The following is a 72,089-nucleotide window of genomic DNA, read 5'->3' on the forward strand; positions in this document are numbered from 1 at the left end:
TGCGATGCGGCGGAGGCCTCACTGCCCCTACTACTCCCACCGCTGGCCAGGCCATCCCTCTACTCACCCACACCCCCTGTTATTCTGCAGCGACGGCAGCCTCACACCGCAGCGAACCAGTGAACCCTCGTACTCCTCTACGCGTGGGCATCCACTACCGCGTCTTCCTCGGCTCTGCGTCGTCCCCTTCCTAGGCCTCGCCGTCATCCACCGCCCTGGTGCTCTCGGCACGGCGTGGTCAACGTGGTCAAGGAACGGCTTCCATCGGACGTGGACTGTACGTGGAGAGGCTGACAGCTGGGTCCACGGCCGCAGCAAGGAAGTGCCTCCTTATTACGTGCAAAATAATTATTCCTCCACCTAACAGCAGGGACCCACCGGACGGGCCACCGTATTTTGCGAAAAAATGTTTGCCCCTGACTGCTGGGACCCAGTAGCTACATCTTCGCACGCAAGGAAGTGTGTCCAGGCAAAAAAACGATTCGCCCCCTGACTGCTGGGACTCACCAGCTACATCTTCGCAGGCAAGGAAGTGCCTGACAGTCGGGACGCACCTGGTCGAAGCATACATAGCGTTGTCATTCTGGTCACGAATGTGTACATACATATATACTGGTGGATGTAGAGGCGCGCACGTGTCGTAGTAGAGGCGCGCAAGTAGCATGTACACGTACGTACAACGGCCAGGGTGCAAGAAAGAAAATACAGTCACGCATGTGTACATACGGGCGGGGTCTCGAACGCATACTCGCGCATACATACGGCCAGGGCTTGTGTACATGGCTGGGTCGGAACGGAGAAACAGCATCGTTGTCGTGTTCATGGGGAGGCAGCGTCGTTGTCGTGTTCATGGGGAGGCAACGGAATGCGTCGTGTTCATGGGGAGGCAACGGAATGCGTCGTGTTCGTGGGGAGGCAGCGTCGTCGTCGTGTTCATGGGGAGGCAACGGAATGCGTCGTGTTCATGGGGAGGCAACGGAATGCGTCGTGTTCATGGGGAGGCAACGGAATGCGTCGTGTTCATCGGGAGGCAACGGAACGCGTGGGAGCCAACCGACTGGGTCGGAACGGAATGCGTGGTCGTGTTCATCGGGAGGGCTTGGACGGAACAGGCGATGGAAACGAGGCCTGGCATACCGCAAAACGGAGGAAACGGCCTTGTGTTCGACTGGCCACGTTCGAAACGGGATCCTGTTCATCGGGAGGGGTCTGGCGTACCGCAAAACGGAGGAAACGGACCTCCTACGACCGAAACGGGGGTCCTGTTGATCGGGAGGGGTGTGGCGTACCGCAAAACGGACGAAACGGACTTGTGTTGGAGCGCTACGGTCGAAATGGGGGTCCTGTTCATCGGGAGGGGTGTGGCGTACCGCAAAACGGGACTCCACGGGATACTGTTCATCTCCACCGTCGACCTCCTCCAGCCTCCACGGGCTCCTGTTCATCCAACCTCCACCGCACGCTACTCCACCGGCTACTATTCAACCACCCCTCCACGTGCACCCCTCCACCGTCTACTGTTCATCCGGCCCTCCACACCACGGGGTCCTGTTTAACCACCCCTCCACGGGCACCCCTCCACCGTCTACTGTTCATCCAGCCCTCCACCACACCACGGGGTCATGTTCATCCAGAAGCAACACCACCGCTCACTGTCCATCCAACCCCCCCCCCCCCCCGCAACGCTCACTGTTCATCCCAGAGGCAGCATCGATCGGCTTCAGTTAGCAGCAGTAGCGAAGGAATCGCTCGATCAGGTTCAGTTAACATCCATCGATCGATCGCTCGGGTTCAGTAACGCGTAGCCTGCAGTGCAATCGCTCGGGTTCAGTTAGAGCCCAACGCCTCGCTCGGGTTCAGTTAGAGCCAACGCCTCGCACACACGCGCGTACGTGTACGAGAGAAACGCGCATCGCTTGGCCCCCGACCTCCCACCGTAACCGGGAACTCCCCAAAATTTTCCTCCCCCTCGCTTCTACCACGGTTTTTTCCGTCATGGACGGCCCAAAGAATGTCATGCAGCTGCGTCTCCGGCCCGCCCAGGACAAAAAGCCCATTTTCTGTCATGATTTTTTGTCATACAAGTAGGAGCCCACCAAATCTATGATGATACCGGGTTTTGTCACAATTATCGTCATAGAAGTGTCATATGTATGACAGGAAAAAAATTCATTCGGCCCAAAATGTCACGGATGTGTCTTTTTTTTTGTAGTGTCAATCATTATATTCTATTCCACCCATGGTGCTATGTCCATGGCTCGCGCTCATATATTGCGTAGAAGTTGAAAGAGTTTGAAAAGGCTAAGTATGAAACAATTGCTTGACTTGTCATCGGGGTTGTGCATGATGAGAGCATTTTGTGTGACGAAAATGAAGCATGGCCAAACTATATGATTTTGTAGGGATAAGCTTTCTTTGGCTATGTTATTTTGATAAGACATAATTGCTTGGTTAGAATGCTTGAAGTATTATTATTATTATGTCAACATTAAACTTAACATTCATGCCACAATAAAGAAAATTACATTGAAGAATATGCTAGAAAGCATTCCACATCAAAAATTCTGTTTTTTATCATTTACCTACCCGAGGACAAGCAGGAATTAAGCTTGGGGATGCTTGAAACGTCTCCAACGTATCTATAATTTTTTAGTGTTCCATGCTATTATATATTCTGTTTTGGATGTTTAATGGGCTTTATTATACACTTTTATATTATTTTGGGACTAACCTATTAACCCAAGGCCCAGTGCAAATTGCTATTTTTTTTGCCTATTTCAGTGTTTCGCAGAAAAGGAATATCAAATGGAGTCCAAATTGAATGAAACCTTCGGGAGCGTAATTTTTCAAACAAACGTGATCCAGAGGACTTGGAGTGGATGTAAAGAAACAACTGATAACCCACAAGTATAGGGGATCGCAACAACTTTCGAGGGTAGAGTATTCAACCCAAATTTATTGATTCGACACAAGGGGAGCCAAAGAATATTCTCAAGTATTAGCAGCCGAGTTGTCAATTCAACCACACCTGGAAACTTAATATCTGCAGGAAGGTATTTAGTAGCAAAGTAATATGATAGTAGTGGTAACGATAGCAAAAGTAACGGTAGCGAAAGTAATATTTTTGGGTTTTGTAGTGATTGTAACAGTAGCAGTGGAAAAGTAAATAAGCGAAGAACAATATATGAAAAGCTCGCAGACATTGGATCGGTGATGGAGAATTATGTCGAATGCGATCGATCATGTACCAGTCATAACATAGGGTGACACAGAACTAGCTCCAGTTCATCAATGTAATGTAGGCATGTATTCCGAATATAGTCATACGTACTTATGGAAAAGAACTTGCATGACATCTTTTGTCCTACCCTCCCATGGCAGCGGGGTCCTAATGGAAACTAAGGTATATTAAGGCCTCCTTTTAATAGAGTACCAGACCAAAGCATTAACACATAGTGAATACATGAACTCCTCAAACAACGGTCATCACAGGCAAGTATCCCGATTATTGTCACTTCGGGGTTAATGGATCATAACACATAATAGGTGACTATAGACTTGCAAGAGAGGATCAAGAACTCTCATATAATGATGAAAACATAATAGGTTCAGATCTGAAATCATGGCACTCGGGCCCTAGTGACAAGCATTAAGCATAGCAAAGTCATAGTAACATCAATCTTAGAACATAGTGGATACTATGGATCAAACTCTAACAAAACTAACTCGATTACATGATAAATCTCATCCAACCCATCACCGTCCAGCAAGCCTACGACGGAATTACTCATGCACGGCGGTGAGCATCATGAAATTGGTGATGGAGGAAGGTTAATGATGACGATGGCGATGCATTCCCCTCTCCGGAGCCCCGAATGGACTCCAGATCAGCCCTCCCGAGAGAGTTTAGGGCTTGGCGGGGGCTCCGTATCGTAAAACGCGATGAATCCTTCTCTCTGGTTTTTTCTCCCCAAAAGTGAATATATGGAGTCAAGTTTGAGATCGGTGGAGCATCAGGGGGCCCACGAGGCAGGGGGCGCGCCCTCCACCCTCGTGGACAGGGTGTGGGCCCCTGACGTGGATCTTTCTTCCAGTATTTTTTATATATTCCAAAAATAATCTCCATTGATTTTCAAGTCATTCCGAGAACTTTTATTTCTGCACAAAAATAACACCATGGCAATTCTACTGAAAACAACGTCAGTCCGGGTTAGTTCCATTCAAATCATGCAAGAGTCCAAAACAAGGGCAAAAGTGTTTGGAAAAGTAGATACGACGGAGACGTATCAACTCCCCCAAGCTTAAACCTTTGCTTCTCCTCAAGCAATTCAGTTGATAAACTGAAAGTGATAAAAAACTTTTACAAACTCTGTTTGCTCTTGTTATTGTCAATATGTAAAGCCAGCATTCAAGTTTTCAGCAAAGATTATGAACTAACCATATTCACAATAACACTTAGGTGGTTTACTCATATCAATGGCATAATCAACTAGCGAGCAATAATAATAAATCTTGGATGACAACACTTTCTCAAAATAATCATAATATGATATAACAAGATGGTATCTGGCTAGCCCTTTCTGAGACCGCAAAACATAAATGCAGAGCACCTTTAAAAATCAAGGACTGACTAGACATTGTAATTCATGGTAAAAGAGATCCAGTCAAGTCATACTCAATGTAAACTAATAGTAATGGATGAAAATGACAGCGGTGCTCTCCAACTGATGCTTTTTAATAAGAGAATGATGACTCAACATAAAAGTAAATGGATAGGCCCTTCGTAGAGGGAAGCAGGGATTTCTAGAGGTGCCAGAGCTCAATTTTGAAATAGATATGAATAATATTTTGAGTGGTATACTTTCATTGTCAACATAACAACCGAGAGATCTCGATATCTTCCATGCTACACACATTATAGGCGGTTCCCAAACAGAATGGTAAAGCTTATACTCACCCTCCACCAGCAAGCATCAATCAATGGCTTGCTCGAAACAACGAGAGCCTCCAACTAACAAGAGTCCCGGGGGAGTTTTGTTTGCAGTTATTTTGATTTGATTTGCATAAAGCATGGGACTGGGCATCCTGGTGACCAGCCATTTTCTCGTGAGTGAGGAGCAGAGTCCACTCCTCCTGAGAATAACCTGCCTAGCATGGAAGATACAGACAGCCCTAGTTGATACATGACCTATTCGAGCATACAAAACGGAATGTTTATTTGAAGGTTTAGAGTTTGGAACATACAAATTTACTTGGAACGGCAGGTAGGTACCGTGTATAGGTAGGTATGGTGAACTCATATGGAATAACTTTGGGGTTTATGGAATTGGATGCACAAGCAATATTCCCGCTTAGTACAAGTGAAGGCTAGAAAAAGACTGGGAAGCGACCAGCTAGAGAGCGACAACAGTCATGAACATGCATTAAAATTAATCAACACCGAATGCAAGCATGAGTAGGATATAATGCACCATGAACATAAATATCATAGACGCTATGTTGATTTGTTTCAACTACATGCATGAACATGCGCCAAGTCAAGCCACTCGAATCGTTCATAGGAGGATACCACCCTATCATACCACATCACAACCATTTTAATAGCATGTTGGCATGCAAGGTAAACCATTATAAGATCCTAGCTAATTAAGCATGGCATAAGCAACTACAATCTCTAATTTTCATTGCAAACATGTTTATTAATAATAGGCTGAATCAGGAACGATGAACTAATCATATTTACAAAAACGAGAGAGGTCGATTTCATACCAACTTTTCTCATCACAATAAGTTCATCATATAATCATCATTATTGCCTTTCACTTGCACGACCGAATAGTGTGGATAATAATAATAGTGCACGTTCATTGGACTAAGCTGGAATCTGTAAGCATTCAATTCAAGAGAGAAGGCAAGGTAATATGGGCTCTTTGGTAGATCAACAATAATGCATATGAGAGCCACTCAACATTTTCATTATGGTCTTCTCCTCTTGACCCCCAAAGAAAAGAAACCAAACTATTTACACTGGAAAGCTCCCAACAAGCAAAAGAAGAACGAGAAATCTTTTTGGGTTTTCTTTTTAGTTACTACTACTACATGCATAGAAAGTAAACTAACTAAAAGCTACAACTAATTTTTTTGTTTTTCTTAAGGTTTATCAAACACACAAGAAGAAAGCATAAAAAGGGAAATAAACTAGCATGGATTTTACAATGAAAAAGTACGAGCACCGACAACTAGCATGAGTGTGTGAACAGGAATGTAGTGTCGGTGAGAGGTACGTACTCCCCCAAGCTTAGGCTTTTGGTCTAAGTTGGTATATGGCCACGGCTGGCATGGCGGATATCCAAAGTAATAGTTGGCAATCTCCTCCGGATCCCACTGGTAAACAGACTGTCGTGAATGATCAAATTGTGGTTCCGGCTCTGGCTCTGTAGCTGATGTGGGGTTTCGGTAGGCGTGAATGGCCTCCGGCAGAACAAGGTACTTGTTGTTCGCGTTGGTCATGGAGGAAGTCGGTGAGGCCTGCATTCTCAGCCAACTCATAAAAATCATCATAAATCCCGGCTGCTCTAAATAAATCATCACAAGCCCATTCACACGGCCGAACTTCCGCGGTGCGAGGGAGATTATTTTGGGCCTCTTATCCTCCTCCCTTCGCTTGTCCTTCGAGCCTCGGCTCGACGAGCCCCTCAAAAATCTCTTCATCTTTTTCTAAAAATTTGTGAAATCTTTAGTAACTTCAAAATAAAAGTGAACCAAACTCAACAAAATTGATAGCAACTACTCCCACAAGTGCCTAGAGACTATATCATGCATTGAAACTACTTTTGACCATATAAATTTGACATGCAAGCTCAAGAACAGGGTCACCTAAGCAGCAAAAATTTGCAATGAATAAAGCACTAGAGCAAAAACTATTTGGACCATTGGAGGAGTCACATACCAAGGAACAATCCCCAAAGCAGTTTTGTGAACGGAGCTTTGAGCTAGGAGATCAAAAATGGCAGCAAGATGAGCTAGAACTCATGCTTGAGCTGGTTGGTGATTTTTTTTGGGAGTAAGGAGTGTGTGGTGGCTGGAATAAGTGGAGGGGACCCACGTGGGGTCCACAAGGCAGGGGGCGCCCAGGGGGGTGGGCGCGCCCTCCACCCACGTGGGCACGTAGCTGCTCCCCCTTCTGTGTTTTCAGTGCCAGATATTCTCAAATATTCTAGAAAAAATCATATTTAACTTTCAGGGCATTTGGAGAACTTTTATTTTCAGGGTATTTTTTATTGCATGGATAATTCAGAAAATAGACAGAAAATACTATTTTTGCTTTATTTAATATAAATAACAGAAAGTAAAAGGAGGGTACAAAAAGTTGTGTTTTCTAACTTCATCCATCTCATGCTCATCAAAAGGAATCCACTAACAAGGTTGATCAGGTCTTGTTAACAAACTCATTTCGAATAACATGAAACCGGAGAATTTTCAAATAACACTAGGTTACCTCAAGAGGGATATGCATGTCCCCAACAATAAGAATATCATATTTCTTCTTGACAGTAGGAAGAGGGAATTCAAAACCTCCAGTAGTGATTGTTGAAATTTTTCCAATAGAATTGATATTGTGGACTTGAGGTTGTTTCCTCGAAAAGTGTACCGTATGCTCATTACCATTAACATGAAAAGTGACATTGCCTTTGGTGCAATCAATAACAGCCCCTGCAGTATTCAAAAAGGGTCTTCCAAGAATAATAGACATATTATCGTCCTCGGGAATATCAAGAATAACAAAGTACGTTAAAATAGTAACGTTTGCAACCACAACAGGCACATCCTCACAAATACCGACAGGTATAGCAGTTGATTTGTCAGCCATTTGCAAAGATATTTCAGTAGGTGTCAACTTATTCAAATCAAGTCTACGATATAAAGAGATAGGCATAACACTAACACCAGCTCCAAGATCACACAAAGCAGTTCTAACATAGTTTCTTTTAATGGAGCATGGTATAGTTGGTACTCCTGGATCTCCAAGTTTCTTTGGTACTCCACCCTTAAAAGTATAATTAGTAATCATGGTGGAAATTTCATCTTCCGGTATATTTCTTTTATTAGTAACTATATCCTTCATATATTTACCATAAGGATTCCTTTTAAGCATATCGGTCAAACGCATACGCAAAAAGATAGGTCTAATCATTTCAGCAAAGCGCTCAAAATCCTCATCATCCCTTTTCTTCGATGGTTTAGGAGGAAAGGGCATGGGTTTCTGAACCCATGGTTCTCTTTCTTTACCGTGCTTCCTAGCAACAAAGGCTCTCTTATCATAACGTTGATTCTTTGATTGTGGGTTATCAAGATCAACAACAAATTCAATCTCTACATCATTATCATTACTAGGTTGAGCATCAACATGCACATCATCATTAACATTATCACTAGGTTCATGTTCATTACCAGATTGTGTTTCAGCATCAGAAATAGAAATATCATTGGGATTCTCATGTGTGTCTACAACAGGTTTACTAGAAGCATGCAAAGTCCTATCATTTTTCTTTTTCTTCCTCTTAGAAGGACTAGGTGTATCAACATTAGTTCTCTGAGAATCTTGCTCAATTCTCTTAGGATGGCCCTCAGGATACAAAGGTTCTTGAGTCACTTTACCTCCTCTAGTTGCAACACTAACAGCAAAGTCATTATTCTTACTATTCAATTCATTTAGCAAATCATTGTGAGCTTTAAGTACTTGTTCTACTTGAGTGGTAACCATAGAAGCATGTTTACTAATAAGTTTAAGTTCACCTTTAGCACTAGCCATATAATCACTCAAGTGTTCAATCATGTAAGCATTATGTTTCAATTGTCTACCAACATAAGCATTAAAATCTTCTTGCTTAACCATAAAGTTATCAAATTCATCCAAACATTGGCTAGCAAACTTAGCAGGAGGGATTTCAGCTTTATCATATCTATAGAGAGAATTTACCTTTACTACCTGTGTTAGGTTATTGAGACTGTGTGTTTCTTCAATAGGTGATGGATTAAGACCATGTATTTCTTCAACAGGAGGTAAATTCTTAACATCTTTAGCTTTTATACCTTTTTCTTTCATTGATTTCTTTGCCTCTTGCATATCTTCAGGACTAAGAAATAGAATACCCCTTTTCTTCGGAGTTGGCTTAGGAGTTGGTTCAGGAAGTGTCTGATACGTCTCCGTCGTATCTACAATTTTCGATTGTACCATGCCAATATTGTTCAACTTTCATATACTTTTGGCAAATTTTTATACTATTTTTGGGACTAAAATATTGATCCAGTGCCCAGTGCCAGTTCCTGTTTGTTGCATGTTTTTTGTTTCGCAGAATATCCATATCAAACGGAGTCCAAACGGAATAAAAACTGACAGAGATTTTTTTTGGAATATATATGATTTTTGGGAAGAAGAATCCACGCGAGACGATGCTCCAGGGGCCCACGAGGTAGGGGCGCGCCCTGGGGAGGTAGGCGCGCCCCTGACCCTCGTGGCCACCCCGTAAGGCGGTTGATGCCCTTCTTTCGCCACAAGAAAGCTAATTTCCGGATAGAGATCGTGTCAAAATTTCAGCCCAATCGGAGTTATGGATCTTCGGGAATATAAGAAACGGTGAAAGGGAAGAATCTGAGAACGCAGAAACAGAGAGAGACAGAGAGACAGATCCAATCTCGGAGGGGCTCTCGCCCCTCCCACGCCATGGAGGACATGGACCAGAGGGGAAACCCTTCTCCCATCTAGGGAGGAGGTCAAGGAAGAAGAAGAAGGAGGGGGGCTCTCTCCCCTCGCTTCCGGTGGCACCGGAGTGCCACCAGGGGCCATCATCATCACCGCGATCTACACCAACACCTCCGCCATCTTCACCAACATCTCCATCACCTTCCCCCCCCCCTCTATCTACAGCGGTCCACTCTCCCGCAACCCGCTGTACCCTCTACTTGAACATGGTGCTTTATGCTTCATATTATTATCCAATGATGTGTTGCCATCCTATGATGTCTGAGTAGATTTTCGTTGTCCTATCGGTGGTTGATGAATTGCTATGATTGATTTAATTTTCTTGTGGTTACGTTGCTGTCCTTTGGTGCCCATCATATGATTGCGTGCGTGGATCACACCCTAGGTTTAGTTGTATGTTGATAGGACTATGTATTGGAGGGCAAGAGTGACAGAAGCTTCAACCTAGCATAGAAATTGATGCATACGGGATTGAAGGGGGGCCAATATACCTTAATGCTATGGTTGGGTTTTACCTTAATGAACATTAGTAGTTGCGAATGCTTGCTAATAGTTCCAATCATAAGTGCATAGAATTCCAAGTCAGGGATGACATGCTAGCAGTGGCCTCTCCCACATAATACTTGCTATCGGTCTAGTAAAGTAGTCAATTGCTTAGGGGCAATTTCGCAACTCCTACCACCACTTTTCCACACTCGCTATATTTACTTTATTGTTTCTTTATCTAAACAGCCCCTCCTTTTTTATTTACGTACTCTTTATTATCTTGCAAACCTATCCAACAACACCTACAAAGTACTTCTAGTTTCATACTTGTTCTAGGTAAAGCGAACGTCAAGCATGCGTAGAGTTGTATCGGTGGTCGATAGAACTTGAGGGAATATTTGTTCTACCTTCAGCTCCTCGTTGGGTTCGACACTCTTACTTATCAAAAACTGTTGCGATCCCCTATACTTGTGGGTTATCAAGACCTTTTTCTGGCGCCGTTGTCGGGGAGCAATAGTGTGGGGTGAATATTCTCGTGTGTGCTTGTTTGCTTTATCACTAAGTAATTTTTATTTATTGTTCTTAGTTGTTCTCTATCTTTAGTTATGGATATGGAACACGAAATACCAAAAAAATTAGGTGTACTTGCTACTGATGGAGATGGGGAACCTCCTAAAACCCTCGATGCTGGTTATGTGAAAGATATTATGTACTACTTTAATAATCCTGAGAGAACCCCATTCAATTATGTAATGGGAGTAACGTTGGATCAACGTGAATACTTTAGGGATTACCGCTTGACACAAAAGGGAAACTATTATGGGATCAAATTCATATATTGAATTGGTATGCTAGGCAACTATGCTTGAGATATGACTATACTTGTTGCTCTAAGGTGAAGGCTCCACACCTTCCCTTTTCATGTGAATTTAATGATAATAAAACCTTAGCTTCTTATGCTAGAGGTATATATGATTACTATGATGTGGAACAAATAGAAGAATTTGTTGCTTTTATGGGTTCTTATGAAATTGAATCTATGTTTAAAGAGTTTGAAGATTTTGATGATTCGGTTTATAGACCTGAAAATTTAGCTATCCTTAAATATTGTTATGAGAATTATGAATACAATTACGATATTAATGCACTTATTGGGAAAGTCTCCGCTGTCCAAGAAGAGACTAATATTTTGCAGGAATCTATGGAAGAAGAAGTTGATGAAACTGTGAGCTCATTGGATGAAAAAGATGAGGAGGAGAGCGAAGAACAAAAGGAGGAAGAGCGGATTGATCACCCGTGCCCACCTTCTAATGAGAGTAACTCCTCAACTCATACATTGTTTAATTCCCCTTCATGCTTACCGAAGGATGAATATTATGATAATTGCTATGATCCCGTCGATTCTTTTGAAATATCCCTTTTTGATGATGCTTGCTATGCTTGTGGCCAAGATGCCAATATGAATTATGCTTATGGAGATGAACTTGCTATAGTTCCTTATGTTAAACATGAAATTGTTGCTAGTGCACCCACGCATGATAGTCCTATTATCTTTTTGAATTCTCCAAACTACACTATATTGGAGAAGTTTGTGCTTATTAAGGATTATATTGATGGGTTGCCTTCTACCGTTGCACAAGATGATTTTGATGAATATAATATGCATGTGCTTGCTGCTCCTACTTGCAATTATTATGAGAGAGGAACTATATCTCCACCTCTCTATGTTTCCAATACAATAAAATTGCAAGAAACTGTTTATACTATGCATTGGCCTTTATTATGTGTGCATGAATTTTTCTTTTATGACATGCCGATGCATAGGAAGAGAGTTAGACTTCGTCATTACATGATATATGTTACCTTGTGCTCACCACTAAATTACAAATCATTGTTAATTAAAATTGGCTTTGATATACCTTGGGATCCGGGTGGATCCATTACTTGAGCACTATATGATGGGGAACATAGTAATTTCAAAAAAATTCCTACGCATACGCAAGATCATGGTGATGCATAGCAACGAGAGGGGAGAGTGTTGTCCACATACCCTCGTAGACCAAAAGCGGAAGCATTAGCACAACGCGGTTGATGTAGTCGTACGTCTTCATGATCCGACCGATCAAGTACCGAATGCATGGCACCTCCGAGTTCTGCACACGTTCAACTCGATGACGTCCCTCGAACTCCGATCCAGCCGAGTGTTGAGGGAGAGTTTCGTCAGCATGACGGCGTGGTGACGATGATGATGTTCTACCGACGTAGGGCTTCGCCTAAGCACCGCTACGATATGATCGAGGTGGATTATGGTGGAGGGGGGCACTGCACACGGCTAAGAGATCAAGAGATCAATTATTGTGTCTTTGGGGTGCCCCCTGCCCCCGTATATAAAGGAGTGGAGGAGGGGGAGGGCCGGCCCTCTCTATGGCGCGCTGTCGGTGTCAAAACCGGCGGATCTCGGGTAGGGGGTCCCGAACTGTGCGTCTAGGCGGATGGTAACATGAGACAAGGGACACGATGTTTTTACCCAGGTTCGGGCCCTCTCGATGGAGGTAAAACCCTACTCCTGCTTGATTAATATTGATGATATGGGTAGTACAAGAGTAGATCTACCACGAGATCAAGGAGGCTAAACCCTAGAAGCTAGCCTATGGCATGATTGTTGTATATGGAGTTGTCCTACGGACTAGAACCCTCCAGTTTATATAGGCACCAGATAGGGTTAAGCTTGCCTTCCACGCTAAGGAAAGTCCCATCCGGACACGGGACAAAGTCTTGAATCTTGTATCTTCATAGTCCTGGAGTCCGGCTACCCGAACACCCCCTAATCCAGGACTCCCTCAGTAGCCCCTGAACCAGGCTTCAATGACGACGAGTCCGGCGCGCAGATTGTCTTCGGCATTGCAAGGCGGGTTCCTCCTCCAAGTCCTTCAAGAAGATTTTAAACACCAAGGATAGTGTCCGGCTCTGCAAAATAAGTTTCCACATATTGCCATAGAGAGAATAATATCAACACAAATCTAATCTGCTGACGTATTCCACAGCATGACATCACACTACGGCCAAGTCCTTTACTTGAATCGTTTTTACTTTTCCGCCTCAGCACGTTTAGCGAGGCAGTTTCCTTGGCACGTCTTGTCAAAGCAGAGATCGTGTCCCCCCTTTTACGGGATTCTCATCAATACGGACGTGGGTAACCCAATCGTGCCCGTTAGCACGTTTCCTCGATTAAAGGCGAGTCCCAAACGGTTACGAGAGGGGCTCTTGGTATTCAACCTCTTATAAAGAGACCAAGGCCTTACTCCCTTTTCCAATCTCAAATGAGTTTGCCCGTCGCCTCGAGTTCCAACACCCTAGGCTCCAGATTCCGGGCGCTTCGGACCTTCGACAATGTCCGGTTCCGATCTTCAAGGCCGATGGATGCCCTCCTCCATCACGGAGGAGTACGTGCTAAAGTTGAGAGAGGCTAAGTTCTTGACCGCCGAAATTTCGCATAGGTTGCCTGCTCAAAGGCAGGCTATTCCCAGTCCCCAGCCCGGTGGGAGCATAGTGTTCATGTCTCACTTCCTTCGGGGGTTAGGCTTCCCGATGGATCCCTTCGTGAGGGGGCTGCTGTTTTATTACGGGCTGGAATTTCATGACTTAGCTCCGGAGTCCATCCTCCACATTTCCTCATTCATCGTTGTGTGCGAAGCATTCCTCCGTGTTACTCCTCACTTCAGATTCTGGCTCAAGACTTTTGGAGTGGAGCCGAAGATGATCGAGGGACGGCACGCAGAGTGCGGAGGCGCTGTCATAAGTAAGAATGCTGATGCTCCATGGCCCGAGGTCTCCTTTCAAGAGGAGCTCGGCTTGTGGCAACGAGAGTGGTTCTGTATCACCGCTCCCAGGAGCGCCAAGTGGGTGGCGCCTCCTGCCTTTCGCTCGGGTCCCCCATCACGGCTAGCATCATGGGTCAACAAAGGATTAGATTGGGGGTTATCCAAAGACGTGCCCTTGTTGCAGGGCCGCATCAGGGATCTCTTAGAAAGAGACCTCAACCTAGTCAAGGTGACGCAGGTCATGCTGATTCGCCAGATACTGCCCGGCAAACGTCGCTCCCTTCGCCTGTGGGAGTTTAATCCAGAGGGACCGCGCGCTCTCCAGAATTTCATGGGCGCAACGCCCGTGGAGATGTATAAACTGTTCTTCGGATCACAAATGATGTGTACGGATTTGACCAAGGACGCAGGCCTAAGCTGCAATCGCCTGGATACCCAAGTAAGTAACCTTGTGCCCGGACCTACTATCCATATAATCGTCATAAACTTGCCCCTAAAAGAGCTGTACTTTTAAACAGGAGTGGATAGCGAAGGAAAAGCTGATCAGGTGTCTGGCTCCCCTTCCCGAAACTAGGCCGGATCCCGTGCTTGTCAGGATGTTGAAGATAATGCCTTTGGAGGGAAGTAAGTGGAAGGACAAGGGAACTATGGCCTCCTCGAAGGAGGCTGCTCCGAAGGGAGGAACCGACAATTCCTCTCCTAAGGGGAAGAAGAGGGCCGCCTCTGACGACCCAGAGACCATGGCCTTGAAGCGGGGGAGAAAATCCTCGTCAGAGGGTCCAACGCCGGGGAGTTCCTCAGCCGAACTACACCCTCAAAGGGATCAGCCCTCCAGCGAGCCGTAAGTAGAGAGAGGTTTTCCTTTTGAGGGATGAGAGAAATCCTTGATTTATATCTGAGAAGATTAACCGAAATTTTACCTTGTAGCTCGGACCTCAGCCCTTCTCAGCAGAGCTCGTCTTCGGGGGATCTTCTTCCGAAGATGATGGAGAGCGGGACGCCTCCCCCTGCCGTACCGCCTAGCGAGGCGGGCGACCTTGAGGTGTCGTCGCGGAGGGTTTCTCTAAATCCGGCAGGGGCGGAAGATAGCTATGTGGCCCCCAAGGTTCTCCGCGTCCGGCCTTCGAAAGAGGCCATAGGACAAGTTCAGCACCGTCTAGTGCTCGGGCGGAGGAGCTAAAGATTCTGCTGGGGCGAGCTTCTATCTCAGAGGAGCACCGTGCATTGATGGGCATGGTGATTGAAAGGATTTCATCCGCAGAAAGCGGATTGCATGAGGCCGTCAAAATTTTACTGACGGGTTTTGAGGTACGTTAGATAATGTACACTTTTGTCAGTTGCGCATAACTAAGATGCGCCCTGTGTAGATAGTAGCCCCTGAGACTGTGCGCGTTGTCAAGAAATGACGGCACACAAAGGATCATAATCCCAGGTCTAAGATGTCGCCTTTGAATGTAGGTGGCGAGGTGTCCGGAATCAAGCCGAACTGATGATTTGGCCGAACTAAAGCGGCAACTGGACATGGCAGATGCCGACATCGCGCTTGTCAACAAGCGGCTTGATGAGGCTCAAGGTATGTAATTCCTCGGGCGGCATCAGGTAAGAGGAGCTTCATGCCAGTGTCTTACAATGTGTGTGCTTGACGCAGATGGTACGGCCGCCGTGGAGAATCTTAGGGCAGAACTTGCCCGAGCTAAGGAGCAAGCCAGAAAAAGCGATGCGGCTACCGAGAAGGCCCTTGAAGAGCTGAGAGCCGAACAGGCTGCTCACTGCCGAAGCAAAGAAGAGATGGCCGAGATGACCGAGAAGTTAAAGAGCGCTGCAGACCGTTGCAAACTTCTTGAGAAAGAAGACCGGGCGAGACAGACGGACTTAGAGAAGGCCATTGCCGATGCCAAGGATGCTCGCTCTGCGATGAGAGCTGCGAAGGAGGAGCTGCGTCAGGCTGAACAGATTGCAGCTGGAAAGCCCTTTATGCTGCGGAGGAAGTTTTGCGATCCGAAGTTTGCTCCGTTGGACCGGATGTGGAGTGTGGAGGACACCTATCTGGATTTGGCAGCAAGTGTTGCTGATGCGACCGAACACTTTCAAGATCTAAAAGATCGCGAAGTGGAAAAGCTTTTCTGGTCACAGTTCCACAATCCAGAGCATCCACTGGCAGTGGACGATCTCCTGGCTCAATGGGCCGAACTGAATAGATTGTCCGGACTCGCCATGAAGTACGTCATGGGTCATCTGTGGCCTGGGAGATCGGAGCCGAAGAGTTATTTCAGCTTGGTGCAGCAATTCCTTGACGCGGTGCCGCGTATCAATGCGATGAAGAGGTCAGCATGCATAGAGGGCGCACGGATGGCTCTTTCCCGTGTCAAGACATACTGGGCAGAGATGGAGACCACCGTTGTTGCGTCCCGAGATTCGGACAAAAGCCGAGTACCCTCCGAGCACTTTTTTTAGGAAGTCCTTGAAGGCGCTCATGTAATAGAGACGCAGTGCTCGAAGGATGCTATGTTATGATAGCATATGTAATTATAAAGCAATATTTTGATAAATTGTAGTGGCCTTTTATACTTGTGCCTTCAAGTATTGGGAACACCTCCTGTGCGGCCGTTTTAAGATATATATAAAATCTGAAAGATGGAAGTCGTTAGCTTCAGCCCCCACGCACATAGTGCGGGGGTGCTCGCAGAAGACGCATTTTCACACTTAACCCAACGTCTTGGTCCTACAAAGGAGGTGATAGCGCAGCGGGCCAGGCAACCAGACTATAATGCTTTAACACTTTCACTTAGCCATAGGAGCTTGACAGTGGGACTATTTAGGTAGCCTCTTGGTGGCGACTGCGCTCGCCCGAGTTCGGGGCACGTATGTGCCTGGCCGGGAAACGGCCCTTCGTTAAAATGGAGGGATCCTATAGATTCCGATAGGTCATCGGGTGGCTGACCAGTCTCACGCTACATCATGACAGTCAGTTTTCGGCTTTCTCTACTGAGGCGCTCCCCTGGCCTAACCGGGGCACAATCGCAGTAGTTCTCCTGGTGCTACCTTAGCCGATAGAGCGGAATGTAAGGTAGCCGAACTCAGGAGCCGGGCAACCCAACATTTGACCAAAGACATGATTCAGAGTTGATGCATATAATGCCAAAACCCGCGACGCCGAACACTCCCTAAGGTGTTCGGTCTTTATGAGTGCGGGCAAAACAACACTCTTTATTAAAAAGCCCCTAGTGTCCAGGTACGCGCAAATTTTTTGATGTGGCCACATGCCAAGACGCCAGCCTCCTCCTTGGTTATATCAGAGAAAACCAGGGGATATGTAGCAACAAGAGACAGTAAAAAAGGTTTACGCAGGGTCTTAATCTAAAAAGAATCCTTAGGATGGGTCCCTACTACATGTCTGCGCCTGTGTCTCTGTTGTGCCGTATCCTGGACGGGCGCCGCACGACGTTCATCTGCGAAAGAGAGGAACTAAGCTGAAAATGGGTCGTGCCGAACAAAAGTTTAAAATAAGCAAAGTATAAAGTAAAATATATAGAACTGAGCTTTATTGTCTCTTATTGTATATGTACGGAGCCCCTAGTGCGGGGGTATATGGCCACTAAGCCTGCATCAATGATGATTTTGTACCGAACTCGTTTATCCGCGTTCGTGGTCTTTAATGACCTATTCTGAAAATTTTGGCCGGTGAAGCCATTTTACTGTGGGGCTGTCAAAGCGGCCGCACAGTCCTCCGCTTGGGGGAGGGGCACATCAATGATTCCCCTTCAAAGAGATGATGCCTCGTGGACTGGGCATCTTAAGCGTTAGAGACGCATAATGCGGTATTGCGTTAAAGCGGGCGAAAGCTTCGCGTCCCAGTAGTGCTTGATAGCGACTGGAGAATGGGACGATGTGGAAGATCAGCTTTTCGCGGCGGAAGTTATCGGTAGAGCCGAATATAACTTCGAGCCAGAGAAAACCCATGCAATGGGTGTCCGGACCAGGCATGACCCCTTGAAAGGCAGTTTTGCTGCGGCGGATTCTTGCTGGGTCTATCCCCATGTGGCGGATTGTGTCCTAATATATCAGGTTTAGTCCACTGCTGCCGTCCATAAGGACATTTGAAAACTGGAGTCCGCCAATTATTGGATCGAGTACCAAGGCAGTCCAGCCTGCGTTCCTGATACTTCTAGAATAATCCAGTTGATCGAAGATGATTGGTGTTGACAACCAATGGCGGGACCCCTTTGGGATAGGTCGTGCGGTGCGTACCTTTATGGGCGCCGCATGTTTTGTTATGTGAAGTAAGTTTACTATTTTTACTTCTTGTGGGAAGTTCTTTTGATTCCTGGTGCTCTGCTTTTGGGGTTCGTCCTCGTCTTCGCTTGGTGTGTCGAGCCCCGTGTGTTCGGCGTTGAGTCTGCCGGATTGTTTGAAAACCCAACAATCTCTGTGGGTATGGTTAGCAGGCTTACCGGGAGTACTGTGTATTTGACCTATCCTGTCCAGGATTTTGTTTAAGTTGGATGGATCATCCCTGTTATCCTGGAGGGGTGGCTTTGTCTGATTCTATCGTGAGCTTTTGAATCCGGCGTTGACTGCCGTGCTCTTCGGACTTTTTTCCTTAGTCCAGCGACGGTCCTTGTTGCGTCGCAGTTTTCCATTTCCATCCCTAGTTTCGGATGTACTTGGGTCGCTGGGGCTGCATCTTGCCAACCAGCTGTCCTCTCCTGCACAAAAGCGGGTCATGAGGCTTGTTAGTGCGGCCATTGTTCTTGGCTTTTCTTGGCCGCGGTGTCTGGCGAGCCATTCGTCTTGGACGTTATGCCTGAAAGCTGCTAAGGCTTCGGCGTCCGGACAGTCGACTATCTGATTCTTTTTAGTGAGGAATCTATTCCAGAATTGCCGAGCTGATTCTCCGAGCTGTTGAGTTATGTGACTAAGATCGTCTGCATCCGGAGGGCGGACATAGGTCCCTTGGAAATTTGCTCGGAAAGCGTCCTCGAGTTCTTCCCAACTTCCGATTGTGTTTTCAGGAAGGCTTTTAAGCCAATGCCGGGCTGGCCCTTTAAGCATAAGGGGTAAGTATTTTATGGCGTGGAGGTCATCTCCTCTAGCCATATGTATGTGGAGGATATAATCCTCGATCCAGACTCCAGGGTCTGTTGTTCCATCATATGCCTCTATGTTTACGGGTTTGAATCCCTCTGGAAATTCATAGTCCAGGACCTCATCGGTGAAACATAGGGGGTGTGTGGCGCCCTGTATTTGGGTGTGCCGGATTCTGATGATGGCTTTATTGCATTGCTTACGAGAGCTTGCTTTCTTGGCCCGTAAATGGACCTGACTGGGCCCTGATGCGAATCCTTAAGTGGGTCGCATGCCGATTTAAGTGCGGCACCGCTTGCCGCTTTATGCTGGCCATGGGGTCGTCTGTCCGACCGTGTGGCTTTCTTATTTTTTGAATGCGAGGGCTCTAGGGCCTCTTTGTCGAATTCGGGCAGTAGCTTTCTCTTCAAATAGCTTTTAGTGCGGCGACTGTTGCCGTATTTATCTGCGGTATTGATTACTTTGCTCCATCGGATCCTGAGTGCATCTTCCGCCGTTTTTAGCTTCCGCTTCTGCTTTTTCAGGCTGCGTGCTGTTGCAACGAGCCTCTTGTGGAGATTCTTCTGCTTTGTTGGTTTATCTGGCGTAAGGTCGTCCGGAGTGCCGTTTTCGCCAGGGGAGGGATGTTCGGTTTCTCTATCTGTGTTGCCCTGTTCGGACGGTTGCTCTGAGGCCTGCTCGTCGTCTACCGGCTCATCCTGCTCTATGGCTGGGTCTTTATCGAGGCGGGGCTTGGGTCGGCGTTTACGCCGACGCTTTGATTGCTTTTCGAGGGATCGGTCCCCCGTTCCATCCCCTTTTCCTCGTTGTCGTTTCCTTTAGGGGTATCCACCATGTACACATCGTGAGATGGGGTGGCTGTCCAATGCCCTATGGGCGTTGGCTCATATGTATCTCCTGCCTCGTCGTCCATGCTGTCGATGTCTGCGGAAAGTTGAGCACGTCATTTAAATTGTCGACAGTGGCTACCAAGTGGTGGTGGGTGGGCTTTGAATTTCTTCATCGTCCGTATCCCATCCTCGCTGACCGTAGTCCGGCCAGGGCTCTCCTGATAAAGAGAGAGACTTTAGAGAATTCAGGATGTCGCCAAAAGGCGAGTGCTGAAAGATGTCCGCGGCGGTGAACTCCATTATCGGTGCCAAATTGGATTCGATCGGCAGGGGCGGGGGGGGTTCGGAGTTCGGAGAGGAATCTGGCTCCTTGGAGTCACGGGCCGTGCGGAATGCGGGGCTGACGTTCGGCTCGATCGCCTTTGAGATCGTAGCCCCCGAGGTGACGTCCAACCGCTCATCCTTGATTGGCGCAATAGGCTCCGAATAAAGGGTCGGAACCGTTGCTTGTGCGGCCTCCAGGGCACTGTTCGGCGGCAGAGCTAGATCATGCCTCTCGACACAGTGCGGCGCGCTCAGCTGTGGCTTGAATCCGTCGAAGATCAAATCCCCGCGGGTGTCTGCCGTGTAGTTTAAGCTTCCAAACCTGGCCTGATGGCCAGGGGCGTAGCTTTCGATCTGCTCCAGGTGGCCAAGCGAATTGGCCCGCAGTGCGAAGCCGCCGAAGACGAAGATCTGTCCGGGGAGAAAAGTCTCACCCTGGACCGCATCATCGTTGATGATCAAAGGAGCCATCGAGCCCAAAAGTGACGACACATAGGAACTCTCATTGAAAGCACCAATGTCGGTGTCAAAACCGGCGGATCTCGGGTAGGGGGTCCCGAACTGTGCGTCTAGGCGGATGGTAACAGGAGACAAGGGACACGATGTTTTTACCCAGGTTCGGGCCCTCTCGATGGAGGTAAAACCCTACTCCTGCTTGATTAATATTGATGATATGGGTAGTACAAGAGTAGATCTACCACGAGATCAAGGAGGCTAAACCCTAGAAGCTAGCCTATGGTATGATTGTTGTATATGGAGTTGTCCTACGGACTAGAACCCTCCGGTTTATATAGGCACCGGATAGGGTTAGGGTTACACAGAGTCTGTTACAATGGTAGGAGATCTTGAATATCCGCATCACCAAGCTTGCCTTCCACGCCAAGGAAAGTCCCATCCGGACACGGGACAAAGTCTTCAATCTTGTATCTTCATAGTCCTGGAGTCCAGCTGAAGGTATAGTCCGGCTACCCGAACACCCCCTAATCTAGGACTCCCTCACGCGCCCTAGGGGAGTCTTACTCCCATCGGGAGTAGGATTCCCCCTTTCCTAGTAGAACTAGGAACCCTTCCAAGTAGTAGGAGTAGGAGGGAAGGAAAGGGAAGGGAAAGGAGACGGAAGGAAGGGGGCGCCCCCCTCCCTAGTCCAATTCGGACCAGCCCATGGGGAGGGGCGCGGCCACCCTTTGAGGCCTTTCTCTCCTTTCCCGTATGGCCCATTAAGGCCCAATACGAATTCCCGTAACTCCCCGGTACTCCCGAAAATACCTGAATCACTCGGAACCTTTCCGATGTCCGAATATAGTCGTTCAATATATCGATCTTTACGTCTCGACCATTTCGAGACTCCTCGTCATGTCCCCGATCTCATCCGGGACTCCGAACTCCTTCGGTACATCAAAACACATAAACTCATAATATAACCGTCATCGAACTTTAAGCGTGCGGACCCTACGGGTTCGAGAACTATGTAGACATGACCGGGACACATCTCCGGTCAATAACCAATAGCGGAACCTGGATGCTCATATTGGCTCCTACATATTCTACGAAGATCTTTATCGGTCAAACCGCATAACAACATACGTTGTTCCCTTTGTCATCGGTATGTTACTTGCCCGAGATTCGATCGTCGGTATCTCAATACCTAGTTCAATCTCGTTACCGGCAAGTCTCTTTACTCGTTCCGTAATACATCATCCCGCAACTAACTCATTAGTTGCAATGCTTGCAAGGCTTATAGTGATGTGCATTACCGAGTGGGCCCAGAGATACCTCTCCGACAATCGGAGTGACAAATCCTAATCTCAAAATACACCAACCCAACATGTACCTTTGGAGACACCTGTAGAGCTCCTTTATAATCATCCAATTACGTTGTGACGTTTGGTAGCACACAAAGTGTTCCTCCGGTAAATGGGAGTTGCATAATCTCATAGTCATAGGAACATGTATAAGTCATGAAGAAAGCAATAGCAACAAACTAAACGATCAAGTGCTATGCTAACGGAATGGGTCAAGTCAATCACATCATTCTCCTAATGATGTGACCCCATTAATCAAATGACAACTCATGTCTATGGCTAGGAAACATAACCATCTTTGATCAACGAGCAAGTCAAGTAGAGGTATACTAGTGACACTCTGTTTGTCTACGTATTCACACATGTATTATGTTTCCGGTTAATACAATTCTAGCGTGAATAATAAACATTTATCATGATATAAGGAAATAAATAATAACTTTATTATTGCCTCTAGGACATATTTCCTTCACTATATGCCTAGCTTAATGGCTTTAAAGAAAGCGCTGCCAGGGAGACAACCCGGAAGTTTTAGAGAGTCATTTATTTTTGTTGAGTGCTTTCATATAGTTTAAAAACAACAAAAATAAAGAGGGGAACCCAAAACTTTTTCAAAAAGGAAAGCGAAAGTGAGAAAGACAAGCATTGTTGAAGTGGGAGCTAGCCTTGAACTTTGTTCATGCTCACGGAAAGTTTGTGAATCTTGATTACAGAAAATTTTCAATAAAAATAATTATCCCCTTTTACAATCCATTGTATTATAAAAATAATGTGCCAAGGTTTGCCTTTAGAATGTTTACATTTGCTTGATGGTTTGTACGGTGCAGGACAGAAACTTTGGCTGAAGTGCACGATTTTACATTTTTTGCTGGAACGTCAAATAGTTCTGATTCTTTTTGCACTGTCTTCCTATACAAATTTTTTATGTTTTCTAATTTTGGTAGAATTTTTCAAGTATCAGAAGTATGGTGAATGTTCAGATTATTACAGACTATTCTGTTTTAGACAGATTCTGTTTTTGATGCATACTTTGCTTGTTTTGATGAAACTATCAATTTATATTAGTGGATTAAGCCATGGAAAATTTATATTACAGTAGATGCGATGAAAAAACAAAATATGAATTGGTTTGCAACAGTACTTAGAGTAGTGATTTGCTTTATTATACTAACGGATCTTACCGAGTTTTCTATTGAAGTTTTGTGTGGATGAAGTGTTCGATGATCGAAAAGGTCTCGATGTGAGAAGAAGGAAGAGAGGCAAGAGCTCAAGATTGGGGATTCCCAAGGCACCCCAAGTAAATATTCAAGGATACTCAAGCATCTAAGCTTGGGGATGCCCCGGAAGGCATCCCCTCTTTCTTCAACAAGTATCGGTATGTTTTTGGATTCGTTTCGTTCATGCGATATGTGCAATCTTGGAGCATCTTTTGCATTTAGTTTTCATCTTTATTTTATGCACCATGCTGGTATGAGGTAGTCCTTGGTTGATTTATAGAATACTCTATGCACTTCACTTATATCTTTTGAGTATGGCTTTATAGAATGCTTCATGTGCTTCACTTATATCATTTGAAGTTTGGATTGCCTGTTTCTCTTCACTTAGACAACCGCCATTTGTAGAATGCTCTTTTGCTTCACTTAGATTTTTTAGAGCATGGGAATATCTTTTGTAGAAAGAATTAAACTCTCTTGCTTCACCTATATCTATTTAGAGAGATGACAGGAACTGGTCATTCACATGGTTAGTCATAAAATCCTACATAAACTTGTAGATCACTGAATATGATATGTTTGATTCCTTGCAATAGTTTTGCGATATAAAGATGGTGATATTAGAGTCATGCTAGTGGGTAGTTGTGGATTAGTATAAATACTTGTGTTGAGGATTGTGATTCCCGTAGCATGCACGTATGGTGAACCGTTATGTAATGAAGTCGGAGCATGAGGTATTTATTGATTGTCTTCCTTATGAGTGGCGGTCGGGGACGAGCGATGGTATTTTCCTACCAGTCTATCCCCCTAGGGGCATGCGTAGTAGTACTTTGCTTGTTTTGATGAAACTATCAATTTATATTAGTGGATTAAGCCATGCAAAATTTATATTACAGTAGATGCGATGAAAAAACAAAATATGAATTGGTTTGCAACAGTACTTAGAGTAGTGATTTGCTTTATGATACTAACGGATCTTACCGAGTTTTCTGTTGAAGTTTTGTGTGGATGAAGTGTTCAATGATCGAGAAGGTCTCGATGTGAGAAGAAGGAAGAGAGGAAAGAGCTCAAGATTGGGGATGCCCGAGGCACCCCAAGTAAATATTCAAGGAGACTCAAGCGTCAAAGCTTGGGGATGCCCCGGAAGGCATCCCCTCTTTCTTCAACAAGTATCGGTATGTTTTCGGATTCGTTTCGTTCATGTGATATGTGCAATCTTGGAGCGTCTTTTGCATTTAGTTTTAATTTTTCTTTTATGCACCATGCTGGTATGAGATAGTCCTTGGTTGATTTATAGAATTCTCATTGCACTTCACTTATATCTTTTGAGTACAGCTTTATAGAATGCTTCATGTGCTTCGCTTATATCATTTGAAGTTTGGATTGCCTGTTTCTCTTTATATAGACAACCGCCATTTGTAGAATGCTCTTTTGCTTCACTTATATTTGTTAGAGCATGGGCATATCTTTTGTAGAAAGAATTAAACTCTCTTGCTTCACTTATATCTATTTAGAGAGATGACAGGAACTGGTCATTCACATGGTTAGTCATAAAATCCTACATAAAACTTGTAGATCACTGAATATGATATGTTTGATTCCTTGCAATAGTTTTGCGATATAAAGATGGTGATATTAGAGTCATGCTAGTGGGTAGTTGTGGAGTAGTTGAAATACTTGTGTTGAGGTTTGTGATTCCCGTAGCATACACGTATGGTGAACCGTTATGTAATGAAGTCGGAGCATGATTTATTTATTGATTATCTTCCTTATGAGTGGAAGTCGGGGACGAGCGATGGTCTTTTCCTACCAATCTATCCCCCTAGGAGCATGCGTGAGGGAGTCCTAGATTAGGGGGTCTCCGGACAGCCGGACTATATCCTTTGGCCGGACTGTTGGACTATGAAGATACAAGATTGAAGACTTCGTCCCGTGTCCGGATGGGACTCTACTTGGCATGGAAGGCAAGCTAGGCAATGCGGATATGTATATCTCCTCCTTTGTAACGGACCTTGTGTAACCCTAGCCCCCTCCGGTGTCTATATAAACCGGATCGTTTTAGTCCATAGGACAACATACAATCATACCATAGGCTAGCTTTTAGGGTTTAGCCTCTCTGATCTCGTGGTAGATCAACTCTTGTAATACTCATATCATCAAGAACAATCAAGCAGGGCGTAGGGTTTTACCTCCATCAAGAGGGCCCGAACCTGGGTAAAACATCGTGTCCCCTGCCTCCTGTTACCATCCGCCTTAGACGCATAGTTCGGGACCCCCTACCCGAGATCCACCGGTTTTGACACCGACAATGCGCGTAGTACTTTGTTTCGATAGCTAATAGACTTTTGCAATAAGTATGTGAGTTCATTATGATTAATGTTGAGTCCATGGATTATACGCACTCTCACCCTTCCACCATTGCTAGCATCTCTAGTACCGCGCAACTTTCGCCGGTACCATAAACCCACCATATATCTTCCTCAAAACAGCCACCATACGTACCTATCATGGCATTTCCGTAGCCATTCCGAGATATATTGCCATGCAACTTCCATCATCATCATATACATGCCTTGAGCATTCATTGGCATATTGCTTTGCATGATCGTAAGATAGCTAGCATGATGTTTTCATGGCTTGTCCATTTTTTGATGTCATTGCTACGCTAGATCATTGCACTTCCCGGTACACCGTCGGAGGCATCCGTATAGAGTCATACTTTGTTCTAGACATTGAGTTGTAAGTAAATAAAAGTGTGATGATCATCATTATTAGAGCATTTCCCCGGTGAGGAAAGGATGATGGAGACTATGATTCCCCCATAAGTCGGGATGAGACTCCGGACTTTAAAAAATAATAAAAGAGGCCAAAGAAGCCCAAATAAAAAAAGAGGCCAAAGAAGCCCACCAAAAAATAAAAAAATAAAAAATGAGAGAAAAAGAGAGAAGGGGCAGTGCTACTATCCTTTTTCCACACTTGTGCTTCAAAGTAGCACCATGTTCTTCATATAGAGAGTCTCTTGAGTTATCACTTTCATATACTAGTGGGGATTTTCATTATAGAACTTGGCTTGTATATTCCGATGATGGGCTTCCTCAAATGCCCGAGGTCTTCATGAGCAAGCAAGTTGGATGCACACCCACTTAGTTTCACTTGGAGCTTTCATACACTTATAGCTCTAGTGCATCCGTTGCATGGCAATCTCTACTCACTCACATTGATATCTATTGATGGGCATCTCCATAGCCCATTGATACGCCTAGTTGATGTGAGACTATCTTCTCCTTTTTGTCTTCTCCACCATCATATTCTATTCCACCTATAGTGCTATGTCCATGGCTCACGCTCATGTATTGCGTGAAAGTTGAAAAGGTTTGAGAACATCAAAAGTATGAAACAATTGCTTGGATTGTCATTGGGGTTGTGCATGATGTGAATATTTTGTGTGGTGAAGATGGAGCATAGCCAGACTATATGATTTTGTAGGGATAACTTTCTTTGGCCATGTTATTTTGAAAAGACATGATTGCTTTATTAGTAGGCTTGAAGTATTATTGTTTTTATGTCAAATGATAGACTATTGATTTGAACCACTCGTGTCTTAATATTCATGCCATGATTAGATATGTGATCAAGATTATGCTAGGTAGCATTCCACATCCAAAATTATCTTTTTTATCATTTACCTACTCGAGGACAAGCAGGAATTAAGCTTGGGGATACTGATACGTCTCCGTCGTATCTATAATTTCTGATTGTTCCATGCCAATATTATTCAACTTTCATATACTTTTGGCAACTTTTTATACTATTTTTGGGACTAACATATTGATCCAGTGCCTAGTGACAGTTCATGTTTGTTGCATGTTTTTTGTTTCACAATCCATATCAAACGGAGTCCAAACGGAATAAAAATTGACGGAGATTTTTTTGGAATATATATGATTTTGGGAATAAGAATCCATGTGAGACGATGCTCGAGGGGCCCACAAGGTAGGGGCGCGCCCTGGGGAGGCAGGCGTGCCCCTGACCCTCGTGGCCATCCTGTAAGGCGGTTGATGCCCTTCTTTCGCCGCAAGAAAGCTAATTTCTGGATAGAGATCGTGTCAAAATTTCAGCCCAATCGGAGTTACGGATCTCCGGGAATATAAGAAACGGTGAAAGGGAAGAATCTAAGAACGCAGAAACAGAGAGAGACAGAGAGACAGATCCAATCTCGGAGGGGCTCTTGCCCCTCCCATGCCATGGAGGCCATGGACCAGAGGGGAAACCCTTCTCCCATCTAGGGAGGAGGTCAAGGAAGAAGAAGAAGGAGGGGGGCTCTCTCCCCCTCGCTTCTGGTGGCACCGGAGTGCCACCGGGGGCCATCATCATCACCGCGATCTACACCAACACCTCCGCCATCTTCACCAACATCTCCATCACCTTCCCCCCCTCTATCTACAGCGGTCCACTCTCCCGCAACCCGATGTAACCTCTACTTGAACATGGTGCTTTATGCTTCATATTATTATCCAATGATGTGTTGCCATCCTATGATGTCTGAGTAGATTTTCGTTGTCCTATCGGTGGTTGATGAATTGCTATGATTGATTTAATTTGCTTGTGGTTATGTTGCTGTCCTTTGGTGCCCATCATATGATTGCGCGCGTGGATCACACCCTAGGGTTAGTTGTATGTTGATAGGACTATGTATTGGAGGGCAAGAGTGACAGAAGCTTCAACCTAACATAGAAATTGATGCATACGGGATTGAAGGGGGCCAATATACCTTAATGCTATGGTTGGGTTTTACCTTAATGAACATTAGTAGTTGCGGATGCTTGCTAATAGTTCCAATCATAAGTGCATAGAATTCCAAGTCGGGGATGACATGCTAGCAGTGGCCTCTCCCACATAATACTTGCTATCGGTCTAGTAAAGTAGTCAATTGCTTAGGGGCAATTTCGGAACTCCTACCACCACTTTTCCACACTCGCTATATTTACTTTATTGTTTCTTTATCTAAATAGCCCCTACTTTTTATTTACGTACTCTTTATTATCTTGCAAACCTATCCAACAACACCTACAAAGTACTTCTAGTTTCATACTTGTTCTAGGTAAAGCGAACGTCAAGCGTGCGTAGAGTTGTATCGGTGGTCGATAGAACTTGAGGGAATATTTGTTCTACCTTTAGCTCCGCGTTGGGTTCGACACTCTTACTTATCGAAAACTGTTGCGATCCCCTATACTTGTGGATTATCAGTGTCCAATTATTTTCATTAGTCAACATATTATTCAATAGCAATTCAGCTTGATCAACAGTTCTTTCCCTGAAAACACAACCAGCACAACTATCCAGGTAATATCTTGAAGCATCGGTTAGTCCATTATAAAAGATATCAAGTATTTCATTTTTCTTGAGAGGATGATTAGGCAAAGCACTAAGTAATTGGAGAAGCCCCCCCCCAAGCTTGTGGGGGACTCTCTTCTTCAATTTGCACAAAATTATATATTTCCCTTAAAGCAGCTTGTTTCTTATGAGCGGGGAAATATTTAGCAGTGAAATAGTAAATTATATCCTGGGGACTACGCACACAACCAGGATCAAGAGAATTAAACCATATCTTAGCATCACCCTTAAATGAGAAACAGAAATAATTTATGGATATAATAGTAGCGAGTTTTCTCATCATTAGTGAACAGGGTAGCTATATCATTTAATTTAGTAAGATGTGCCACAACAGTTTCAGATTCATAGCCATAGAAAGGATCAGATTCAACCAAAGTAATTATATCAGGATCAACTAAGAAATAATAATCCTTATCAGTAATAAAGATAGGTGAAGTAGCATAAGCAGGATCATATTTCATTCTAGCATTCAGAGATTTTTCTTTCAGCTTAGCTAATAGTTTCTAAAGATCACTTCTATCATTGCAAGCAAGAAAGTCTCTAGCGGTTTCTTCATCCATAACATAACCCTCAGGAACAATAGGCAATTCATATCTAGGGGGAGAATCTTCATCATCACTTTCATCAATATTATCAGTTTCAATAAGTTCATTCTCTCTAGCCCTAGCAAGTTGTTCACCAAGAAATTCACCAAGTGGCACGGTATTATCAAGCATAGAAGTAGTTTCATCATAAGTGTCATGCATAGCAGAAGTGGCATCATCAATAACATGCGACATATCAGAATTAATAGCAGAAGCAGGTTTAGGTGTCGCACGCTTACTCAAAACGGAAGGTGAATCAAGTGCAGAGCAAGATGGCAGTTCCTTACCTCCCCTTGTAGTTGAGGGAAAAATCTTGGTTCTTTGATCTTTCAAGTTCTTCATAATGAAAAGCAGATATAAATCCCAAGTGACTCAAAGAATAGAGCTATGCTCCCCGGCAACGGCGCCAGAAAATAGTCTTGGTAACCCACAAGTATAGGGGATCACAACAGTTTTCGAGGGTAGAGTATTCAACCCAAATTTATTGATTCGACACAAGGGGAGCCAAAGAATATTCTCAAGTATTAGCAGCTGAGTTGTCAATTTAACCACACCTGGGAACTTAATATCTGCAGCAAGGTATTTAGTAGCAAATTAATATGATAGTAGTGGTAACGATAGCAAAAGTAACGGTAGCAAAATTAATATTTTTGGGTTTTGCAGTGGTTGCAACAGTAGGAGCGGAAAAGTAAATAAGCGAAGAACAATATATGAAAAGCTCGTAGGCATTGGATCGGTGATGGAGAATTATGCCGGATGCGATCGATCATGTAATAGTCATAACATAGGGTGACACAGAACTAGCTCCAGTTCATCAATGTAATGTAGGCATGTATTCTGAATATAGTCATACGTGCTTATGGAAAAGAACTTGCATGACATCTTTTATCCTACCCTCCCGTGGCAGCGGGGTCCTAGTGGAAACTAAGGGATATTAAGGCCTCCTTTTAATAGAGTACCGGACCAAAGCATTAACACATAGTGAATACATGAACTCCTCAAAGTACGGTCATCACTGGTAAGTATCCCGTGTCACACCCTAGTTAGTTCAAGCATTAGAGTGTGCATCATGTTTAAATTCCTCTTAAATTTGAAATGGGGAAGACAGAAACCCCAACACCCCCTGGAAAGAACTAGGGTTTATTAAAATTATTTTCAATGAACCTGAAATGCCTTCTAAAAAGTTCACCCTCTTTGTCTTGGGTTAGAACCTCTGGCAAAAATTGGTGCACAATTTTCTAGGGCAATAGAAGGTCATTGGATTAAATCATAAGTATTTGATTTTGGGCGTTTAAATGCTATAAAATAATTTAAATGCTCAAATAATTATGGAAATAAATGTTTGCTGTTGGAAATATTCTAAACAGAGCCCACATTTATTTTCAGGATTTTAGGAAACGTTTTAGTATTTTTAATAAAGCCCAACAGTTGCAGAAAAAAATAGAAAACAGAAACAAATCAAAAAAAAGAGAGAGAGGGAAACCACCTAGGCCTCACCTGTGCTGGCCCAACGCACCTGGCTCGGCCCAGCCGACTGGCCTTGTCAGTCGTCCTCCTCCTCCCGCCAGGAGGACGAGGAGCGCGTGGCCGGCGCCCGCGGCCACACGCCAGCCACCTCCTGCTTCTGCCGATGCCCTGGAGACGTCCAGGGGTGCCATGCCGACCCCCATGTCCCCCTCTCTTCCTCCCTCACTCTCCCCCTCGTCTCCCTCACCCTCTCCCGCGATGGCCGAGCGCGATCCTTGCCGCCGTTCGCCGTAGTCGTCACCAGAGCCACCCCCTCGCCCCTCCGACAAGTCCATTAGCTCCGCGTTGCCGTCCTCGACCTCCTCATCAACTCACGCGACGCCGGACGCCTCCAAGCGCCTCCCCGACGCCTTCTTCTTCCTCGGTTCGCCGAGATCGCTGGCAATGCCCCGACGACGTCCGACCTCCCCCGAGCCCGCTGAGACGCGCTCTGCAACCGCCGTGAGCTCCTCTATCGATCCCCCCTCTTCCCTGCTTCGTATGCTCGCCGTAGACGCCGCCCCCTTTCTCACCGTAGCACGCCGCCGCGCGAGCTCAACGCCGGCGTCACTCCGGTGGCCATTTGGTCAAGCGCGGGTGCTTAACACACTCCCTGCACCTCGCAGCGCCTCGCTAGCACGTCCGTTTTCCCCCTAGCTCGCTGCAGCAGCAAAACCACCAACAGCCGAGCTCCGGCCGCCGCCACGAGCTCGACTCCGGCGAGTTCGCTCCACCCCAGCTCCTCCCACTTGCCCCACTAGATGCGCGCGAGCCCCAGCTACGCGTAGGACCAAACCGCGGTCGATTTGGTCGCATGTGGGCGATTTCCGAAGCCCTCCGCCGTCTCGGCCTCGCCGGCGACTCAACGCCGGCGGGATTAATCCCGCTGACCAGGGGTTTGACCCCAGTTTGACTCCGCCTGAGACACTGATAGGTGGGGCCAGCTCCTAAGTAATTTAGATTAGTTTAAATTAGAGCTAATCACTCTGTTAGAGGTTAATGACGCCGTTAGCTACCCCTCTCTCACTGACATGTGGGCCCAGAGCCTAACTAACCCAGTTTAGTGCTAACTAAACACTAACCAACTCTGTTAGTTAGCTGAGAGACTGACAGAAGGGGCCCACCAGTCAGGTTTGACCTGGGCTGGCGCCTTTGACCCGCTGACGTCACTGACGCAGTGCTGACGCATTAATTCAATTACTGGATTTATTCTTTAATAGGAAATTCTAGAAAATAGCCAAAACTTCTAAAAATCATAGAAAATCAACCAGAGCTCCAAATGCAAAGATTTATATATGAAAAATGATCAGAAAAATTCAATCTATCCATCTGTAATGGTTTCATGCATGACAAAACAAGTTTACCTTGCTGTTTAAGCAGAATAAGGTAATGCACTAATAAGGCCATGTTTAATGAGCTAATATTTGAATCTTTGATTCAAATGAGTTCATACCCTTCTGTTTTATCTTGCATTAGGCCGAGACACTTTCATCTTGCCATGTCATAGCATGCATCATATTGTTGCATATTGCCATGTGTTGATTATGTTCGGTGTGTCTTTCGTGGTAGGTTCTGCCTCCGAGGATAACCCCGAGTATCCGTCTGAAGGGCAGTACCCTACTACCTCTACAACAGGTAAGCAACCCATTGATTATTCCGATACAAACCCATGTTCTCGCTTCTGCTCTTGTTTACTGCATTAAGACAAACGCGATTCAAACTGCTGTGTGCTACGGTAATTGAACCCTTATCCTCTGCATGACCTGTCATTGCCACAGTAACTAGATGAAACCCACTATCATGTGTAGGAGTTGATTGAGCCATGTATGTGGTTCCTACCTTGCTATGCCTGCTATGCTTAGAGTTGTGTTTGGTCTGGTTCATCTGGTTGATGGGCTAGAGTGAAATGCTTATGTCGGTAATGTGAGGGATGTGTTGAACATGTTTTGGTAAAGGTATCAATGAGGGGCCATGTAGGAGTACATGGTGGATTGTTTCATTGAGGCCGTCCTTAAGAACTGAGATCTGTATGCGTGATTTAAGATTCAGTTACTACCACACATTGGGCCCTGAAATATGACCCCGCTCGACTTACTGACCCATCTCATCCTCTGTCTAGGAGTTGCAACTAGTTTCTGGTGTTTGTAGGTTATGTGTTGGCGGCCGTACGTAGCACTGACCCTAGGGGTGGGCTATGATGCGGTAGATACACCGTGGCACGGTGTACCGAGTCGCCCGTTTGGTGTCTCGGGAACCCTGTACACATCGTTTGGGGACGTTGAGGACAGCCCGGCCGGATTTCCTTGTGGATGGAACCTGAATAGGCGATAAACCTGGACTAGAGACTTGTGAGGTTAGTCAGGTCGTGGTCTACACCCACGTCGGTTTTCGCTTGAAGTCTGCCGAGCACATGTCGTGTGCAGACACTAAGTGGTGGAAACATGTGTGACGAAGTACACCCCTGCAGGGTATAAAACTATTCGAATAGCCGCGTCCGCGGTAAAGGACTACTTGGTTGCCTATACAGTTCATAGACAAGTTAATGGATACTACTAAAAAAACTCAAGATAAGTGTGAGTACCGAGGATGGCCCTCTCGTAGGATGACGAGGGAGGATCCACGGTGGAGTATTATGTTGGTGAGTAGTGGACTCGTGTGCGAAACTATTTTACTAGTGAAGTTCCGTAGGATAGCTTAGCCAAGAGTCAAAGCTGGCTTGCTGCAATAACCCCACCACCTTCTTGAGAATAAGCATGTATAGTAGGTTCTGTTGTAAGACTTGTTGAGTACCTTTGTACTCATGTTTGCTTAATTACTGTTTTCAGACGACAATACCGCCCCCTCCGATGGGTTCTACGTAGACCTTGATGTCAACGAGTGACTAGCCACCCAGGTGGTGATCCTAGCCATGGAGGGCCCTATGTAGATAGACAGGCTTCGAGAAGCCTTCTTTCTTTCTAGAGTCTGTACTCAGACTAGTTGCTTCCGCATGTGCTTGTATGATTGTATGACTTGAGTGTCGGGTCATGTGACCCCTATCTGTATGAACATGTTATGTATGGCTCTCTGGAGCCTTTAAATAAAGTACTTGAGTTGTAGAGTTTTGTTGTGATGCCATGTTGTATGTACTCATATCGGGCATATTGTGTGTATGATTGAAATGCTTGGTATGAGTGGAATCCGACAATCTAGTTGTTTATCCTTGGCAGCCTTTCTTATGGGGAAATGTAGTCTAGTGTTCCTCGAGCCATAGTAGTCCGCTATAGCCCGGTTCATCGGAGTCCTGCTAGCCCAGCACTACTGCTCAGGACACTTGACTGGCCGGCATGTGTTTCACTTCGTTCCTATGTCTGTCCTTTCGGGGAAATGTCACGCGGTGATATCCGGAGTCCTGCCTAGCCTGCTACAACCCGGGTTCCCCGGAGTCCTGTTAGCCCAGTGCTACAGCCTGGAATCTCTCGCTGATGACCGACATGCTCGATGTGATTCATGTATGCCTGTCTCCATAGGTCTGTGCCGCTTTGGGTTCACGACTAGCCATGTCGGCCCGGGTTCTCTGTCATATGGATGCTAGCGACACTATCATATACGTGAGCCAAAAGGCGCAAATGGTCCCGGGCCATGGTAAGGCGACACCCGTGGGATACCATGCATGAGGCCGCAAAGTGATATGAGGTGTTACCGGCTAGATCGATGTGGCTTGGAATCAGGGTCCTGACAGCGTTGGCATCAGAGCCGGACTGCCTGTAGGTTCGTTGAGCCAAACTGGTCGATGTCGAGTCTAGAAATGCTTTAGTTATATGTAGGGGAATTGATTGTGGGAGGGAACGTAAGGCTCTTTTACTCCTTTACCCTATGCCCTCTGATCTGAGTCATTCTCTTCTCATTCAACGTGGGTTAAGGACTAGGCTCTCTTCTTCTATCAGGTTCACGTGTTACTAATCCGTAATAGCTTATAGGATTGTTGTTACAAGTCCCAGTTCAGTTTCTACTATTCTTAGTATGTTGCTAATTGAATCAGAACCTTGATATGATGTTGTTGAGTGGTATTGCAGACCGTTGTGGATGTCTCAAATCTTTTTCTGAGCATTTACAGCTGTTATGTTGTCCAATTTTCCCTAGAAATTCTAATGTCTTTACATTGTGGTTGTGCTTTCAGATGGCCAACCGTGTTCAAAACCAAGTGGTTCGCCTGACCCGGTGCCTCGACGTGCCTGGTCATACTGCTATGTTAGTCCAGGTAATGATCGAGACGGGTTACCGTTGGTATCCCGAATACACCGTTGAAGAGCAATTCCGAGACTTTAATCAAAGGCAATATTTCTGCACCGTCAGGATATTTCCTTCTTATCCTGGATCTACCGAGCCCCTTCACTGTTCCTATGGACTCGGGTTTATTGTTGAGATGGCTGTGCAGGATGCTGCCTATTCCATGATGACCATCATGCGAGTCCGAACTGGCCTGCTTCGGAACACCGACTTCCGTTACATGCCAGCTTCACTTCCGGGAGCGCAAGGGTATCTTCAGGCTATCTATGCTGACTCCACTCAGGAGGACTCATTAACTCGTACCACTGCTGAGATGCTCGAAGATAAGGACCGAGAGAATCGGGCCTTGAGGCTGGAGCTTTTCAATACCCGTGCTGATCATTGGGCCACATTGACTCGGTTTGCACCTGCGGTGCAAGCTGGATGTATGGGTACAAGGGATCTGTATCCTGTGAGATCTGCTCTGCCAGACATGGTGGATTGGCGTGATTGGGGAGGCATCACCCCACCCCGTGGTCCCCGCAGGCCACCGTTTGTTGGTCCAAGACCTCATCCTAGCCCCTATGGTCCACAGGCTCCTCAGGACCGTCTGTTCCCGGATGATCACGTTGAACTTCCAGGCTATGGAGGTGACTTCTATGAGGACTACTACGGAGCTGTCTGAGTTAGTAGTAGTACCACTAGTATTGTAATAGTTGTATCTTCACTGTCCTGCGTGACTTGTGGAATACGACTTGGTGTGTAATCAATTCCGGAGGTGTAGACAAATAATGTATAGGATCTTGGAATGCCTCCGATGAGATGCAATGTCCTTCATCATAGCTGTACTGTAGCCTGGGCTTGTACTAAACTATGTATGATGTGTATGACCGTTGGTATATATATGGCAGTCTTATATTACCATGACATATGGATGAACATCTCTGCATTTCGTGTTATCCATTACATTCTGCACTTCCTTGCTAAGTTTGAGCCATCCTTATCTAAGCCGTTGTCTTGTTTTTTCCCTAGGATGGTCAACACCCGCAGCAACCCTGCTGCCTCGGAGCAGGGGGAAGCCAGTGCGGCTAGGGGTGAAAATCTGCCTCACCCGCCTTCTCTGGCCGAAGTAATGCTGGAGGCGGAAAGAAACAAGCGTGAGACTAACCGCCTGCTAGAGCGGATTGAGCAGAACACTGCACGCCACCCGCGAAATGACTTGGTGTCAATCAATGACTTTATCAAGCTATACCCACCAAAGTTTAACCATTCCGTCAAACCCCTCGACGCGGATGACTGGCTTCGCAGCATTACCCACAAGCTACGTTCTGCCAATGTAGCCGAAGCCGACAAGGTTACTTACGCTGCCTACCACCTCGAAGGCCCTGCTAGCCACTGGTGGGAGAATTTTGAAGCTATGCGCCCGGTCGGCCAAATCACTACTTGGGCTGAATTCAGTGAGGCTTTCCGTGAGCATCACATTCCGGAAGGTCTCATGGATCACAAGAGGGATGAGTTCTGCAATTTCACCCAAGGAAGACTAACTGTGGATGCATATAGTCGTGGATTTGGGAATCTGGCACGCTATGCCCCTGAAGAGGTATCTACTAATGCTAATAAGCAGGCAAGGTTCCGCAAGGGACTTAGCCCTGAGCTTCGTCGCGATCTTCGTCTGCACGAGTGCACCTCCTTTCAGAAGTTGGTCAATAAAGCCATTAGTGCTGAGACAGGCCAGACTGATTATGACGCTTCACGCAAGCACTCACGTGATTTTGGCTCTTCATCCGGCTCTGGAGCTCAGAAGCGCCGGGTGTGGATCCCAAGCACGGCGCTGCCACCTAGGTTCATCCCGAGGCCATCCTTTGAGGCGCCTCGTCCCAACCAGCAGTTTGCACCGCCCAAGCCCTATGGTGGCCCCGCTGCTAATGCTGCTCCACGCCCCAATGTGGTGACGTGCTTCAAGTGTGGAGAGCCGGGTCACTATAGCCGAGAGTGTCCCCAGAACAACAACCCCAATCAAACTGGAAAGTCCGTTGGCCGTGGTAAGCCCGCGGGAAAGACATTCTACGCCAAGCCGGCCACCACTGCCCGTGGCCATGTCAACTATGTTTCAGCCGAGGAGGCTCATGAGGATCCTAACGTCGTCCTTGGTACGCTCCTTGTTAACCGCCATCTGGCATCTGTTCTTTTCGATACTGGAGCATCTCATTCATTCATATCCGAGAACTATGCTCGATTGCATAACACGACATTCTGTGACATGCCACTTCCATGGTAATTCAAACTCCGGGTTCCAAATGGCAAACTTCTAGAGTAAGCCATGGGAACGAAATTCTTGTCGGTAGACTTGTCTTCCTTGCATCCTTAATAGCTCTCAAGTCCTCGGACATAAACATCATCTTGGGTATGGACTGGATGTTAGCTCATTATGCTAAGATTGATTGTGCCACTAGAACCGTTCAACTTACTCACCCATCGGGCAAGACAGTCAATGTCTTAACTCGAGTGGCCAAGCGCCAGCTTTACTCCCTAAATGCCAACCCCCTTCCAGACCTTGAGGATGTTCCGGTAGTCCGAGACTTTCCGGATGTCTTTCCAGAAGAACTGCCAGGTGTTCCACCTGACAGGGATGTCGAGTTTGTGATAGACCTTGTTCCAGGAACCGTTCCAATTTCTAGAAGACCCTACAAGATGGCACCCATAGAACTAGCCAAGCTTAAGAACCAACTCGATGAGTCCTTGAAAAAGGGTTTCATCCGTCCTAGTTCCTCTCCTTGGGCTTGCCCCGTCCTCTTCGTCAAGAAGAAGGATGGAACGGATCGAATGGTTGTGGATTACCGACCTGTCAATTTGGTCACCATCAAGAACAAATATCCGCTTCCCAAGATCAACGATCTGTATGATCAGCTCACTGGATCCTCCGTCTTTTCCAAGATGGATTTGAGGTTAGGCTACCATCAGATAAAAATCAGAAACGGGGACATTCCCAAAACGGCCTTTGTTACTCGTTATGGCCAATACGAGTACACCGTTATGTCCTTCGATTTAACCAATGCCCCAGCCACCTTCTCCCGGTTAATGAACTTGGTTTTCATGGAGTATTTGGATAAATTTGTCGTAGTATACCTCGATGACATACTCATCTACTCCAAGAATGAAGAGGAACATGCCGAACATCTAAGGCCGGTATTGATGAAACTTCGAGAGCATCGCCTTTATGCCAAATTCTCCAAGTGTGAATTTTGGTTGCCAGAAGTGACCTATCTAGGCCATGTAATCTCTGGCAAGGGTATTGCTGTCAATCCCGAGCGAGTTCAAGCCGTCCTTGATTGGACTCCACCTGAGACGGTCAAGCAAGTTCGGAGTTTCCTTGGCTTAGCGAGCTATTGCCGCCGCTTCGCTGAGAATTTCTCCAAGGTTGCTAAACCTCTAACTGAACTCCTCAAGAAAGATAAAAAGTTCGAGTGGACTCCACAGTGTGAGTTCAGCTTTCAGGAACTGAAAAGACGCCTGACATCTGCTCCCGTACTGGTACCACCAGATTTCTCCAAGGACTTTATTATCTATTGCGACGCCTCGCGACAAGGACTAGGTTGCATACTCATGCAACATCGTCAGGTAATTGCCTATGCTTCACGGCAATTACACCCACATGAGGAAAATTATCCCACACATGATCTAGAGCTTGCAGCTGTAGTCCATGCACTTAAAACTTGGCGACATTACCTCCTCGGTAATCGTTGTGAGATCTTCACCGATCACCAAAGTTTGAAATATATCTTCACCCAACCAGATTTGAATCTCAGGCAAAGACGTTGGGTCGAGTTGATCTCGGATTACGACTTAGGAATAACTTACACCCCAGGCAAAGCCAATGTCATGGCTGATGCACTAAGTCGTAAATCCTATTGTAACAACCTGATGTTACAACAAAGTCAACCACTTCTCCATGAGGAATTCCGTAAGCTTAATCTTCACATTGTTCCTCGAGGATTCCTATCCACCCTGGTGGCGAAACCTACCCTTATGGATCAAATCATAGCTGCCCAGAAGCGTGATAAGGGCATATCCCAGATTAAGGAAAACATTGCTAGCGGAGTTGCTAAATGTTTTTCCATGGATAAGCAGGGTGCTGTCTTCTTCGAGAACCGTTTGGTGGTTCCCAAGAAACAACATCTACGCCAGTTGATCCTTAAGGAAGCTCATGAATCCCCTCTCACCATTCATCCCAGTAGTACTAAAATGTATCAAGACCTACGCCAGAGGTTTTGGTGGACTAGGATGAAGAGAGAAATCGCTCAATACATTGCTAATTGCGATGTTTGTCGTCGTGTTAAAGCAGAGCATCAACGGCCTGCTGGCACCCTTCAACCTTTGGCTATTCCTGAATGGAAATGGGATAAAATCAGTATGGATTTCATCACTGGGTTTCCCAGGACCAAGAGAGGGAATAATGCCATCTTCGTCGTGATCGACCGTCTTTCCAAAGTAGCCCATTTCCTACCTGTTCGTGAGAGTATCACCACTAGCTAGCTAGCTGATTTATACATCTCCCGAATAGTGTCTCTTCATGGTGTTCCATTGGAAATTAACTCAGACCGTGGGAGTCTCTTCACCTCTCAATTTTGGGAAAGTTTCCAAAATGCTATGGGAACTCGTCTCTCTTTTAGTACCGCCTTCCATCCTCAATCAAGTGGTCAAGTAGAGCGAGTCAATCAAATTCTGGAAGATATGCTCCGAGCTTCTGTCATCTCGTTCGGAATGAGTTGGGAGAAATGCCTTCCATTCGCGGAGTTTGCTTATAACAGTAGTTATCAAGCTAGCTTAGGCAAGGCTCCTTTCGAAGTTCTTTATGGACGAAAATGTTGAACGCCTCTTAACTGGTCAGAAACCGGGGAAAGACAACTCTTTGGCCCGGATATGATTCAGGAAGCAGAAGAGCAGGTTCGCGTTATTCGTGAGAAATTGAAAACAGCCCAATCTTGTCAAAAGAGTCAATATGATCGTAAACATAAGCCTATGACTTATGAAGTCGATGAGAAGGCTTACCTTCGGGTTACTCCGTTAAAGGGAACCCATCGTTTCGGTATCAAAGGCAAATTGGCTCCTCGTTACATTGGACCCTTTCGCATTCTTGCCTAACGAGGAGAAGTTGCCTACCAATTGGAACTACCTTTGCATCTTTCCAGAGTTCACGATGTCTTCCACGTTTCTCAACTCAGGCGTTGCTTCGCGGATCCTATCCGTGGAGTGAACCACGAAACGCTTGATCTACAAGATAACCTTTCATATCGGGAATATCCCGTTCGTATCCTTGATCAAGCCGAGCGTACCACTCGACGTCGTAATATCAAGTTTCTCAAGGTTCAATGGTCACACCATTCCGAGAAAGAAGCCACTTGGGAAAGGAGGATCGTCTTTGACTCGAGTACCCCACCTTCTTCCCGGAGGATCCTAAATCTCGGGACGAGATTCTTTTGAGTGGGGGTGAGTTGTCACACCCTAGTTAGTTCAAGCATTAGAGTGTGCATCATGTTTAAATTCCTCTTAAATTTGAAATGGGGAAGACAGAAACCCCAACACCCCCCTGGAAACAACTAGGGTTTACTAAAATTATTTTCAATGAACCTGAAATGCCTTCTAAAAAGTTCACCCTCTTTGTCTTGGGTTAGAACCTCTGGCAAAAATTGGTGCACAATTTTCTAGGGCAATAGAAGGTCATCGAATTAAATCATAAGTATTTGATTTTGGGCATTTAAATGCTATAAAATAATTTAAATGCTCAAATAATTCTGGAAATAAATGTTTGCTGTTGGAAATATTCTAAATAGAGCCCACATTTATTTTCAGGATTTTTGGAAACGTTTTAGTATTTTTAATAAAGCCCAACAGTTGCAGAAAAAATAGAAAACAGAAACAAATCAAAAAAAGAGAGAGAGGGAAACCACCTGGGCCTCACCTGTGCTGGCCCAGCCCACCTGGCTCGGCCCAGCCGACTGGCCTTGCCAGTCGTCCTCCTCCTCCCGCTAGGAGGACGAGGAGCGCGTGGCCGGCGCCCGCGACCACACGCCGGCCACCTCCTGCTTCTGCCGACGCCCTGGAGACGTCTAGGGGTGCCACGCCGACCCCCACGTCCCCCTCTCTTCCTCCCTCACTCTCCCCCTCGTCTCCCTCACCCTCTCCCGTGATGGCCGAGAGCGATCCTTGCCGCCGTTCGCCGTAGTCGTCACCAGAGCCACCCCCTCGCCCCTCCGACAAGCCCATTAGCTCCGCGCTGCCGTCCTCGACGTCCTCATCGACTCACGCGACGCCGGACGCCTCCAAGTGCCTCCCCGGCGCCTTCTTCTTCCTCGGTCCGCCGAGATCGCCGGCAATGCCCCGACGACGTTCGACCTCCCCCGAGCCCGCTGAGACGTGCTCTGCAACCGCCATGAGCTCCTCTATCGATCCCCCCTCTTCCCTGCTTCGTATGCTCGCCGTAGACGCCGCCCCCTTTCTCAACGTAGCACGCCGCCGCGCGAGCTCAACGCCGGCGTCACTCCGGTGGCCATTTGGTCAAGCGCGGGTGCTTAACACACTCCCCGCACCTCGCAGCGCCTCGCTAGCACGTCCGTTTTCCCCCTAGCTCGCTGCAGCAGCAAAACCACCAACAGCCGAGCTCCGGCCGCCGCCACGAGCTCGACTCCGGCGAGTTCGCTCCACCCCAGCTCCTCCCACTTGCCCCACTAGATGCGCGCGAGCCCCAGCTACGCGTAGGACCAAACCGCGGTCGATTTGGTCGCATGTGGGCGATTTCCGAAGCCCTCCGCCGTCTCGGCCTCGCCGGCGACTCAACGCCGGCGGGATTAATCCCGCTGACCAGGGGTTTGACCCCAGTTTGACTCCGCCTGAGACACTGATAGGTGGGGCCAGCTCCTAAGTAATTTAGATTAGTTTAAATTAGAGCTAATCACTCTGTTAGAGGTTAATGACGCCGTTAGCTACCCCTCTCTCACTGACATGTGGGCCCAGAGCCTAACTAACCCAGTTTAGTGCTAACTAAACACTAACCAACTCTGTTAGTTAGCTGAGAGACTGACAGAAGGGGCCCACCAGTCAGGTTTGACCTGGGCTGGCGCCTTTGACCCGCTGACGTCACTGACGCAGTGCTGACGCATTAATTCAATTACTGGATTTATTCTTTAATAGGAAATTCTAGAAAATAGCCAAAACTTCTAAAAATCATAGAAAATCAACCAGAGCTCCAAATGCAAAGATTTATATATGAAAAATGATCAGAAAAATTCAATCTATCCATCTGTAATGGTTTCATGCATGACAAAACAAGTTTACCTTGCTGTTTAAGCAGAATAAGGTAATGCACTAATAAGGCCATGTTTAATGAGCTAATATTTGAATCTTTGATTCAAATGAGTTCATACCCTTCTATTTTATCTTGCATTAGGCCAAGACACTTTCATCTTACCATGTCATAGCATGCATCATATTGTTGCATATTGCCATGTGTTGATTATGTTCGGTGTGTCTTTCGTGGTAGGTTCTGCCTCCGAGGATAACCCCGAGTATCCGTCTGAAGGGCAGTACCCTACTACCTCTACAACAGGCAAGCAACCCATTGATCATTCTGATACAAACCCATGTTCTCGCTTCTGCTCTTGTTTACTGCATTAAGACAAATTCGATTCAAACTGCTGTGTGCTACAGTAGTTCAACCCTTATCCTCTGCATGACCTGTCATTGCCACAGTAACTAGATGAAACCCACTAGCATGTGTAGGAGTTGATTGAGCCATGTATGTGGTTCCTACCTTGCTATGCCTGCTATGCTTAGAGTTGTGTCAGGTCTGGTTCATCTGGTTGATGGGCTAGAGTGAAATGCTTATGTCGGTAATGTGAGGGATGTGTTGAACATGTTTTGGTAAAGGTATCGATGAGGGGCCATGTAGGAGTACATGGTGGATTGTTTCATTGAGGCCGTCCTTAAGAACTGAGATATGTATGCATGATTTAAGATTCAGTTACTACCACACATTGGGGCCTGAAATATGACCCCGCTCGACTTACTGACCCATCTCGTCCTCTATCCAGGAGTTGCAACTAGTTTCTGGTGTTTGTAGGTTATGTGTTGGCGGCCGTACGTAGCGCTGACCCTAGGGGTGGGCTCTGATGCGGTAGATACACTGTGGCACGGTGTACCGAGTTGCCCGTTTGGTGTCTCGGGAACCCTGTACACATCGTTTGGGGCCATTGAGGACAGCCCGGCCGGATTTCCTTGCGGATGGAACCTGAATAGGCGATAAACCTGGACTAGAGACTTGTGAGGTTAGTCAGGTCGTGGTCTACACCCACGTCGGTTTTCGCTTGAAGTCTGCCGAGCACATGTCGTGTGCAGACGCTAAGTGGTGGAAACATGTGTGACGAAGTACACCCCTGCAGGGTATAAAACTATTCGAATAGCCGCGTCCGTGGTAAAGGACTACTTGGTTGCCTATACAGTTCATAGACAAGTTAATGGATACTACTAAAAAACTCAAGATAAGTGTGAGTACCGAGGATGGCCCTCTCGTAGGATGACGAGGGAGGATCCACGGTGGAGTATTGTGTTTGTGAGTAGTGGACTCGTGTGCGAAACTATTTTACTAGTGAAGTTCCATAGGATAGCTTAGCCAAGAGTCAAAGCTGGCTTGCTGCAATAACCCCACCACCTTCTTGAGAATAAGCATGTATAGTAGGTTCTGTTGTAAGACTTGTTGAGTACCTTTGTACTCATGTTTGCTTAATTACTGTTTTCAGATGACAATACCACCCCCTCCGATGGGTTCTACGTAGACCTTGACGTCGACGAGTGACTAGCCACCCAGGTGGTGATCCTGGCCATGGAGGGCCCTATGTAGATAGACAGGCTTCGAGAAGCCTTCTTTCTTTCTAGAGTCTATACTCAGACTAGTTGCTTCCGCATGTGCTTGTATGATTGTATGACTTGAGTGTTGGGTCATGTGACCCCTATCTGTATGAACATGTTATGTATGGCTCTCTGGAGCCTTTAAATAAAGTACTTGAGTTGTAGAGTTTTGTTGTGATGCCATGTTGTATGTACTCATATCGGGCATATTGTGTGTATGATTGAAATGCGTGGTATGAGTGAGATCCGACAGTCTAGTTATTTATCCTTGGCAGCCTTTCTTATGGGGAAATGTAGTCTAGTGTTCCTCGAGCCATAGTAGTCCGCTACAGCCCGGTTCATCGGAGTCCTGCTAGCCCAGCACTACTGCTCAGGACACTTGACTGGCCGGCATGTGTTCACTTCGTTCCTATGTCTGTCCCTTCGGGGAAATGTCACGCGGTGATATCCGGAGTCCTGCCTAGCCTGCTACAGCCCGGGTTCCCCGGAGTCCTGTTAGCCCAGTGCTACAGCCCGGAATCTCTCGCTGATGACCGACATGCTCGATGTGATTCATGTATGCCTGTCTCCATAGGTCTGTGCCGCTTTGGGTTCACGACTAGCCATGTCGGCCTGGGTTCTCTGTCATATGGATGCTAGCGACACAATCATATACGTGAGCCAAAAGGCGCAAACGGTCCCAGGCCATGGTAAGGCGACACCCGTGGGATACCGTGCGTGAGGCCGCAAAGTGATATGAGGTGTTACCGGCTAGATCGATGTGGCTTGGAATCGGGGTCCTGACAGCGTTGGCATCAGAGCCGGACTGCCTGTAGGTTCGTTGAGCCAAACTGGTCGATGTCGAGTCTAGAAATGCTTTAGTTATATGTAGGGGAATTGATTGTGGGAGGGAACGTAAGGCTCTTTTACTCCTTTACCCTATGCCCTCTGATCTGAGTCATTCTCTTCTCATTCAACATGGGTTAAGGACTAGGCTCCCTTCTTCTATCAGGTTCACGTGTTACTAATCCGTAGTAGCTTATAGGATTGTTGTTACAAGTCCCAGTTCAGTTTCTATTATTCTTAGTATGTTGCTAATTGAATCAGAACCTTGATATGATGTTGTTGAGTGGTATTGCAGACTGTTGTGGATGTCTCAAATCTTTTTCTGAGCATTTACAGCTGTTATGCTGTCCAATTTTCCCTAGAAATTCTAATGTCTTTACATTGTGGTTGTGCTTTCAGATGGCCAACCGTGTTCAAAACCAAGTGGTTCGCCTGACCCGGTGCCTCGACGTGCCTGGTCATACTGCTATGTTAGTCCGGGTAATGATCGAGACGGGTGTAACGCCCGGATAATCTTGCTACAGTAATCCCACGCTAATCATGCCATGTCATCCCGATTACTGTTGCTAAACGTCCGTTAGTTCAAACCGCGTCAAATTCAAATCTAAAATTAATGTCGGCAATAAAAGTTTTCAAAAATTGAAACAAAATGTTCGGTGGTTGCCAAATATTACAAAGGTAATTATGGTGCAGCAAACACATTTTTATAAAATGTCTAAATAATTTAAAAGGTTTAAAAACAGAAATGCAAATAGATAAAAACAAAAACAGAAAACAAAGCTAAAAAAAGGGGAGAGAGAGAAAGGCCCCCACTGGGCTTCGGCCCAGCAGGCCGGCCCACTCGGCCACAGGCCCAGGCCCCCCCCCCCCACTACCCCCTCCTTATCCACTCCCCCTGTAACCCTAACCATCACCCGATCCCCACTCCCCCCCACTCTCCCCTCACTCCCTCGATCCAAATCGGGATCGAGGCGACCACCCCCGACCCCGACGACATCGCCCCGACGCACGTCGCCGTCCTCGGCGCCCCCCCCCCCCCACCGGAGCACCACCCCCATCGCCCTGCCGTCTCGCCGTCCCGCTACCCCATCGGTTGCCCCCGACGCCGCCACCGGTTCCCGTCGCCACCACGCTGGCACCCCCAATCCGCCTGGACCTCGCCGGACCTCCCTCGTCGGCCTGCTTCCCCTCCGTCGTCGTCCCCGTCATCTTCCTCGCCCCCCTGTTGCCCCTGACCCTACATCTACCACGTGAGCACCCCTTCCTCCTCTCACGGTCACCGCACGCGCTTGCGCGCCCGGCGCCCGCCGCAGTCACCGTGCGCCCTCGTCGCGGTCGTCGCGACCGTTGACGCACCCCCATGCGTCCTTGGCCCCGCTTGGCCGCGCACCGGCGCCCGTGCCCTGGCCTCCTGACGCTGGTCGCGGCCCCCTTCCCCTCTGCGCCTGCCGTGGCCGCGTCCCGGCTCCCTCCGCCTCCCTACCGTTGCCGGCCCCGCCCCAGGCTGCCGTGCCTGCCACTGCCATGCTGGCCGCCTCCGCCGGGGCCCCTCAATGGCTGTCGCGCCGCGGTCGTCCGCCGTTGGCCCCCGGTGGCCTCGCCCCGTTTTTCCCCTGTCGGGCTCGCCCCCCCCCCACTCGGGCCATCGCCCGTTCGGGTGGAGCCCGTAACCCGCACGCCCGCATAGACCCCAGTGGCCCTATGACAATGGGGCCCCACTCCAAGACGTTTTAAAATAACGAAATAAAAATAAATATATAATTAATTAATTAATTAAAAATTAATTAATTAATAATTAAAATAGTTAATGAATAAATTAAGTTAATTAATCATGTTTAATTAAACTAATTAAGTAGATAGTTTAATTAAACCCTAATTAGACTAATCAGTCAATGACGAATGGGACCCACACGTTAGTTGACCAGTCAACGCCTCTGTTGACTGCTGACGTCATGCTGACGTCAGCATGCACTGTTCCGGATAATGTTGGATTTCAATAATTAAATAAATCCTAAAAATGAAATTAAGTCTTTTAAAATTAATATAAAATAAACCGTAGCTCAGATGAAAATACTTTCTACATGAAAGTTGTTCAGAACGACGAGACAAATCTGGATACGCAACCCGTTCGTCCGCCACACCCCCCTAACCTATCGAACTCGCAACTTTCCCCCTCCGGCTCCTCTGCCCGTAAACGCGAAACACCGGGAATACTTTTCCTGATGTTTCCCCCTTCACCGGTATCTCCTCATACCGCGTTAGGGCACCTCTAGCACCGATACTTGTCATGTCATGCATCGCTATGCACCTGCTTGCTTAAATATTTATTGTTTCTTCCCCCTCTTCTCTCGCTAGACACCAAGACCGACGCTGCTGCTGCCCAGTTCGACTACGGAGTTGACGACCCCTCTCTCTTGCCAGAGCAACCAGGCAAGCCCCCCCCCCTTTGATCACCAGATATCGCCTACTCTTCTCTATACTGCTTGCATTAGATTAGTGTAGCATGTTACTGCTTTCCGTTCATCCTATCCTGATGCATAGCCTGTCCTTGCTACTACTGTTGTTACCCTTACCTGCAATCCTAATGCTTAGTATAGGATGCTAGATTATCATCAGTGGCCCTACATTCTTGTCCGTCTGCCATGCTATACTATCGGGCAGTGATCACTCGGGAGGTGATCACGGATATATACTATATACTTTATACATGATACATGTGATGACCAAAGTCGGGTTGGCTCAAGGAGTACCCGCAGTTGATTCACGAATTGGGGGCTGGAAGGACATACTTTCCCGACGGCCCTCTGTGTGGATCTTTGTGGCGAAGCGACACGGCAGGTTGAGACCACCTATGAGAGAGGTGGGCCTGGCCCTGGTGGGCATTCGCGGATACTTAACACGTTTAACGAGATCTTGGTATTTGATCTGAGTCTGGCCACTGGCTTATACGCACTAACCATCTACGCGGGGACAGTTATGGGCACTCGACGTCGTGGTATCAGCCGAAGCCTTCGTGACGTCAGCGACTAAGTGGCGTGCGCCGGATTGGACTGGAACGCCTACTAGGCTAGGTCTGCTTCCGGCCGCGTTCGCAACGTGCAGGTGTGCAAAGGGCGATGGGCCCCGACCCCTGCACCATAGGATTTAGACCAGCGTGCTGACCTCTCTGTTGTGCCTAGGTAGGGCTGTGACGTGTTGATCTTCCGAGGCCGGGCATGACCCAGGAAAGTGTGTCCGGCCAAATGGGATCGAGCGTGTTGGGATATGTGGTGCACACCTGCAGGGAAGTTAATCTATTCGAATAGCCGTGATCTTCGGTAACAGGACGACTTGGAGTTGTACCTTGACCTTATGACAACTAGAATCGGATACTTAATAAAACACACCCTTCCAAGTGCCAGATACAACCGGTGATCGCTCTCTAACAGGGCGACGAGGAGAGGATCATCGGTTAGGATTATGCTACAGGGTGCTACTTGGAGGACTTCAGTCTACTCTCTTCTACATGCTGCAAGATGGAGGCTGCCAGAAGCGTAGTCTTCGACAGGATTAGTTATCCCCCTCTTATTCTGGCATTCTGCAGTTCAGTCCACATATGATACCCTTACTCCATTTGATACCCATGCATATGTAGTGTAGCTCCTTGCTTGCGAGTACTTTGGATGAGTACTCACGGTTGCTTTCTCCCCCCTTTTACCCCTTTTCCTTTCTTTCTGGTTGTCGCAACCAGATGCTGGAGTCCAGGAGCCAGACACCACCTTCGACGACGACTCCTACTACACCGGAGGTGCCTACTACTACGTGCTGCCCGCTGACGACGACCAGGAGTAGTTTAGGAGAATCCCAGGCAGGAGGCCTGCGCCTCTTTCGATCTGTATCCCAGTTTGTGCTAGCCTTCTTAAGGCAAACTTGTTTAACTTATGTCTGTACTCAGATATTGTTGCTTCCGCTGACTCGTCTATGATCGAGCTCTTGTATTCGAGCCCTCGAGGCCCCTGGCTTGTAATATGATGCTTGTATGACTTATTTTATTTGTAGAGTTGTGTTGTGATATCTACCCGTGAGTCCTTGATCTTGATCGTACACATTTGCGTGCATGATTAGTGTACGGTCAAATTGGGGGCATCACAACGGGTTACCGTTGGTATCCCGAATACACCGTTGAAGAGCAATTCCGAGACTTTAATCAAAGCCAATATTTCTGCACCGTCAGGATATTTCCTTCTTATCCTGGATCTACCGAGCCCCTTCACTATTCCTATGGACTCGGGTTTACTGTTGAGATGGCTGTGCAGGATGCTGCCTATTCCATGATGACCATCATGCAAGTCCTGACTGGCCTGCTTCGGAACACCGACTTCCGTTACATGCCAGCTTCACTTCCGGGAGCGCAAGGGTATCTTCAGGCTATCTATGCTGACTCCACTTAGGAGGACTCATTAACTCGTACCACTGCTGAGATGCTCGAAGATAAGGACCGAGAGAATCGGGCCTTGAGGCTGGAGCTTTTCAATACCCGTGCTGATCATTGGGCCACATTGACTCGGTTTGCACCTGCGGTGCAAGCTGGATGTATGGGTACAAGGGATCTGTATCCTGTGAGATCTGCTCTGCCAGACATGGTGGATTGGCGTGATTGGGGAGGCATCACCCCACCCCGTGGTCCCCGCAGGCCACCGTTTGTTGGTCCAAGACCTCATCCTAGCCCCTATGGTCCACAGGCTCCTCAGGACCGTCTGTTCCCGGATGATCACGTTGAACTTCCAGGCTATGGAGGTGACTTCTATGAGGACTACTACGGAGCTGTCTGAGTTAGTAGTAGTACCACTAGTATTGTAATAGTTGTATCTTCACTGTCCTGCGTGACTTGTGGAATACGACTTGGTCTGTAATCAATTCCGGAGGTGTAGACAAATAATGTATAGGAGCTTGGAATGCCTCCGATGAGATGCAACGTCCTTCATCATAGCTGTACTGTAGCCTGGGCTTGTACTAAACTATGTATGATGTGTATGACCGTTGGTATATATATGGCAGTCTTATATTACCATGACATATGGATGAACATCTCTGCATTTCGTGTTATCCATTACATTCTGCACTTCCTTGCTAAGTTTGAGCCATCCTTATCTAAGCCGTTGTCTTGTTTTTTCCCTAGGATGGTCAACACCCGCAGCAACCCTGCTGCCTCGGAGCAGGGGGAAGCCAGTGCGGCTAGGGGTGAAAATCTGCCTCACCCGCCTTCTCTGGCCGAAGTAATGCTGGAGGCGGAAAGAAACAAGCGTGAGACTAACCGCCTGCTAGAGCGGATTGAGCAGAACACTGCACGCCACCCGCGAAATGACTTGGTGTCAATCAATGACTTTATCAAGCTATACCCACCAAAGTTTAACCATTCCGTCAAACCCCTCGACGCGGATGACTGGCTTCGCAGCATTACCCACAAGCTACGTTCTTCCAATGTAGCCGAAGCCGACAAGGTTACTTACGCTGCCTACCACCTCGAAGGCCCTGCTAGCCACTGGTGGGAGAATTTTGAAGCTATGCGCCCGGTCGGCCAAATCACTACTTGGGCTGAATTCAGTGAGGCTTTCCGTGAGCATCATATTCCGGAAGGTCTCATGGATCGCAAGAGGGAGGAGTTCTGCAATTTCACCCAAGGAAGACTAACTGTGGATGCATATAGTCGTGGATTTGGGAATCTGGCACGCTATGCCCCTGAAGAGGTATCTACTGATGCTAATAAGCAGGCAAGGTTCCGCAAGGGACTTAGCCCTGAGCTTCGCCGCGATCTTCGTCTGCACGAGTGCACCTCCTTTCAGAAGTTGGTCAATAAAGCCATCAGTGCTGAGACAGGCCAGACTGATTATGACGCTTCACGCAAGCACTCATGTGATTTTGGCTCTTCATCCGGCTCTGGAGCTCAGAAGCGCCGGGTGTGGATCCCAAGCACGACGCTGCCACCTAGGTTCATCCCGAGGCCATCCTTTGAGGCGCCTCGTCCCAACCAGCAGTTTGCACCGCCCAAGCCCTATGGTGGCCCCGCTGCTAATGCTGCTCCACGCCCCAATGTGGTGACGTGCTTCAAGTGTGGAGAGCCGGGTCACTATAGCCAAGAGTGTCCCCAGAACAACAACCCCAATCAAACTGGAAAGTCCTTTGGCCGTGGTAAGCCCGCGGGAAAGACATTCTACGCCAAGCCAGCCACCACTGCCCGTGGCCATGTCAACTATGTTTCAGCCGAGGAGGCTCATGAGGATCCTAACATCGTCCTTGGTACGCTCCTTGTTAACCGCCATCCGGCATCTGTTATTTTTGATACTAGAGCATCTCATTCATTCATATCCGAGAACTATGCTCGATTGCATAACACGACATTCTGTGACATGCCACTTCCATGGTAATTCAAACTCCGGGTTGCAAATGGCAAACTTCTAGAGTAAGCCATGGGAACGAAATTCTTGTCGATAGACTTGTCTTCCTTGCATCCTTAATAGCTCTCAAGTCCTCGGACATAAACATCATCTTGGGTATGGACTAGATGTCAGCTCATTATGCTAAGATTGATTGTGCCACTAGAACCGTTCAACTTACTCACCCATCGGGCAAGACAGTCAATGTCTTAACTCGAGTGGCCAAGCGCCAGCTTTACTCCCTAAATGCCAACCCCCTTCCAGACCTTGAGGATGTTCCGGTAGTCCGAGACTTTCTGGATGTCTTTCCAGAAGAACTGCCAGGTGTTCCACCTGACAGGGATGTCGAGTTTGTGATAGACCTTGTTCCAGGAACCGTTCCAATTTCTAGAAGACCCTACAAGATTGCACCCTTAGAACTAGCCGATCTTAAGAACCAACTCGATGAGTCCTTGAAAAACGGTTTCATCCGTCCTAGTTCCTCTCCTTGGGCTTGCCCCGTCCTCTTCGTCAAGAAGAACGAAGGAACGGATCGAATGGTTGTGGATTACCGACCTGTCAATTTGGTCACCATCAAGAACAAATATCCGCTTCCCAGGATCAATGATCTGTATGATCAGCTCGCTGGATCCTTAGTCTTTTCCAAGATGGATTTGAGGTTATGCTACCATCAGATAAAAATTAGAAACGGGGACATTCCCAAAACGGCCTTTGTTACTCGTTATGGCCAATACGAGTACACCGTTATGTCCTTCGGTTTAACCAATGCCCCAGCCACCTTCTCCCGGTTAATGAACTCGGTTTTCATGGAGTATTTGGATAAATTTGTCATAGTATACCTCGATGACATACTCATCTACTCCAAGAATGAAGAGGAACATGCCGAACATCTAAGGCTGGTATTGATGAAACTTCGAGAGCATCGCCTTTATGCCAAATTCTCCAAGTGTGAATTTTGGTTGCCAGAAGTGACCTATCTAGGCCATGTAATCTCTGGCAAGGGTATTGCTATCAATCCCGAGCGATTTCAAGCCGTCCTTGATTGGACTCCACCTGAGACAGTCAAACAAGTTCGGAGTTTCCTTGGCTTAGCGAGCTATTGCCGCCGCTTCGTTGAGAATTTCTCCAAGGTTGCTAAACCTCTAACTGAACTCCTCAAGAAAGATAAAAAGTTCGAGTGGACTCCACAGTGTGAGTTCAGCTTTTAGGAACTGAAAAGACGCCTGACATCTGCTCCCGTACTGGTACCACCAGATTTCTCCAAGGACTTTATTATCTATTGCGACGCCTCGCGACAAGGACTAGGTTGCATACTCATGCAACATCGTCAGGTAATTGCCTATGCTTCACGGCAATTACACCCACATGAGGAAAATTATCCCACACATGATCTAGAGCTTGCAACTGTAGTCCATGCACTTAAAACTTGGCGACATTACCTCCTCGGTAATCGTTGCGAGATCTTCACTGATCACCAAAGTTTGAAATATATCTTCACCCAACCAGATTTGAATCTCAGGCAAAGACGTTGGGTCGAGTTGATCTCAGATTACGACTTAGGAATAACTTACACCCCGGGCAAAGCCAATGTCATGGCTGATGCACTAAGTCGTAAATCCTATTGTAACAACCTGATGTTACAACAAAGTCAACCACTTCTCCATGAGGAATTCCGTAAGCTTAATCTTCACATTGTTCGTCGAGGATTCCTATCCACCCTGGTGGTGAAACCTACCCTTATGGATCAAATCATAGCTGCCCAGAAGCGTGATAAGGGCATATCCTAGATTAAGGAAAACATTGCTAGCGGAGTTGCTAAATGTTTTTCCATGGATAAGCGGGGTGCTGTCTTCTTCGAGAACCGTTTGGTGGTTCCCAAGAAACAACATCTATGCCAGTTGATCCATAAGGAAGCCCATGAGTCCCCTCTCACCATTCATCCCGGTAGTACTGAAATGTATCAAGACCTACGCCAGAGGTTTTGGTGGACTAGGATGAAGAGAGAAATCGCTCAATACATTGCTAATTGCGACGTTTGTCATCGTGTTAAAGCAGAGCATCAACGGCCTGCTGGCACCCTTCAACCTTTGGCTATTCCTGAATGAAAATGGGATAAAATCAGTATGGATTTCATCACTGGGTTTCCCAGGACCAAGAGAGGGAATAATGCCATCTTCGTCGTGATCGACCGTCTTTCCAAAGTAGCCCATTTCCTACCTGTTCGTGAGAGTATCACCACTAGCCAGCTAGCTGATTTATACATTGAAAGTGCAACTATCCCTAGGTGGTTTTGGTAATTCATAACAACATATAGCTCATTGAGCTAATGCTATTCCAAGATGACTATTTCAGGAAAGCTCAATGATTGGCATGGCATGTATGTGAAAGTGGAACCCTCAAAATGCTAAGGACAAAGGATTGGCTCAAGCTCAAAATCTCAAGACTCTTCATTTTATATTTTAGTGATCCAAGATCACATTGAGTCTTTAGGAAAAGCCAATACTATCAAGGAGGGATGAGGTGTTGCTTAATGAGCCTCTTGCTTCATGTGCTTAATGATATGCTCCAAAATCCTCAGCTACTTTCCCACTTCCACAAATGACCTAAACCCTAAGCCAAACTCGGTCATACCGATTATTTCTATCCGGCGCCACCGAGTTTCACTTGTCATAAGCCACTGCCAAACCCTAGCAATTCGGTTCTACCGATAGGGATCTCGGTCTCACCGAGATGGGATTGCAAACTCTCTGTTTCCCTTTCGTAACTTTTCGGTCTCACCGAAAGAGCAAATCGGTCCCACCGAGTTTGCCTGACCAACTCTCTGGTTAGCTTATTACCAAACTCGGTCTCACCGAGTTTGTGTAATCAATCTCACCGAGATTACGTTATGCCCAAACACTAACCATATCGGTCCTACCGAGTTGCATGTCAGTCCCACCGAAAATCTCTAACAGTCACTAGGCTTACCTTTTCGGTCCAACCGAGTTTGTTGATTCGGTCCCACCGAGATTGGAAAACTATGTGTAACGGTTGGATTTTGTGTGGAGGCTATATATACCCCTCCACCTCCTCTTCATTCGTGGAGAGAGCCATCAGAACACATACACAATTCCAACTCATATGTTTTGAGAGAGAACCACCTACTCATGTGTTGAGACCAAGATATTCCATTCCTACCATATGAATCTTGATCTCTAGCCTTCCCCAAGTTGCTTTCCACTCAAATCTTCTTTCCACAAAATCCAAATCCTATGAGAGAGAGTTGAGTGTTGGGGAGACTATCATTTGAAGCACAAGAGCAAGGAGTTCATCATCAACACACCATTTGTTACTTCTTGGAGAGTGGTGTCTCCTAGATTGGCTAGGTGTCACTTGGGAGCCTCCGACAAGATTGTGGAGTTGAACCAAGGAGTTTGTAAGGGCAAGGAGATCGCCTACTTCGTGAAGATCTGCCGCTAGTGAGGCAAGTCCTTCGTGGGCGATGGCCATGGTGGGATAGACAAGGTTGCTACTTCGTGGACCCTTCGTGGGTGGAGCCCTCCGTGGACTCGCGCGACCGTTACCCTTCGTGGGTTGAAGTCTCCATCAACGTGGATGTAGGATAGCACCACCTATCCGAACCACGGGAAAAACATCCGTGTCTCCAATTGTGTTTGAATTCTCCAAACCCTTCCCTTTACATTCTTGCAAGTTGCATGCTTTACTTTCCGCTGCCAATATACTCTTTGCATGCTTGCTTGAATTGTGTGATGATTGCTTGACTTGTCCTACAATAGCTAAAATCTGCCAAGAACTAAAATTGGGAAAAGGTTAAGTTTTTATTTGGTCAAGTAGTCTAATCACCCCCCTCTAGACATACTTTCGATCCTACAAGTGGTATCAGAGCTTTGGTCTCCATTTGCTTTGATCTCCATAGCTTTTGGTGGTCATAGCCTTTGTTTCACAACCTAGGAGAGTATGGCGTCTAGCGAGGGAAATTATCACCGCAGAGGTCCTTACTTTGATGGTACTAATTTTGCTAGTTGGAAGCATAAAATGAAAATGCATATTCTTGGACATAACCCCGCCGTTTGGGCTATTGTGTGTGTTGGTTTGCAAGGTGACTTCTTTGATGGGAAAGAACCAAACCGTGAAGCTACCGCGGATGAGTTGAAGATGTTGCAATACAATGCTCAAGCTTGTGATATTCTCTTCAACGGATTGTGCCCCGAAGAATTCAACAAAATCAGCCGTCTTGAGAATGCAAAGGAAATTTGGGACACTTTGATTGATATGCACGAAGGTACCGACTCCGTTAAGGAATCCAAGTTGGATGTGCTTCAAAGTCAACTTGACAAGTTCAAAATGAAGGATGGTGAAGGTGTCGCTGAAATGTACTCTAGGCTTGCTCTCATCACAAATGAGATTGCCGGCTTAGGAAGTGAAGAGATGACCGATAGATTCATCATCAAGAAGATTCTAAGAGCCTTGGATGGAAAATATGATACCGTGTGCACATTGATCCAAATGATGCCCAATTATAAAGATCTCAAGCCAACGGAGGTGATTGGAAGAATTGTTGCTCATGAGATGTCACTTAAGGATAAAGAGGAACTTCACAACAAATCAAGTGGTGCCTACAAAGCCTCATGTGAAGCCCCTACATCATCAAGTGAGAAACAAAACTTCAATGAAGAATTGAGCTTAATGGTGAAGAACTTCAACAAGTTCTACAAGAGTAGAAGCAAAGATAGAAGCTTCAAGTCAAGGTCCTACAATGACAAAAGATCTTCTAGTCGAGAGCGAAACTGCTACAGTTGTGGAAGACCTGGACACTATTCCAATGAGTGTACGGCTCCCTACAAGAGAAGAGAAGATTCTCCAAAAAGAAGAAACAAAGAATCACCACCAAGAGAGAGAAGGAGTAGAGATGATCGTTATGAACGAAGATACTCACGGAGAAGCAAGGATTCGGAAAGGAAGGAAAAATCATCAAGGAGCTACACAAAACGAAGACATCAAGCTCATGTTGGTGAATGGGTATCCGGCTCCGACTCCGACAGCCACTCCGAGAGAAGTTATCACTCCGACTCCGAAGATACTCAAGATGAAGGTGTTGCCGGTCTAGCACTTGTGTCAACCAACTCCTATGACATATTTGACTCACCAAATGAAGGAATTGGAAGATGCTTCATGGCCAAAGGTCCTAAGGTAACACACCCCGAGTATGTTGATTTCAATAGTGATGAAGATGACTTGTTAGGTGATGATTTGCTTATTGACAACTCTAGTGATGAATACTATGATGAAACGTCAATTAATCATGCTAATCAAGATAAAACGAATGACAATGATAAGGAGAAGATTGAGGCTCTAACTAAAGAACTAAACACTCTTAAGTTAGCTCATGAAACTATCTTCGAAGATCATCGAGAACTTTTAAGAGCTCATGAGAAATTACGCTTTGAAAAGCTCAATCTTGAGAAAGAGCATGAGTTCTTAAAAGCAATCAATGATGATCTCCGCAAGAAAAGTTCTTCTTACATTGCCAAGCGTTTACTCTTATCCACTTACATGCCTCAAGTCAAGTCTAGTAACAAGAACAAGAAAGATTCTTCCTCTAGCAGTAACAATGATCATGCTAAATCCAATATTGTTGCTTCTAGTAGTTCTCTTGATTCCACTAATGATTCTCTTAGCCAAGTTAACTTGAGCAAGAAAATAGCTTATTGAAGGGAATTATAGAGAAAGGAGTGTACAAAAGCCTTGCCGGGAGTAAGCAATTCGAGGAAATTGTGCGCAAGCAAGGAATGCACCGGAAGAATCAAGGTGTTGGTTTTGAACGAAAGTTCAATGCCAATGGAGTTGAGTGGGAAGAAGATCAATACCCCAAGACAAAGTTTGTTCCTCAACAAGAGAAGTATGATACTTCTTTCAAGGGGACACAAGCTCAAGATGATCTTCCACCACAAGACTACAAGCAAAAAGGCAAGGACAAGCTTCAAGAGGAAATTGATGCATTTGAAGAAGCTCCTAAGACCTTGGTCAAGTGGATTCCCAAGACTACTTCAAGTTCCACTTCATCAAGTACGACTACAACTCCAAGGATTCCCATCAAGATGGTGTGGATCCAAAAGAAGAAGAACTAGAGAGTTCTTGAGGGTGACTCCGCCAACATACTTCACTCTTATCATTTTGGCAAGAACAAGTGCAATCAACTTCCACATCTTGCACTAGTTCAAGGAGTCACAAACCCTCTTGTTGGTAAGACAAGGGACAAGGTAACCTAAAAGTTTTCATGGACATCATCTTGTGTGTGCATCACTCTATGTCTATGGATATCCTTGTTTGTTCCTTGTGGGACTAACCCATGTAGGTATTGAAAGTGCAATTCACTCAAATGGATAGCTCCAAGTGATCTACATCAACATTGAGCATCCACATCTTCAACATCTACATGAAGTCATCATCGACAAAACCCAAGGTTAGTTCATACCTCTAAGGGGGGACATCACATCTAGGGGGAGCTTTACTCTAAGACTTGACCTAAAGCAACTCTAAAGATGTGAACACAACAATGCTTTATGTAAAAGTGGTAACCCCACTTGAGCTTAAACGATGAGTATGACCTATGATCAAGTGTTCTCACTTGACTCCTAAGTCAATATACTCATATATAGATGACCTTGTCATTGCAAATTGCTTGATAGATGCTAGAATTGGTTGTGCATGCCTTGTCACATATTTCATTTGCCATCTTATTGTGTGAGCATGCTGGTTGCATATTTTACTCATTCGAGGACATCCACTTGTTGTTTTGATTGTTTGGTTTTATTTCCTTTTGCCAAGTGGATGGACAAGAATGCCTAAGAACCTCCTCTAGCTATCTATGCTTTTCTCGTCTCAAACTCTATTCATGCTACATCACAAAATTTGATCAAGTCAGATTCAAACCACTCTGTGTGAGGAGCGCTCGGAGTCCCCGATTCGTCATAGACTTAAACTTCCAAAACCTCTTTATGATTCTTGGTCTGACCGATACCCTACTTTCGGTCCTACCGAGATCATTAAGTTGATCTAGGTTTTCGATCTCGGTGCAACCGATTTGAACCATTCGGTCACACCGAGTTGCAACAACTGTATACAGTTTTGCATCTCGGTGCCACCGAGTTGTTCCACTCGGTCACACCGACGGGGTCGGGCTATATATAGTCACGGGCAAAAATTTGGAAATTTCTCCGAACCCCTTCGCCCGCGCGATAGCCTGCTCTGCCAACTTGGTCTCCGGATCGTCTCCTCGCCGCCAGCCGCCTCCAGTCGCTGGTCTCCGTCGCCGTCAACGGAAATTCAACCCCGCCGTTCCCGCCGTAGCGAGTCTCCGCTGAACTAGGGTATGGACTCGATCTTTGTGCTATTCCCCAATCCGATTCTTAGCACATTGTGATCATCATGATTCTTGCCACGTTTGTTAAACTTCTATCCAGTCAATGAACTCGTAGATTAGGTTTAATTCGAAAATTTTAGGGTTAGGTTTCCGTCGAAACCATCTCGGACCCACTGAGTTGAAAAACTCGGTCCCACCGATTTGGCTTATGCCATTGCACAAGTGAGACTCGGTCTGACCGAGAATTACTTATCGGTGTGACCGATTTTGGAACTCTGTGAAACCCTAGCAGTCTCGGTGCCACCGAACTGTGACTCGGTCTGACCGAGTTCACTAGTTTAGGTGCCAAAACTGCTTCGGTATCACCGAGTTTAGAAATCGGTAGATCCGAGATGCTTTCAGTGGGAAACTAAAACTAAGTTTTTGAATTATTCTTTTGCAAAAATCTATGCATTTTGTGATGCTTATCCACTCTATCTCATTTATAACCTATTCACAGGGTCAGCAGTCAGAGTTTGCATCATGTCAGACCAAAGTGATAGCCAGAACTTGTCAGAGCAGCAAGTGCAGATGGGTGAGGGCACTAGTCCCTCAAGTTCCTCAGATGATGGCAGCAGGAGCACCCCTAGCAATCTACCTAAAGCTACCACAAGATAGAGAAATAAGAGAACCTCGGACTCAGAAGATGAGGATTATGTGGCAGAAGAGGAAGCAACTTCCAAGAGAATTGAGCCAGCACAGGGCATAAAACCAGGGATGAAGATCAAAAGGCCAGCAGGCAGGCAGCCTATGTCAAAGGCCAGAGCTTCAACTGAGAAGCCCACTCCCATTGAGCCAGTTGCTGCTGAAGGCAAGAAGAGGAAAGAAAGGGTGAAGAAAACTGTAGCCAGAGTGCTTCGCAAGGCTTCCATCATGGAAGATGAGGAGGAAGAAGAAGAGGTAGCTGCACCAGCACCTAAGGCACCCAAGCTGATGGGTGATGCCATAAGAACAGGGGCAGCTGCTTCCAAGGCCAAGCCAGCTCCAAAGCCAAAGCCAAAGAGGAACACAAGAAGCATCCCAGCTACTGAGAAGAACAAGGCCCCAGTGCCTGAAGCTGCAGAAGAAGAAGAAGAAGAGAATGTTCTTAGAAAGCTCAAGCCCAAGATCCTAGACCACAATGATGCTCATCCTATGGCTGAGGATATGAAACTCAGGAGAGATTCAGGGCTCCGGAAGTGGAGAGAAGCAGACCCGTATGCTTCAAGGAGAAGGACTGCAGTTGACTACAGGTTTCACACCAAGGAGCAGCAAGACTTTTATGAGACAGTGCTGCTAGACAAGAAGCCAATTGTCTGTGATATGAGATGGGTTGATTGGCAATACATCAAGGACAACGAAGAGTACTACCCTGGAGTGCAGGACAGCTTCAAGGCATGTGGAGTAGAGGACTTTGTTGGGCAGAAGCTCACAAAGTGGAACGAGGAACTCATCATGCAGTTCTACTCCACAGCCCATTTCTATCCAGATGGCAGGATTGTATGGATGTCAGAGGGTACGAGGTACCAGTCTATAGTTGTTGAATGGGCTCAGCTGATTAATGCCCCAGAAGAGCATGACGATGACTTGGACATTTATGCCAAGAAGAAGATGGACCACAACTCAATGTCAAACATGTACAAGGAGATTCCAAATGAAGCACTTGATACGTTCAAGTTTGGCTCAGTACACTATCTTCTGTCAGGGCTGCCAACCATCAACTGGATTCTTAGGCACACCCTATTGCCCAAGTCTGGAGATCACAAGATGATCAGGGGCCACGCGATCAACTTGCTTCATATCTTTGACGTGCCACAGAAATTCAAAGTCATGAGCCTTATGATTGAAACAATCAAGAGGACAGCAGCAGACCAGAAGAGGAGCTGTGGATATGCCCCACAGATTCAGGAGCTCATCAACTCTGAGATGGGCACGGGGATATACTTATTGGACAAGGAACACCTGCCCATCCATCCAGACTTTGAAGATAATCAAGTGGTCATGACTGAGAATGAGCCATCATCTGCCCAAGCACAAGCCAAGAAGGAGAAGGCGAGGAAGGAGAAAGCTGCCAAGATGCCTACTCAAGAGGAGGCATCTGAATATTTCCTGAAAACCAAACAAGAGCAGCTTGGTTACTTGATTGCATCCACCCTGCGGATTGAGCAAGGACTAGCCACCCTAACTCAGAACCAGGCAAGCTTAGAGAGGATCATGGAACAAAAGTTCTATGACTTGGATGTCAAAGTGACAGAGATTCAGACTGCAGTGGAGCAGCTCCAGGATGACATGCAGGAGAGGAGAGGCAAGACTACAAGTGATGCCTTTGCCAGAGTGCCACAAGGTCCGAGGTCGTCTCCAGTGCCAGTTGCTGACCCCAGAGCCACCACGTTTGCACCAGCTATAGCCTCGGTTCCACCAGCTCCAGTGTCCACTTCAGCCTCGACTCCGACCACGTCTACAGAAGGCTTCGTCCTTGGAGTGCTCCGGACTCCACCACCACGTTATGCATTTTCTAGGAACTTTTTGGTAACTTGTTTCCAAAGGGGGAGAAAATGTATAGATCATAGGCTTCGAGAGAGAGTGTTGCTTTTAGTGTTGCTTTTATTCTCTCTTGTTTTATTTGGTGGTTTTTCGAACTTTGTTTGCTTTTGTGTGAGATACTATGTCATTGCTCGTGAGACATTGATGATCATGTGTTTGATCATAAGCTACACTTAATGTTTGCTTAATATTATCATCTTATCTATCTTATGTGATCATTCACTATTCTTGGTGATGAGTGCATGTATTTCATTCTTATCATTCTAAGCGCTCCACCAAGATGTATGTGACATGGAAGAGTAACCCATGACTCTAACTCTTTGTGCATTTGCAGTCCAAAGCAAATTTTAAATATGCACAAAATTAGGGGGAGCTCTTACTTGTCACATACTTCTCAAAGCGACGATATATTTCATGCTTATTATCATTTGTCGAAGCTTTGATCTATATGTTGTCATCAATTACCAAAAAGGGGGAGATTGAAAGTGCAACTATCCCTAGGTGGTTTTGGTAATTCATAACAACATATAGCTCATTGAGCTAATGCTATTCCAAGATGACTATTTCAGGAAAGCTCAATGATTGGCATGGCATGGATGTGAAAGTGGAACCCTCAAAATGCTAAGGACAAAGGATTGGCTCAAGCTCAAAAGCTCAAGACTCTTCATTTCATATTTTAGTGATCCAAGATCACATTGAGTCTTTAGGAAAAGCCAATACTATCAAGGAGGGATGAGGTGTTGCTTAATGAGCCTCTTGCTTCATGTGCTTAATGATATGCTCCAAAATCCTCAGCTACTTTCCCACTTCCACAAATGACCTAAACCCTAAGCCAAACTCGGTCATACCGATTCTTTCTATCCGGCGCCACCGAGTTTCACTTGTCATAAGCCACTGCCAAACCCTAGCAATTCGGTTCTACCGATAGGGATCTCGGTCTCACCGAGATGGGATTGCAAACTCTCTGTTTCCCTTTCGTAACTTTTCGGTCTCACCGAAAGAGCGAATCGGTCCCAAACCCCAACAGAGCCCACATTCTTCCCGGAGGATCCTAAATCTCGTGACGAGATTCTTTTGAGTGGGGGTGAGTTGTCACACCCTAGTTAGTTCAAGCATTAGAGTGTGCATCATGTTTAAATTCCTCTTAAATTTGAAATGGGGAAGACAGAAACCCCAACACCCCCCTGGAAACAACTAGGGTTTACTAAAATTATTTTCAATGAACCTGAAATGCCTTCTAAAAAGTTCACCCTCTTTATCTTGGGTTAGAACCTCTGGCAAAAATTGGTGCACAATTTTCTAGGGCAATAGAAGGTCATTGAATTAAATCATAAGTATTTGATTTTGGGCATTTAAATTCTATAAAATAATTTAAATGCTCAAATAATTCTGGAAATAAATGTTTGCTGTTGGAAATATTCTAAACAGAGCCCACATTTATTTTCAGGATTTTTGGAAACGTTTTAGTATTTTTAATAAAGCCCAACAGTTGCAGAAAAAAAATAGAAAACAGAAACAAATCAAAAAAAGAGAGAGAGGGAAACCACCTGGGCCTCACCTGTGCTGGCCCAGCCCACCTGGCTTGGCCCAGCCGACTGGCCTTGCCAATCGTCCTCCTCCTCCCGCCAGGAGGACGAGGAGCGCGTGGCCGGCGCCCGCGGCCACACGCCGGCCACCTCCTGCTTCTACCGACGCCTGGAGACGTCCAGGGGTGCCACGCCAACCCCCACGTCCCCCTCTCTTCCTCCCTCACTCTCCCCCTCGTCACCCTCACCCTCTCCCGCGATGGCCGAGCGCGATCCTCGCCGCCGTTCGCCGTAGTCGTCACCAGAGCCACCCCCTCGCCCCTCCGACAAGCCCATTAGCTCCGCGCTGCCGTCCTCGACCTCCTCATCGCCTCACGCGACGCCGGATGCCTCCAAGCGCCTCCCCGACGCCTTCTTCTTCCTCGGTCCGCCGAGATCGCCGGAAATGCCCCGACGACATCCGACCTCCCCCGAGCACGCTGAGACGCGCTCTGCAACCGCCGTGAGCTCCTCTATCGATCCCCCCTCTTCCCTACTTCGTATGCTCACCGTAGACGCCGCCCCCTTTCTCACCGTAGCACGCCGCCACACGAGCTCGACGCCGGCGTTACTCCGGTGGCCATTTGGTCAAGCGCGGGTGCTTAACGCACTCCCCGCACCTCGCAGTGCCTCACTAGCACGTTCGTTTTCCCCCTAGCTCGCTGCAGCAGCAAAACCACCAACGGCCGAGCTCCGGCCGCCGCCACGAGCTCGACTCCGGCGAGTTCGCTCCACCCTAGCTCCTCCCACTTGCCCCACTAGATGTGCGCGAGCCCCAGCTACGCATAGGACCAAACCGCGGTCGATTTGGTCGCCTGTGGGCGATTTCCGAAGCCCTCCGCCGTCTCGGCCTCGCCGGTGACTCAACGCCGGCGGGATTAATCCCGCTGACCAGGGGTTTGACCCCAGTTTGACTCCGCCTGAGACACTGATAGGTGGGGCCAGCTCCTAAGTAATTTAGATTAGTTTAAATTAGAGCTAATCACTCTGTTAGAGGTTAATGACGTCGTTAGCTACCCCTCTCTCACTGACATGTGGGCCCAGAGCCTAACTAACCCAGTTTAGTGCTAACTAAACACTAACCAACTCTGTTAGTTAGCTGAGAGACTGACAGAAGGGGCCCACCAGTCAGGTTTGACCTGGGCTGGCGCCTTTGACCCGCTGACGTCACAGTGACGCAGTGCTGACACATTAATTCAATTACTGTATTTATTCTTTAATAGGAAATTCCAGAAAATAGCCAAAACTTCTAAAAATCATAGAAAATCAACCATAGCTCCAAATGCAAAGATTTATATATGAAAAATGATCAGAAAAATTCAATCTATCCATCTGTAATGGTTTCATGCATGACAAAACAAGTTTACCTTGCTGTTTAAGCAGAATAAGGTAATGCACTAATTAGGCCATGTTTAATGAGCTAATATTTGAATCTTTGATTCAAATGAGTTCATCCCCTTCTGTTTTATCTTGCATTAGGCCAAGACACTTTCATCTTGCCATGTCATAGCATGCATCATATTGTTGCATATTGCCATGTGTTGATTATGTTCGGTGTGTCTTTCGTGGCAGGTTCTGCCTCCGATGATAACCCCGAGTATCCGTCTGAAGGGCAGTACCCTACTACCTCTACAACAGGCAAGCAACCCATTGATCATTCCGATACAAACCCATGTTCTCGCTTCTGCTCTTGTTTACTGCATTAAGACAAACGCGATTCAAACTGCTGTGTGCTACGGTAGTTGAACCCTTATCCTCTGCATGACCTGTCATTGCCAAAGTAACTAGATGAAACCCACTAGCATGTGTAGGAGTTGATTGAGCCATGTATGTGGTTCCTACCTTGCTATGCCTGCTATGCTTAGAGTTGTGTCAGGTCTGGTTCATCTGGGTGATGGGCTAGAGTGAAATGCTTATGTCGGTAATGTGAGGGATGTGTTGAACATGTTTTGGTAAAGGTATCGATGAGGGGCCATGTAGGAGTACATGGTGGATTGTTTCATTGAGGCCGTCCTTAAGAACTGAGATCTATATGCGTGATTTAAGATTCAGTTACTACCACACATTGGGCCCTGAAATATGACCCCGCTCGACTTATTGACCCATCTTGTCCTCTGTCCAGGAGTTGCAACTAGTTTCTGGTGTTTGTAGGTTATGTGTTGGCGGCCGTACGTAGCGCTGACCCTAGGGGTGGGCTATGATGCGGTAGATACACCGTGGCACGGTGTACCGAGTCGCCCGTTTGGTGTCTCGGGAACCCTGTACACATCGTTTGGGGCCGTTGAGGACACCCCGGCCGGATTTACTTGCGGATGGAACCTGAATAGGCGATAAACCTGGACTAGAGACTTGTGTGGTTAGTCAGGTCGTGGTCTACACCCACGTCGGTTTTCGCTTGAAGTCTGCCGAGCACATGTCGTGTACAGACGCTAAGTGGTGGAAACATGTGTGACGAAGTACACCCCTGCAGGGTATAAAACTATTCAAATAGCCGCGTCCGCGGTAAAGGACTACGTGGTTGCCTATACAGTTCATAAACAAGTTAATGGATACTACTAAAAAAACTCAAGATAAGTGTGAGTACCGAGGATGGCCCTCTCGTAGGATGACGAGGGAGGATCCACGGTGGAGTATTGTGTTAGTGAGTAGTGGACTCGTGTGCGAAACTATTTTACTAGTGAAGTTCCGTAGGATAGCTTAGCCAAGAGTCAAAGCTGGCTTGCTGCAATAACCCCACCACCTTCTTGAGAATAAGCATGTATAGTAGGTTTTGTTGTAAGACTTCCTGAGTACCTTTGTACTCATGTTTGCTTAATTATTGTTTTCAGGCGACAATACCGCCCCCTTCGATGGGTTCTACGTAGACCTTGACGTCGACGAGTGACTAGCCACCCAGGTGGTGATCCTGGCCATGGAGGGCCCTATGTAGATAGACAGGCTTCTAGAAGCCTTCTTTCTTTCTAGAGTCTGTACTCAGACTAGTTGCTTCCGCATGTGCTTGTATGATTGTATGACTTGAGTGTCGGGTCATATGACCCCTATCTGTATGAACATGTTATGTATGGCTCTCTGGAGCCTTTAAATAAAGTACTTGAGTTGTAGAGTTTTGTTGTGATGCCATGTTGTATGTACTCATATTGGGCATATTGTCTGTATGATTGAAATGCTTGGTATGAGTGGGATCCGACAATCTAGTTGTTTATCCTTGGCAGCCTTTCTTATGGGGAAATGTAGTCTAGTGTTCCTCGAGCCATAGTAGTCCGCTACAGCCCGGTTCACCGGAGTCCTGCTAGCCCAGCACTACTGCTCAGGACACTTGACTGGCCGGCATGTGTTTCACTTCGTTCCTATGTCTGTCCCTTCGGGGAAATGTCACGCGGTGATATCCGGAGTCCTGCCTAGCCTGCTACAGCCCGGGTTCCCCGGAGTCCTGTTAGCCCAGTGCTACAGCCCGGAATCTCTCGCTGATGACCGACATGCTCGATGTGATTCATGTATGCCTGTCTCCATAGGTCTGTGCCGCTTTGGGTTCACGACTAGCCATGTCGGCCCGGGTTCTCTGTCATATGGATGCTAGCGACACATCACCGGTAAGTATCTGGATTATTGTCACTTCGGGGTTAACGGATCATAACACATAATAGGTGATTATAGACTTGCAAGATAGGATCAAGAACTCTCATATATTGATGAAAACATAATAGGTTCAGATCTGAAATCATGGCACTCGGGCCCTAGTGACAAGCATTAAGCACAGCAAAGTCATAGCAACATCAATCTCAGAACATAGTGGATACTAGGGATCAGACCCTAACAAAACTAACTCGATTACATGATAGATCTCATCCAACCCATCACCGTCCAGCAAGCCTATGATGGAATTACTCACGCACGGCGGTGAGCATCATGAAATTGGTGATAGAGGAAGGTTGATGATGACGATGGCGATGGATTCCCCTCTCCGGAGCCCGGAACGGACTCCGGATCAGCCCTCTTTAGAGAGTTTAGGGCTTGGCAGTGGCTCTGTATCGTAAAACACGATGAATCCTTCTCTCTGGTTTTTTTCTCCCCGAAAGTGAATATACGGAGTCAAGGTTGAGGTCGGTGGAGCATCAGGGGGCCCACAAGGCAGGGGGCGCGCCCCCCACCCTCGTGGACAGGGTGTGGGCCCCCTGACGTGGATCTTTCTTCCAGTATTTTTTATATATTCCAAAAATAATCTTCGTTGATTTTCAGGTCATTCCGAGAACTTTTATTTCCGCACAAAAATAACACCATGGCAATTTTGCTGAAAACAGCGTCAGTCCGGGTTAGTTCCATTCAAATCATGCAAGTAAGAGTCCAAAACAAGGGCAAAAGTGTTTGGAAAAGTAGATACGACGGAGACGTATCAACAACTGAGGAGGCCACGTAGGGGGCGCGCCTACCCCCTGGGGGCGCCCTCCCCCTTGTGGGCCCCTCATGGCTCCATTGACCTACTTATTCCTCCTATATATGTTCATATACCCCAAAAACATCCAGGAGCACCACGAAACCCTATTTCCACTACCGCAACCTTCTGTACCCAAGAGATCCCATCTTGGGGCCTTTTCTGGAGCTCCGCCAGAGGGGGCATCGATCACAGAGGGCCTCTACATCAACTCCATGGCCCCTCCGATGATGTGTGAGTAGTTTACTTCAGACCTTCGGGTCCATAGCTATTAGCTAGATGGCTCCTTCTCTCTCTTCGGATCTCAATACAAAGTTATCCTCGATCTTCTTGGAGATCTATTCGATGTAACTCTTTTTGCGGTGTGTTTGTCGAGATCCGATGAATTGTGGGTTTATGATCAAGTCTATCTATGAACAATATTTGATTCTTCTCTGAAATCTTTTATGCATGATTGGTTATATATGCAAGTCTCTTCGAATTATTAGTTTGGTTTGGCCTACTAGATTGATCACTCTTGCAATGGGAGAAGTGGTTAGCTTTGGGTTCAATCTTGCGGTGCTCGATCCCAGTGACAGAAAGGGAACAACCCGTATTTTATTGTTGCCATCGAGGATAAAAAGATGGGGTTTATATCATATTGCTTGAGTTTATCCCTCTACATCATGCCATCTTACCTAATGCGTTACTCTGTTTTTATGAACTTAGTACTCTAGATGCATGCTGGATAGCGGTCGATGTGTGGAGTAATAGTAGTAGATGCAGGCAGGAGTCAGTCTACTTGTCACGGACGTGATGCCTATATACATGATCATGCCTAGATATTCTCATAATTATTCGCTTTTCTATCAATTGCTCGACAGTAATTTGTTCACCCACCGTAATACTTATGCTATCTTGAGAGAAGCCACTAGTGAAACCTATGGCCCCCGGGTCTATTCTCCATTATATTAATCTCCCGTCAACAAGTTATTTCTGGCACCGTTTATTTTGCAATCTTTACTTTCAATCTATATCATAAAAATACCAAAAATATTTATCTTATCATTATTATCTCTATCAGATCTCTCTCTCGTAAGTGACCGTGAAGGGATTGACAACCCCTTTATCGTGTTGGTTGTGAGGTTCTTATTTGTTTGTGTAGGTATGAGGGACTTGTGTGTAGTCTCCTACTGGATTGATACCTTGGTTCTCAAAAACTGACGGAAATACTTACGCTACTTTGCTGCATCACCCTTTCCTCTTCAAGGGAAAACCAACGTAGTGCTCAAGAGGTAGCATGGTGCCTTTCATAAAATGCTTGCTAAGTATGATGTTAATCATAGAATTGCATCTCCGTATCATCCATAGTCTAGTGGTCAAGTAGAATTGAGTAATAGAGAGCTTAAATTAATTTTTCAAAAGATTGTTAATAGATCTAGAAAGAATTGGTCCGAGAAACTTGATGATGCATTATGGGCCTATAGAACTGCATACAAAAATCCTATGGGTATGTCTCCATATAAGATGGTTTATGGAAAGGCATGTCACTTACCTCTTGAACTAGAACATAAGGCATATTGGGCCATTAAAGAGCTCAATTATGATTTCAAACTTGCCGGTGAGAAGAGGCTTTTTGACATTAGCTCACTTGATGAATGGAGAACCCATGCCTATGAGAATGCCAAACTGTTTAAAGAAAAGGTTAAAAGATGGCATGATAAAAGGATACAAAAACGTGAGTTTAATGTAGGTGATTATGTATTGTTATACAACTCTCATTTAAGATTTTTTGCAGGCAAACTTCTCTCTAAATGGGAAGGTCCTTACGTCATCGAGGAGGTCTACCATTCCGGTGCCATAAAAATCAACAGCTTCGAAGGCACAAATCCGAGGGTGGTGAACGGTCAAAGAATCAAACATTATATCTCAGGTAATCCTATAAATGTTGAAACTAATGTTATTGAAACCGTAAACCCGGAGGAATACATAAGGGACAGTTTCCAGAACGTTTCAGACTCCGAAAAGGAATAGGTACGTGGTACGGTAAGTAAACCGACTCCAAAACAGTTCTAATAGTAATTTTTCTCCGTTTTGGAATATTTAAGAAAATAGGAAAATAAGAAGTAGTCCGGAAAGGACACGAGGCTTCCACGAGGGTGGAGGGTGCGCCTACCCCCTGGGCATGCCCCCCTGCCTCGTGGGCACCTCGTGTGCCCTCCGGACTCCGTTTTCTTGCACGATACTTCTTTTGGTCGGTAAAAATTCATTATATAATCTCTCGAAGGTTTTGACCACCGTATCATGCAAATATCTTCTGCCTTTGTTTCGAGCTGTTTCTCTAACAGATCTAGATCACCATGGCGTCTTCAAGTGCCCCCGAGGACAAGTTCTTTGAGAAGGTCATCAACCCCTACCTCGCGGAGGTGCTGCAACACCCTCAAACCATTGAGATGCGTGAGGGGTTGCTGCACATCCTGGATGTTGAGGGACCAAGGAGGACCAGAAGCATGGAGACAAGGCTCGAGGCAATGGAGCAACAAGTTTTAAAGTGCCAGGAGATGGTGGAACATGGACTCGACTCCAATCATATAATGATCATGGAGTTCACCAACAACCACAAGCTAGATGACAAGAACATTGGGGGGGCCATCTTCAAGCTTCATGAGAAAATCGAGCGCCTCTAAGCCCAGATCTATGACCTGCAAAACCAAAACTGTGAGTATGAATATAGATTCAAGAGGGTGAGTTTGGCTGCAGATTTGAGGATCCTGGAGACTCAATCATCCTTCTATGATGGTGAGCCTATGCCTTGGAAGATGGACGACAAGCCTACATCATCAACAACTCCATCATCGCCACCTCCGAGGAAGGAGACATAAACACATGGGTATGGGCACTCCCCTTGGCAAGTGCCAAGCTTGGGGCAGTGCCCTGGTATCGTATCACCATCACACTTTTATCTTTACCATTTTTCTTAGTTCGATCCTTTTGGTAATATCTTGATCTAGTAGAATAAAGTTTTAGTATGATCTAGTTTTGAGTTTTGCTTTATGATCCTTCTATGTAATCGAGTTCGTGAGCTATATATAATAAAGATTAGTGTTGAGTCAACGGCTTGATTATCTTGCTATGATCTTGAGGGAATAAAATAAAAGAAAAAAGAATAAAAAGAATTAAAGAGATCATATGGATCTTATGGAGAGTAATGACTTCACATATAAAGAGTATGATGAATAAAAATTGTTGAGAGTTGGCAAGCATAGTTTTGGTCATCGTTACAATTAATAGGAAGTAATAAAGAAAGAGAGGTTTTCACATATAAATATACTATCTTGGACATATTTTATGATTGTGAGCACTCATTAAAATATGACATGCTAAGGAGTTGAGGTTGGACAAGGAAAACAACATAATGGGTTATGTTTTCTTACATCTGAGATGAGATAAATTATATTGTCATGGATCATCCAACATGTTGAGCTTGCCTTTCCCTCTCTTGCTAGCCAAATTCTATGCACCAAGTAGAGATACTACTTGTGCTTCCAAATATCCTTGAACCTAGTTTTGCCATGAGAGTCCACCATATCTACCTATGGATTGAGTAAGATCCTTCAAGTAAGTTGTCATCGTTGCAAGCAATTAAAATTGCTCTCTAAATATGTATGACTTATTAGTGTGGAGAAAATAAGCTTTATACGATCTTGTGATGTGGAAGAAATAGAAGCGACGGACTGCATAATAAAGGTCCATATCACAAGTGGCAATATAAAGTGATGTTCTTCCGCATTAAGATTTCGTGCATCCAACCATAAAAGCACATGACAACCTCTGCTTCCCTCTGCGAAGGGCCTATCTTTTATTCTTGTCTTATACTTCATGCAAGAGTCACGGTGATCTTCACCTTTCCTTTTTACATTTTATCCTTTGGCAAGCACAATGTGTTGGAAAGATCCTGATATATATGGCTAATTGGATGTGAGTTTTCATGAACTATTATTGTTGACAGGTTTTCATTACCAAAAATATTGAATATGATTATGTTACCCTAGCACTCCCCCCTCCCTAGCGCTCCCCCCTCCCTAGCGCCGGCGGCCACTCCGGCCCCGGCGGCTACCCAGCTCCTACCAGTGGCCACTCCGGCCCTGGTAGCCACCCTTCCCTCAAGATGGCTCCGTTTGCTCTCAACTTTGACCGTGGGAAGAAGTTTCAAGTGGAGATGAGGACCAAGTTTGGTCACTCTGTGGTGTTCTCTCTGGGCTTTCATCAAAAGGAGTTCACCGTGGTGGTTTCGTTTTGCCGTGCATCTTTCAAGCTTGATGTTCACACGGTTAGTGTCTCTCTTCTTGCCATGTTCGGGGCTATGCCCAAGGTTTTAGTGCCCGTTTACTTCGAGATAGATCTTACAAGTTCTCAGTAGCCTCAAAGTCCGTAGGGTTTGAGATTTATAATGCGGGTAGAATCATTGAAAACGATTTTGAGATGGTTTCTAGCCTGTGGAACTTTGGTGGCCCGAACTGGCGCCGGGAAGAATCTCTTTACTATGAAGAGCTCGATAAAGAATGGACTTTGGTGGGTAGGGCTGGCAAGGCCATTGTTCCTCACTCTGGTGATCACCGGAGCTACTCCGCGGTGGTCAGAGACGGTAGATCAGTTTTCGAACGGTTATCGGGGATCAATCATGAGGGCAATACTCAGAGCATTAACAACAATTCAACGCAGCATAATTCTGCCCCGGTCAGGCCATAATTGGTGCACAATGAAGTGCAACGTACCGTTACACGTCATCATGTGGTCTGTCATGCATGCGGGGCCAACGGCCACTTTGCTTGTTTTTGCACTGTTCCAAACTTGACTGGGCTTTGGCCTTTTATACCTATTAGTACTTTCTCGAGCCCACCAGAAAATGCTTGGGCTGATGGCGAGGTTGAGTATTGGTTTCACTGTATTGGGTCGGCGGCACAGATTCGGTAGGTGACATCATTTAAGGAGCTG

The sequence above is a fragment of the Triticum urartu genome, chromosome 1A, assembly GCF_056163025.1.
Source record: "Triticum urartu cultivar PI428250 chromosome 1A, HENAU_Tu73, whole genome shotgun sequence".
Lineage (NCBI taxonomy): Eukaryota > Viridiplantae > Streptophyta > Magnoliopsida > Poales > Poaceae > Triticum > Triticum urartu.